The following is a 72,089-nucleotide window of genomic DNA, read 5'->3' as shown; positions in this document are numbered from 1 at the left end:
GCCTTTGATCCGGCAGTTGACATATTTTCATCAGTGAGTTCGGTTATATGGTCACACGCCGGTGTCGGTTGCATGAGCAAAGATCTCGTCAGTTTGCATGATAATAACATGATAGTTCACTATGTTTCCTTAGATGCACCTGTACAAGATACAGCCACAGAAACCAAGAGTCAACTACCGATTAAAGAAGGTAAACCAGCAGAAATGAGTTTCAGGGTCTCTTCCAACCCACCTCCGACCTTTAAGTGGTATAAACTTCTAGCCGATGGGACGAAAGTAGAACTTAAGGACCCCAGAATTAAACAAAAAGATACATCGACATCCTCGACTTTAGAGATAAATGAAGTCCAAACCTCTGATTATGGACGATACGTTGTGTATGCTAAGAATGATCGAGGCACCTCTTCTATGGTTTACCATCTTCAGTCACCGTCATCTCCTACAGCCAATGTCGACGGAAGTAGCTCTGGTTCCCAGGATCTAGGTGTTGGTGCTGGAATTGGTATTGGCATCCTGATAGCAGCCATTGTGGTGGTTATGGTAATTATTATTCTATTTCTGGTCAAGAAAAAACGAGGTAGTAAGTAGTTTTGTTTTGTTTTAATCATCCAGGTCAAAAACAAGTGATCCTACTAAGCATGAAAACGTACTGGATCGCTAGATGTGCATAGTGGCAGCACCATTGGGGGTTATTAAATTGTAGATGAACCGAACGTCGTATTTTAATTCTGAAAAGCGATATGGAGAGTGGAAATTTAGTTTTGGCTTATAACGCAGATATCAACCAAAAAGTCAACCCAATATCCAAAACCAGGGGTCCTGTTCTGATGAACATTGTGTATTTGAAACATAAGATGAGCTCAATTCAATAAGATTAATTTATCCATTAAATATTTTAACAGGGTTAAATGGTTTTCCCAATGGTCTCCTTCATTCGGCGTACGCAATGACTGATAAATACTGAATCTACTGATGTCAACTCGCAGTCCCGTGAGAAATTGGATTGTATGCCAGCAAATACAGCACAGCACAGCCCTCGATTTCTATCGTATTTATTTTTTACATTCTTTTTGTCGAGAGTTCAAATTGGCTGTATTCGCTAGCGAACCAATCAAATTGCTGCATTCACAAACTTCTGTGAAAAAAAGTGGGTCAAAATGAAAAAGACGTAATGACCTTGACCTTTGTGAAGATGGTCTATATCGAACTCAATAAGTTTACAGAAAATGGTTGAATTATATCAACGTCAGAAGGTGTCAGTAGACCTACAATACCAAAGAAACGTTATTTTAGTCGATGATTTAAAACATATACTAAAAGTCAACTTTATCGATGGGCCAAACACGTAGGACGTAAAACTCCTTTCAATTATTTTTGGTTATTCACAGAATACCTCAGATAACTGTAACTGTATTCCTATTCCTATGTTAATACAGCATTTATATATTATGTTTTCCAAGCAATGTATATATTGAAATTAAAGCAATATGTCCTAGCTGTGAACCAAAGTTCTAAGTCATATATCAAAATGTTGGATTGTTGGATCGAAGTAGATTATAAATTTGCCTTACTGTCATTTGTCAGAGTAATTAAAATTAAACCAAACTTTCGATCCGTTTTTATTTTTATTAGCTTTTATTTTCAATATAGCTACTTCAGTTAGGGTCTAACGACGGCCTTCTTGAACGTTCGTCAAATTAACCTTTAGACCTAACTCGATGACGTCTGCTTTTCTACCATCTCCAGCGCTGGCATTTTATGACACGGTGTTAATCAAGTTAGGTCAAAAGATTAATTTGACGAACGTTCAAGAGGGCTGTCGTTAGATATATATTGAAAATAAAAAATAATAAAAAACATTACGAAAGTTTGATCTAATTGTATTAGACTGTGATATTTGTGCTTTTTTAGTAGGGTTTTAGTAGCGTTAGATTAATTCTCCGTCTTCCCACATTTGAAAATTATCAACGGGGAAGCCCGCCTGGGCTACTAGTTCATATTGTTTTTATGAACTTGTGTTATGGACCTGAGAACAAAAGTGTTATGTGATAAAGATTATTATTATATGTAAATTTCGGGATATTATTATGATAGATTTTGATAATTGCTCATTTGCATAATGCAATTATATAAATTATATGTTGTTTAGAATATGTATAATTTTTTACGTTTATATACTTGCTTTAGTTTAATTTTAAATTTTTTATATTTTCATATTTGGTTTTGTGATATTTCTTTTTCTTACACAAGATCTCGAGAGGCTCTGTAGCACAGTCGATTAAGCGTTGACGGTACATGACGCCATTTGCCTTGTTATATCGAACATATAGTTGTCGTGGTTTCTATTCGCGGTCGACGTGCAGTAAAAGGCTGCCGATCTCTTCATCTTTCCACATTATGGCAGTCGACCAAAGTACGGTTAATCCGGAAAGATCTATGGAATGCCAATACGTCAAACAAATGGTGGTCGTGGGTTCTAAAAATTGAGCTCTAAATCAGCTGGAAAAGCAAATATTTAGACAACCTATCAGTAGATTTGACACATAGTCTTATTGTGTAGAAAAGAACACGACGTTTGTTAAAATCATAATAATAGTTTTCATTAAGATAAATTATACAATCTTTAACAATATATCAATAACAAGAATACAGAACTATTCAAATATCTAATAGGCATCGATAAATCGTGGATCTAAGCAGGAGGCGTGTTTCTCCTCGTCCACCATCTTGATTTGCCAGCTTGGTACGTCATCACCATAAGATGGCGCCCAATAATAATGACGTCTGGGTCGTCGATCTACTTCACAAAGGTAGGTAACTCCATCGACAACGTACGGCTTTACATCAGTGTCTCTTTGATGTATTCGTCCGTGCTCTAATAAGTTTGCGAAGGCATTACATGCTGACTCTTCCAAGACGTTTCCCCAGATGTAAATATTACTCAGACGCATGTTCTGTTTGATGCTGTCTGCGATGGCGCACAATCCCTTTCCTTTGATGTTATTGTTATTAAGTACCAGACATTGCAAGTTCGTGTTGTACGTACCAAGTGCTTCAGCTATATGCATTGCACCGTCGTCTTCCAAACGATTGTATCCTAGGTCCAGATGCTGTAGGCCTGTATTGTTCTTTAAAACTTTGGCCAACTCCTTAGCACCATCTCGTGTGATTCGATTGGAACTAATATCTAAATGGGTCAGAGTAAGGTTGTTCATTAAACACTCGGACAGTCTGGTCATTCCAAAATCTCGCATGTCATACTTCCGTAGGTGTAGCTCCTTTAAGGTTATGTTCACTTTGAGAAGTTTTGAGAAATGGACGGTTGTCTCCTCCTGGTGAGTGAACAAAATAGGCCTATTTATATTGAGACTGGTTATACTTGTATTTTGGTACAGGATAGTGCACAATGCGATGATACACTCGATCGTCAAGTCGGTGTCTCCCAAATCTAATGCTTCAAGAGTTCCGTTAACTTGAAGAGCTTGAGCAAACGCCATGCCGCCCTTGTTACCAATCTTATTTCCGGTCATGCGTAAAGCCTGTAGTGTCTCATTTGATAACAGTCCTTTAGCGATGTGTTCAGCACCAACAGCACCAATATCGTTGAACATCAGGTTAATGTCTCTAATGGTGCAGCTTTCTTCGATGAGTTTTCCGATATGAACAGCCCCTTCGTCTGTGATTTGGTTGTATCTTAAATCAACGCTAGTAACAAAGAGATTATTGGACAAAGTTTTGTACAAAACCAAACAATCGTCATCACCAATCCTAGTCTCAGTCAGCAGACGATTATTTCCCGCCAAATAAAGATGCATAGTGTCCTTAGAATCTAAAACATTTTCTTCTTTTTCTCTTTCAAACATTTTTAATATGTACGGATGTGGCTTCTTATCCAATTCCGTGCAATCGCAGTCGTAGCGAAACGACGTTGCGTGTATGTCCGACATTTCTACTTGGTTTTTCTTTCACGTATTTTCCTGATTTCGCCGAGTCGAAATCGTGTTACTGAACACAATCCTCTTTTTATTCGTTGTAACGCCTCTTTAAACACAAGTAATGATAAGCAAATCCGAGTTCCCCTTGGTTTTTAACGTTAAAACGTTTACACACAAATTAAATAAGGAATGGCACAAGTGATCGCCCTCACTCACTCCAAAACTACTTAATGGAATACAAAATCTTCTCAACTCGGTTGAATATGTAGCTTAGGCCCAACAGTGTATAGTAAACCTATACAATACTTCAACAATGGCCGACTTATCTCGTTGTCAGGTACGCTATTAGCTAGTAACCGTCTCCATAACATAGACGAGATTAACATGACGTTTCAATGACAATGAAGATAATAGGATAATCGTTGACATCCAGTCTTCTTCTGTTATCGACACAGCTGTTCTCAAATTAGGGTAGGGTGATAGAGGCTAATAATAGAAAACATAAAATTTCGAATAACCAGACCGGCTTGACAATGATACATAACGTCATAAATAGCTGACAAAATTAAACATTTACTCAAGTGTAAACTACATTCCAACAAATATAAATGCTGTGAGAATTTACAAAAACGTGCGAATTTTCCATGTATTCGCATCAACGAAATTTGCAAATTCTGTTAAATTGTCGGTCATGTCGACATACAATTCGAATTGTGTAGTTAGCCCCCAGAAAAGGAAAATCACGGAACAAAGAAGTCTTTATTCGCACTTAAAATCAAAACGAAACAAAATCAACTCCGATAAAATCTTCCCCGAAGACAAAATAGAACAAGAGCGATAGGCTATATGACGATTAAGTCAGCCTATAAAAAAAAAAATATGAATTATCTGGATATGAATAATCCCCTTGAAGGCAATCTATTCATATAATTTCGTTTTGTTTAAAATAGTCAACTTAATGAGATTCGACTGGTAAGTATATTTTCTTGTGGATACTGATTTTGTAAAACGTTCCGAATCTATAATACGATCAAGTTGATATTTGATGAGAATAATATTCTTTACATTCTAATTAGATTTTTCGGGCCTTAATGTATATAACGGCCATTTGACCGCTCAAAACTTGGCTGTGGTTCTTGAAATTCAAGTATAAGATGGCGACGTCATTATCGCAAAAACCATTTAGCTTGAAAGGTATTTGCTACAGTGAAGATTACAGAAACTTCAGACATCTGATCGAAGGGTTTTGAAACACATGAAAAGGCAAGAAAATCTTTTTGAATGACAATAATTTCAGATCGCAGTATCGCACATTAACCATGAGATGGTTTCACAGTTTTCTGCTGGTAATTGGTCTTGTTTTACTGGTCTCAGGTATGATTGGCTTTATTTACCATCTATATAAAGAAGTAAAGATATCTTGATAATTATGTTTCGGGGTTATGAATTCCATGCTCATTTTAGTAATTTATCTTACTTTGCTCATATGCCTGAATTCCAGATTGGGAAAAATACTTCCCATTTCCAAAATTGATTTTCCTGATGAGGACTGTGTGTCTGTGAAACACGTTTCGGAAGTATTCTGATGCGCCTTAGTAAATTAGATTGTCGTTCTTTTCATCCATACATGGTATTTGTGGTTTTGAAAGTTACAACAACCCAAAGTTCCGGTAGCTTTCACCAAAAAATACCTTAAATTTGACAGTTTTTTTTCGATTCGAATAATGCATAAGTGATGAAGTCGCGCTATCTGAACGTTAAGACAAGTTAACGCATCGTTTTGTCTTTTCCAGTTCAACACTCAGATGGTACGGCTGTTGAAAGCGGAGCAGATTCACCAGATCCACAGACCAATCTTGGGTTATGTAGCTGTTGTAAGAATGAGGAGATATGGAAGAGTGTCGCATACATGAAAACCTTGATCACGTGGCTACGATCCAAAATGGCGGATGCTGGTAACGAAGCAGTGCACTATCAGAAATTGGAGTAAGTAGTTATTGTGCACATTGACTTCCTTGGAAACAAAGGAAATTCTTAGTCTTAAAGCGGCAGTCTGTCTAAATGTTACAGAATACATAAAATTTGATTTAAGGCTAATAGTGAAAATCGGACTGAAATACAACCAAATGAATTTTGTAAAATAAGGATTACTCCCTAATGCATCATCCATTTAGGTCCATGTATATACATGACAAACTGATTTTCTTCTTTTCATTTTATATTAACATGAAAACACAACTTTAACCCTTTGCCAGTGCCTGCTGTTGAACAGTGATTAGTTGTTTGTCAATAGTAATTGGCTTCTTTTCAACAACTTTAATCCCTCTAATGTAACAGGGCTCCGCCAGATTAGTGGGGGACAGCGGACTTGGCTCAGCCAGCTCCTACGGTAGTTGAGCTACTTCCTAACGAAGTTACTACAAAAAAAGAATTATAGAAACAATATTAATACAAATTTATATATTATTTTCCAATGGGAGAAAACAATATAATTTCTGTTTTTGTTTTGTTTCTGTCCTGTCACATACTACCCCTTTAAATGACGATGAGATTTTGGGTTCCTGTCACAAGGCGTAGATATCTTCTCGAAAATAGTCTTTTTCTTTCAGCTATCTGAAGAGTTTTGAGTATAAATTTTTGGTTTTTAAATCAAAATATGATCCCGAACCCGAACCGGAAATAGACTGGCCATGGTAGACGAAAATAAAATCAGAAATGTTTGTTGTCTTTTTTTTTACACTTTGAAAGAGTTATTTCCCTTTTGATACGCTTTGACAATTCTGTCTTTCCCTCGGCTTGCAATGCAAAGTGGGAAACAAATCGTACTAAAAAAGAGATATCCACGAAGAGATTTTTATCAAAATAATAGGGCAATCATTGAAAATGTGAAAGATCAGAAAATTTAATAGCTTTATCGACGTTTGTGTGCGTTGTTTCACTCTTTACGACTTTTGGGTCGGTAACGCTCTGGGGTCAAAACAAATCCCGCAGTGGTTAACGGCCAGAAAACACGCATCAGAGAGTAACTTATTTGAAATAAACGCGAATATTGGAGTGAAAACAAATACGTGACCCCCGCATCTGATCTGTAGACCACGTAACGAATAATTGCTCTCTGATTGGATATGTCAGTTTCGCCACCGCGACCATGAAAATATCGCATGCAAATTTTCGCGTGCTGTAATTGTTTTGACGCTCTGTCGCATCGCCGCAAATGAATGACCTCCAATTTATTCTCATTGATACCTTTAGACGTGGCGATTCCCGCGAAACTGCGTCAGGTGCGTTTTACCCTTGACCTAAAAATTTGGTAATATCATAACAGAAATGATAGTCATGACGACCAAAGGAAACTAGAAAAATGAGAGAAAATGTTTAATTTTGACGACTTACAAACGGCTTATGACATTACAGAGGTGAATGTCGGAAAGAGTTTCGGGCTATGGAATATGTAATATAATTATGATATTGACGGCTAGAGATATGGTATGATTTATTATCGATATAGAATAGAAGGAAACAACTCAGTGTTTAATATGTTCTTAACATAGAAAACTACTTAACTTGTTATTGCATAATTAAATAGGTGATATGTGTGAGCTTCGTGAAACCAGGTATTGTGACCAAATACTTTCTCCCGGGGGGCACTCGATTGGCGAGTTCTGTTCGTTCGAACTAACCCGATTTTCAATAAAACAATTCGGAACAGGGTTCAGAATGCGTTCCACTGGTGCCGAAAGCGTGAATTCAAAATGGTGGAGAAAAGATTAAAAGGGTAAATTTGAATGTTGACGTATTCGGATTCGTACTTACGATTGATGCCAATAATGGAACAAGCGGAAGCTGTTCAGAACTAAGCAATCGAGCGCTACCCCAGAACTTAGCAGTATTCTGAATTTAGTTAAAGTTTAAGGTAGTTCCTTCCTGTTTCATAAAAACTGTTAAGCGAATACTTTTCATTAAAAATTCAATTAAAATCGACTTATCCACAAACATTAATGTGTCAATTGCATCCACGGTTAAATGACATGTACTGAGCGGGTCGTGAAACTTCGACGTTGGCTACACGCAGTCTCTGGCACTTAGACTGTTTTCGAGAGTATACAGCTGTGCGCAGACTGGGCGATAGAGGCTGGGGTATTTGTTGCATAATGGTCAACATCCTTATTGATAAACCAATAGTCGAGAACTGTAAATATTCTGTAGAAACACCCCCAATTCTTGATCTGTAGTGGTGATGTTATGAGCCACCGATGGGACTTAGACGATGGATACAGGTGACCTTTGGTTAATATCCTAATTGCTCTGTCAATAGTTGTAATGGATATAGAACTGTAATGATGTAATGAGTGAGAACGACTCGAGTAATTACTGCTCACTGGCTGATCACAGCTAATCATTACTATTTAGGTAACTCGTAATCTTAGATTTAATATTACTAGAGCTCTATACAAATCATTAGAACAGTCGAAACTGTCCGTTTAGCACAGGACGAAATGTATCTCGAACATCATTTCTAGTAACTCTTAATTTTAGATCTAATATTACTATAGCCCTATACAAATCATTAGCACAATCAAAACTTTCGAGTTTTCGTGTACGAAATATATTTCGAACATCGTTACTAGTACATCATCTCAGATTTAATATTAGGCCGAAACCATCTGGGAACACATCACAAAATATATCTTGAACACCAAGCCAGTAAAGAATCCCAGAAATAATATTAAATCACTAGCACAGTTGAAACTTCCATGATGTAGACTTAGGCCATTCGACCTGACCCAATCCTTCATCCGGATCTACTGTTTCAATAGTTCGAGTCAGCCTGAAAAAGGTCTGTTACATAATATTGGCTTTTCTGATTTCCTCGCAATCTATCACTCCCGGTTGTGTTCACGGATGCGTTTGGGAGCTTGGTTAGATACCAGCCCTGTTCGTTCGTTTTTGTAAGTAAAGGTGGTGTTGTTGACCGCCTTCTGAAGGTCGCCCATCATCGTGTCGAACCAAATCATTCGTCAATATATCAAAACCCGTATTTGGATACGAATTGAACTGGCCTGTTAATGTCAAAATGTCAGAAACGTCAAAACATCAAGAAGTTTTCATATTCACTTATAAATTGAGTGGCATGTTTTGATGGAGCAGATTATTTCAACTTTAGGCATATTATAATCAAGATTAAATCGGATTATGTCCGAGTTCAAAATCAATATAGCAAAATGACTGATTGCCGCGATTGTAGGGAGGTTAATCGCTTCATAGTCTTTTCTCGGGAAGCCAATTATTTTAACATCGTTGATTGGTTTTTCACCTGTTTACGCATGTTGCTTGGAAACAAAATGGCGAACGACAACTCAGTTAAGCAGACGAACTTTACTACAGAAGAAGAGAGCAGTGGTTCGTTTTGAAACTTGACAACATGACACAGTAGATCAGGTGGATTTCACAGCGTTTCGGAATTTCGGATTTTAATTTAAACTGTGGATATAAAAATCAGTGTAAAATTATTTCGGTGTCCTTGTTTTTAAAATGAAATGGTCGGGCTTACTGAGTATTGTGTTTCTGTTTTACTTTGGCACTGAAGTTTCGGTAAGTTTTAATTTTTTGAAATATCGTATCATTTAAGATGATCTTGATGAAATACATAGTTTAATCTGGGCTCTTCCTATGGTGATAAAACATCTCCGTGCAGATCTGAGTTCTGTTCATAAATTTTAATTATTGTTGCTTGCACGTTCGTTTTGCCAGCTCTAACCCAAGTTGTTTTATTTGGTGTATTACATTAAAGACACAGATGGTTAACCTAAACGTAAAATTAAAAAAATCTCTAAACAATTACTGTTCGACCGCAATGTTTACAGAATCGTATTTTGTCAATCATTTTTATATGAAGTGAATTATTAACTCCAAAGTACTACTGATAGACTAAGATTGCTTCTGGGTTGATGAAAATTACAAACAATGAAAATATTATTATTTAAAAATAAGATTTTACAAAGGGGAAAGATTCAGTCCGAAATGTGGGTCATTTTCATAAGACATTCTGCGAGAGAAGTGTCTATTTCAGTTGTAAAAACCATTATGTTTTTATATTTTTTTATAGCAATGGTAGGATATTATCCACATACAATCTAGAATATGGATGATATACTATCAGTGCCAAAAGAACATGATGTTTCTATAGACCCGAAGATATTCTAGGACAAATGACATTCATTTCAATGACATTTAGTCCCTATTACAAGGTTTACCTGCTCGAGTGAAACACGGTAGAAATGTGTTATAATTCCGGACTTGTTTTAGAGTCGCGCAGACGAGTCGTCTTTTGGTTTAGTAAACGTGTCGACTAAAGATTGCTGACGAGTTAACAACGAGTTAACTTACTTTGTTGGCGAGTTAACTTACTTTGTTGACGAATTAACTTACTTTGTTGGCGAGTTAACTTACGTTGTGGACGAGTTAACTTACGTTGTGGACGAGGTAACTTACGTTGTAGACGAGTTAACTTACGTTGTAGACGAGTTAACTCAGTCGAAGAGTCGACTGAAGGTTGTAGACGAGTTTACTTACTTTGTTGACGGGTTAACTTACTTTGTAGACGAGTTTACTTACTTTGTAGACGAGTTGACCAAACACCGTTTAAGATATTCCTTCCAATTTCGTATTGTCGTCACTAAAAGTTGATCGATTTCTAATTTCCATCTAGCTCAGCATGTGTTTTGTTTATCATTCTATCGATTCCAGTTGGATTGAAGATTAAATCTAAAATTTTCATGAGTTTAGGTTACGTGTTTCTTTGAGGTGTTTTAAATGATGCTATTGATTTCTTTGACTACTTCAGTGAAATCAATTAATAAAAGTTACAAAAAAAAAACTAACAGAATATTCATCATGAATAACGATTTATTGAAATTGAACGAAGTATGCGAAAGAGAATATATCGTTAAGTCAAGCACATATTATTTTGAAATTTGTTTTTACAGTGGACAATTTTCAGTCAAAATTTGGTTATTCTCTGTCGGAATATGTATCAAATGTAAATTATACAAAACTTGATGATTGCTCTATTGCATTGAATGCTATTGGCCATCTCCACAGTGTCAAGAAAGGTAGCTATTGCAGTCATGGTATAAGTACGAACCAATTGTGAAGATGGCTATAGGCTGCCATTTTGGATTTCAATGATATGCGAACAACCAGGCAATGTGGTCCTTGAAACGTATACACCTTGTTTCCAATGGCCTCGGGATATTTGCAATGCGTTGAATCGGAATATAGATAGACTGAATGAATTATGTTTTTAAAGTCAAGGGAAAGGAAAGGCGTTATATTTCAGTTCGAAGTATTGTATCATTTGTATGGAATCACCGGCTCCATGATGTCATCTTCACAGTTTCAATCTATTACGAACCTCTTCTTATACCTTGACTGCAATAAAATCCGTATAAGCAAGGCAATTCTGTCCCACAGAAAGTCGGGAGTATATGTAGTATAGTAGTGGATTCCTCCAAAGAGAAGTACCACCAGGTGTCTCGCAAAGAGTAAGCATGGTCTGCTTGGCGAGCCACTTTTCTTATATCACGGCATTCAGCGGTTTGGTTTAAATGTACGCTAACGAATACAGCCAATCAAAGCCCTCGACAGAAAGTCTGTGATCACAAAGCCATAATGTTTACATCCTTTCTGTCGAGATCTCTGATTGGCTATATTCCCGCTGCATTCTGTGATACTGTAAGAATAGTGGCTATTGCAGTCAAGGTATAAATACGATAAATTGTATTGTAATAAAAAGATCGCGGTTAAAAATCACAGAATTTGCCGTTTGTACCCAAGAAATCACGAAGGTTTGTACGAGCCCAATTTGTTCAACGTATTGCAAAACGAAATCATGTAATCCGCTAAAATCCGAAATTTGACATAACTCATTTGGAGGGGTTATGATCGTTAATGATGACGAGTGTATTAACAATGTTCTAGTCACATTCCATGCTATTGTTGTCAATATGAAATCCTACTCGTTCCGCCTGATTAATTCTATAATGAATTAATATAAGCTCGGGTATTGTTTATAATCCCTGTACCTATATTATAGGCACATAATACCCTAGCATTGTAAGTCCCATATTGATATACTCCAGGCCAATATTACCTTGAAATAATGAGGTTTGTGACAAATACAATATACACATGGCAATTCAAATAAAATTACTATCGAAATTGTACACAAACAGTGTGCCAATCGGAAGTTCTGAGATGTAAGTTACAAATATATAAAATATTGTACACATTACAATTCAAATAAACGAAATATCATCCCTAAACACTGTTCTAAACTTGTACACAAACAGCATGCAAATCGGGGCTTCTGAAAGGTGATATGCTATACTCTATTTGTGATAAATAAAATATAGTAAGGATTCTCATCAAATACAACCAAATTGTGAACAAACAGCATGCAAACCGACTTTCTAATGAGTGATATGGGCTTTAATTCTTAGATTTTCAAACGTCGGTTCATATGTTCCCTTTATCAATGGTATTAACTAACCATTGGGCGCTAAATGTTTCGCTTATAAAGATTTCACAATTTGCCCGCAATAAAACAATGGATACGACCATTCCTGCCATTTCCACAGGCTCAATACAAAACTACCAACCGTAAAATTTGAATCTTGGAAACAAACAATAGAAACATTGTCTGTTCGGCATCAGCTGATTTCATCAACAAATCATTATATTTTAATCAACTGATTGAAAATTATGGTTGAATGACTACCTCGGTTCCCTGGGAAGTTTTCACCCCCTGGGGTGTGAGACTAGAGTGTCAGGGGTGTGGCCAACTGGTGTAGGAGAAGAATTTATATTGAGTTGAGAGAGCACATCATCACATGCTGGAAATGTGGATGAAACAAATTTTTGGGGGTGTGAATGGTCCAGGTGATTGCTAAAGGGTTGTGAAGGCTGAAAAAGGTTGGAAACCACAATTTCCCTCATTGCATACTACGTAGCTTCCTCACTGGTTCAGGCAGGTTAAAACATAATGGTGACTTAGTTAACGATAGAGTAGTAGGACGTGAAACTCCCTTTTTCTGCATTAGAGTTTCCAATAACCAGTCAGTGCCCGATAATAATTAGATATTGGACTACGGGCGTGGCACTAGGCATGGTATGCCTATTCTTCTAGACACGATACCACTTTTCATTATGAAATACTTACTTATGATTGATATACTTCCTCATTTCATTAGCTGCTACCAATGTTACGCCAAAAAGTTTGTTACGGGTGTCGGGTTTCGTTTTGCGGTTCGGATCGCGACTACTTGGTTTATTTACAGTAAAATATTAAACTCCATTTCAATTTATGAGCCAAAATATATGCAGTTTATTAGGATGACAATTTCATTCAGCACCTTGTCATGATTATATCGTTAACTAGAGCAGAATGTAAATCTCCATTTCATTACAGTTTCAAATAAACATCGTGAAAATCCATTTATCCAGTAATCTATGATGGTAACAACATCGTAAGCGAAAATATAATACAAATACTAGTTTATCAATATTATCATTAGTAACTGTATTACTTAGCTTTATTATTATAATAAATATTAGCCAACTTGACCAGTTTAGTTCTATGGGTTAAAGCCCGTTCACACCATCGTCTTTTTTGATGAATATTTTTCGGAGCGTTAGATGAAATTCAGCAACTGTGGACAGATTAAATCTTGGGCGTTGTTGAAATATTTTTGTTCCGTGATCATTTGCCAACATAATTCTACCAGTGTACAAAGTTCCCGAACAACGTAGGATTGTGTGCATCGGGCTTAAGCTCTTCCGTGTCCATTGTCTTTATAGAGTCAAAGACTTTCGTTGTGCCAGAAATAGAGAAAACACTTCAGAATCTTTGACGAGGTATTGAAGAGACCAGATCAGACAATGGAAAGCTTTGTTGGAACTAAGATGAAAACTGTCATAGACTGTCATTTTGTAAAGAGTTGAAAAAACTCTCTGACTGGGTCTTGACGATACCAAAGGCCCATCGACAGATGGAAATCAAACATGGTAGCCTAAGGTCAAGATCAATTAACCTCTAACGCATTATCTTTCTTTAGAGTCTTAGACATAAAGTGACAACAATCCTAATTTGGTTCTAAATTGGTAGTTTGATATAAAGAAAGAACTTTTACAAGGATAACAACTTAGGTTCACAAGAATACTGTTCCTTGGCCAAGACTCATGGTATTGATCTTTCCAGGATTAACCGTACCCAGTTACAACTTGAATAATCGGGGATATCAATCATTCAAATCCAAAATAGATAAAATCCTGAACACTCGGTTAAAATCTGTACCAAATGAACTAGAAGAATAAAACAAGTCTCTGTTAATAAATGTTTTTTTTTTCATATCAACGCATTGTTTTATTGTAATCTTCTACATCTAATAAACTATAATCAACTTATTGAGAGAAACATTAAAGATCAATGAAGTTATTTGAAACGCTCGTCTACTCTCTGTTTATCATTGTACTTTTCTTATTTCAATAACGTATTGAAAGACCGAGAATGATTCGGATACCTCGTTCTTAGAATAAAGTTTCTGGTCGACCAAATCAAGATTTTACGGGAAAGCTACTTTCAGTACCCAACCATCCCTCAGATTAAAGTCGTCCCTCTCTTGACTTGACTTTACATCTTTCTGGGGTTCATCCATTATATCTTGCCGTTTCGAATGGTTTTATCGATGTTTGCTTTCCAGCTGGTACAAACCTCTTGGCATTGATTTTTCCAGGATTAACCGTACCCATGTATATCTGGGTCGAGTGTAGATGACTTATTCAAGGTCATCGGACTTTCACACGCCGGTCGCAAATGGCGGCATGTAAAGAACCAACGCTCTGTGTTACGACGACTGTGCCATAGAACCACCATCAGTCCTCCAGGAATCAATGTACAATAATTCTTGGATAGTGGGATTGATATTAATATGAATATAACCATGTTTTTATTGTAAATATTGACAGAGTTACACAATAAACCTTTCAATCGTTTTCCTATTATCAACTATTACAGCGTTGTCTGAGTAAGATGCCTTAACTTTCGATTTTTATTGTAATGTTAGGATAGGTCTCACTTTTACCTCGTTGTCGATGAAAGAGGATTATACTAGGTAATTTTATTTTATATTCCTGGTTTTGGTTGGACACTGTAATTTGTTGAAACGTTGTGTAAAAAATCTCAAAAGTAGTATTGCTTATACCATATAAATACATAACATAACGATGTAAATTGTCGCGTTTTATACAAAAATGCTTATAAATACTATTACGTATACCATATAAAATGCTGATGACATTGTAAAATGTTGAAACGTTGTATACGATAGGCTCAGTAGTACTATGACATATTCCATATGAATATATATAACGACGATGTAAATTGTTGAAACATTGTACAATGAAGCTCAAAAGAAGATTTATTATACAACATAAACCGATGAAAATGTAAATTGCTGAAACGTTGTGTACGACTAAACCAACGATTATATAGCCATAAAGTTATTTCTTTCATGTTTTCAATCATAGTTGAAATGTTACAATACACTCAGGAGTAGTATACCATAAAATTACATTATTTAATATCATTTAATTACTTGTTACGTTATTGACTGTGAGCGGCAATCGATGACAGGTTCAATATAAACTGGTTAAAGAACATAACATAGAATTACATTTTAACTAATGTTTTTATTAGTCAATATTATCGATTAGAAATCGATATTTATATCAATCAGATAATTTCATTATAAGATTAGTGTACTATATAGTGAATTTCTGTTATTGTATTGTTTTATAATTTGAATATACTTAGGAAACTCATACTAGTTGCAAAGTGTCAATATATGACCTAATTTATATAGAATCTTTGTATTTCCTGCTATCGTGACAGTAGTGATCTAAATAAAGAATTGCCTCTTAATCAAGGTGTGAATATTTTATAGAATTTTTGTCGAGAGATATAATTTTCATTAACGTAACAAACAAGTCTACTATTTCTTTAAATGTTCGTCCATTAAACTGCACCGTATTCAAATGAAATAAGGAAGATGACGGGGCCTTATTTATTGTCAAGCTTGCGTTTGTTTTTCAATGTTAAAATGACAGATACACCAGTCAAAGTACTTCAGTAACAGAGTCCAGTGAAGGAAAGTCATCGAGTGTCTCTTCACTACCGAAATATTTGATTTCTGCAAATCCACTCTACACTGAAGTCTGATGGCATGTTTCAATGAAGTGAGAGAAGACAATATAAGTTATAAATAATTACTAGTAATAAACATGACATTGTTAGACATGATTTGTCTCAGCTACTTTCTTTATTCCACTTCATTGCTTTTCCTTTCTTCTATCGTTTAGACAAATGATGGAAACATTCCTTCTGGACCTTTACTAACAGTTCCAACTATTCAGATCAATATGGCAGTACAAGATTTTTAAGAATTACAAGGACCTTGCCTGGTAGTGAACTCAAAATTGAGTTGAAAATCGTTTGTCAGATGGAGATGTTCTATGGAATGCAACACTTGAGCACCTATCGGCAACTGCGATTTTGCTGGCCGACTGCATCTAGAAATGGATTAGATATACTAATAACAGTCGTTTAAAATTCAAATGCTATCAAATTCCACCTGAGCCTCCACCCTTGTTGTTTTTTTACTGGACGAAAAAATACAGGAGTTATTCTTGAAGCGATATAAAAACACTTATCTATTGAATAATTATACCTTTCTTGTATTTTTCAGATTTGTCAAGATTTAACGTTAAAATGTCCACAAGGTAAGCATAAAGGCATTGTATCCACTGTCTAGCAAACTGTCTTGGTGATGGTTTTTGTACCCGGAACACATGGCCCGTAGTTACCCCAAGTTCTATGGAAGAAAGAAATTTTCAAGGGGGGAGGAGCTTGACATATCCACATTACCAATTTTGCTATCTAAGCATCTCTGAGATGAAGGGAAAATACATAAGCTTTAATCATGTTCATAAACAGAATATTTCTCAGCTCCCAACACCCAAGCTACGGACCTGGGAACATGAATCAAGTCAGGAATACATATTATGTATCTATTTCAGGTTGGACAGAAATATTATCCACTTGTTATCTTCCTGTTACCGATCTTCATACAACATGGCGGCATGCTTACACTTACTGTCAAAGGTGAGATATTAGATCCTTGGTTCCAGACTTAATGGAGAATCGCTACTCCTTTCATACATCTTCATACCCATTGGTCCCCTTCTGAATACAAAATAAACAACAAATGTTGATACATCCTCTGATTGTTGCCAAATGGTACATTTAAAAATTGCAGTGGTTGAGGTATTTGTACCCAAAAGTTGAAAGCCAAAGTCCTATCTTAGCCTATTATTTATAAGCTTTAAAGCATCCCTTCCTCTACCATGATTTGGCATTTCCGGAATGAAAATAATGTTCAGTTTGAAATTAAAACATGGACAAGCTTTGAAAGGGTTGTGGTTTTCGAAACATTTTACAGACTCATTTACTGAGATGTCCCACATTTGTTACTAAGATGATCATCAGATCCTTGGTTTCATGAAAGTAACCAAATACTGTTTTACTTTGTTAGATTTGGAGGAAAGTTAGCTGAACCTGCTGGTGAAGATCAAACCAAACAAGTCAGTCGGCTAATAACTAATACCACCACATCACATTGGATAGGTAAGTCATTGGTTTCGAGATTTAGTTAGATAGAATGGTTCAGTAAGAATTGTCAGTAAAATACTAAACTCCTTCCGTATATTTGCGTATATAATGCGCATGTATTATGTATAATGCACACTCCCTCCCTCCAGTAAATCGGGCAAACTCACTGCGTATTCAACAATATTTAAACTTTGATGTGAATACTTATTCTGCTGAGACTGTTCTCAATATATGAACAAGTTGGACATGCTTTTTTCCTATGACAATATCGATTTTCATTCTCTTTCAATTTGTTGGTCACAGGCTTCACTCAGAATGGTATCCCAGACAATGCCCCCGAGCAAGGATTTTGGAGTGATGATAAACCCACCACAGTAGATGCTGGTTGGTGGGACAACTTCCAGCCGGATAGACGAGGTGGTGACTGTACAGTACTCCGATATACTACAGAATGGAAATGGTACATGACGCAGTGTCTTGAGTTACGGCCCTTTATTTGTGAAACCACTTCTTGTCCAACAGGTAAATAGTTTTTGAATCTACTACGATTTGCTTCACTGCGGCAATTATGCTGTGGAGGCTATAGCGCATAGAGACGCTTGTACGCTAACCTGTGGGTCTAGATCACGACATAGATCGTAAAATCAGGAAAAGGCTAGTTGTCCTACCAAATTGTCCTGTTGGCTTTTCCCATGTTCACTAGCCTAATCAGGCGCTGAAAAGTAGGACGTAAAACTTCATTTCATGTTCTCATAAATCATGAAATTACCACTGGGAAACCTGTTTCTCCTGTATTTCAGATACATTTCGATGTTTAGAGGGAGAATGTTTAAATACAGATATAGTTTGTGACGGTAAAGCTGATTGTCTGGAGGGCTGGGATGAGATCAACTGTGGTAGGTTTTCAAAACTGAGTCTATAACTTGTTCATTTTCTAACAAGTTATTTTCTCTGCAGTTAACTATAAGTGTCTAAGCGTGGATGCTTTGACGTTTCCTAACCAGTGCTTAGTGAACATATCACTTTAAAACTGAGTATCGTACTTCTGGTTTGCTTGTAATGATCAGAAGGTAAATCAATTATATCAAATTGCATTGTGTTCCTGTAAGAATAAACCACAAAATGATTGAAAGAATGGAGGATCTTACTGGATCTTATATTTGATAGTGAAAAATCACTGAATTGTCTTATATTTTTAGCTTCAGATTGTAATCAATATTTACAAAGTAGTGAAGGGCAGATAACTCATCCTCCTAATCAATTATCAACCTATTCACCACGCACCACGTGTCAATGGACTATACATGGAACAGAAGGACACAATTTAGTATTAGATGTAAGTATATTGTATTGTGGGTTGAAAATTTAAGAATTACAGTATATTCGGTTACTCTGATTATAACCGGAAGTCAATTATCCGCGCTACATACACAACTATCACGTATGTAATAATAAAGGCTATTGAAACAACAAGTACGTCAATATAACAAAAGTATATGTAAGATTTGTGACAGGATATTACAGAACTAAGACAAAAAGATACTAAAACAGTATCATATTCTGTATTGACTCCAAGACGTTGCGCAGTTGGTGCTCACATGCCAAGGACCACAAACCAAAATTTTGATGTTTTTTTTGATTCATTTTCTTAACTGTCTGTTCTGTCTTTTCCATCAGTGACATTCGACTTTGGTATTCGTTAATTGTACTTTTGGATCATTTCAGATATCCGAGTTGGATCTAGAAGACGGTATAGATTATCTAGAAATCTGGACTAGTGGATTAACCATATCAACATCTCGATTACATTCTAGATTAACAGGCACAAATCTCCAAAATCTACAATCTATTTATAGTTCAAACAATTGTGCTATCATACGATTGGTCACCGATCCATCCAATCAATTTGCAGGATTTACTTTGGATTGGGAATCTGGTAAGAATAATTTGTAATTCATTTAAACTCAAGCATTGTACAGTTAACAGAATGTTTATTATTGTTGCAATTTCAAAATTAAGATATCCATGCCTTTTAGACATCAGTAATCCTTTTAGAGAATCCACATAGCTAATAATGTCATGAGTACCTATTTTATTGTCGTTCTGCCAAACATAAAGAACCATTAGAAACCTGTGGATTTAGACACTGTAGAAATCAAGTGAATATCAGTACATCTGCACAGTGGAAACATGCTCTAATGAAACGTGTTCTATCTGGGTTAGAGTGGGCAAAATCCTGCGCACTATACACACAAATCTACGGTATTGAAATACGGTATGTGCTCATCGTATCTTGGCTTCTATTCTCGACTTTTATTTTCAGTCTCCGACCTAGTGTCTGGCGATACTGTTTTACAAGCTACTGGAGTCTATCAGCAACTCTCCTCACCTCTCTACCCCAATATTTACCTGGATAATCTATATACAGCCTGGTTGATCAAAGCTACTGGTTCTAATATCATCACCATTGAGGTTTGTTATACTTTCTGGAATGTTTCAAACCCTCTGCCACACATTAAACTGTGCAAATATGTTTAAGTATAAGAACAAAATCACCAAAGTTGCTTGAAATGTGCTCTTGGCATTTTATATACCAAATAAACAAGGTTCTGTATAAGGACTTGCATAAATCTCTAGAACTGGCTTGGTAGGTCGTCAACTTATACCTTAATGATCGGTGCCGTGAACGTAAATCCTGGTGGTCGCAGTCAAAATGGACTTTCTTTACATATGTTGCAGATAACGGATCTAGACATTTCGAGTAATGGTAAAGTGACGATATTTGATGGTGATAGTCCTGGTTCTCCAGTATTAAAAGTATTGACTCACGGAATTCAAGACTCGGTGATCTTGTCTACCAGTTCAGCAGTCCATATTCTGTATGAGAGTGGAACATCAGATCCGGTTTTTAGGAAAGGTTTCCAGTTAAAATATAAAGAAGGTCGGTTGATTTTGCATCGTTGCAAGGCATAAAGTGGCGACGCCATCCTCCTTAGACTGACTTTTTGGGGGATAACTTTAGAGGTTAAGGTTCAAACAAACGATTTTTCTAGAATGTTCCTTCAATGGAACCGCTACTTAAGGCATGTCGTGATTATCCAACACAGGGTGTCATTTTCCAACCCGGTTTCTCTTGTCTTGGACAAATTTCGCTTATTTGCACATTATATGGAATTCCCTGTTATCACGAGCTCAAACTAGAGCAGGGATTTGGTCATTTGCTATCGAATGAAGGCATTGCCATCTTCTGGAAAGGACATGTTAAATTCAAGCAATTAATCTGAACCGATGAAGAAAAACACCTCACCTTATGTCGTTTGTTTTCAGGCTGTAATTTTGTACTAGCGGCAGCTCAAGGGGAGATAAGTTCACCAGGGTATAGTCGAGGGAAATACCCCAATATTCTAGACTGTACGTGGTTAATTTCGTCTCAGTCCGGTACCCCACTGACTCTTCAGTTTAATTCTATATTTAGTATAGAACAGGATAAAGACTTCCTGAAGGTAAGCACCAAATTAAGCAAGTAAGTCTTATAGACAATGTTCTTTGTTTTTGACCGCTTTCTAGAACACCTGCTGCCTCTCTGGGGTAAGGTATATCACTTCCAACTAGGTATGGCATTTATTGAACGCGTATGCGAGTACACTGAACTAAAAATTCTCATCGTTGATTACAGGTATTTCGAAGTTCTTCTGAAAACGACCCAGCCCACTCTGGGGAAGGTTTTACAGGAGTTACTGTCCCTGCTTTGATCGTATCAGGAAGCGGTAGTTTGTTGATCAAGTTCACCACGAGTGCTTTAGGTCAAGCTAAAGGATTCATGGCCACATTTTCTGCTGGTAAGTAAAAGCTGTGCAACTCTTTGGAGGCGTCATAGGCTCTTGTCTCTTATGGATGCGTCTGAAAGGGCTCTCTACTGATCGACTGATGCCTTTTAATTGCCACTGTTGCGTTTAATATAACCGCTCGATTTGGTCATGATTTACCAATGTTACGGCTAATATGATCGTCTATTCTCCATCCCAATCGGGGAGTCCACATAGCGAATATCGTTTTGATTTTTTGAACAGTATCTTCATCGACGACATTGATAATATCTTGATACTTTCAGGGTGCAAAGGCTTACAGAGCCCATATGTACATGCGTTCCCGCACCATGCCACCTATCATCTGAATGAAGTACTAAATGTAACCTGTACTAAAAACCATATCTTCTCTAATGTTGCCTATCTGGGTTTGACCAGTGTCCTGCTGACATGTACTGCTGGTGGAAATTTTGATAAGGAAATACCCATCTGTTCTAGTAAGTATACCATCAACTTGTTTTCCCTCATTGCACATTGGGCTACATTGGTCACATCATAACCCATGTGTCTATTGTTCACTTCCGGCATGGTACCTTCAAGTTCCCTGCTTAATATTGCTCGAAGGAGCTGATACGGAAAAATCATTATTGTGGGACAATAAATCAAGAACATGTTGGGAAACAATGGGCTAAAATGCCGTTGTTCTGGCAAAATGCGCCGCATCCAACACTATATGGCATTGCCCATCTCCAGAAAACCAAACTAAGCAAGAAAATAAGATGTAAAACTCTATTTCATTTTAAGCGCAATTTCAATCCTTTTATTTATTGTAGAAACACTATGTGGACCAGCACCAGAAATACGTAATGGTTACATCAGATCCAGTAATGGAGTATATTCCGGCTCGACTGTTACCTATTCTTGTAACTTTGGGTACAATCTGACATCTAGTAGCACCATAACGTGTCAGAACTCTGGCCAATGGCCCATACCCTCTACTTGTCACGGTATGTTTTTTCGTCTTTCATAAAAGAATATACAGTCATCTAGTCTTCAAGAATTTGCTGGTGCTTGCAAAATGTCAGTTAACTAACTATGCCACTCACCATTTTGAAGTCGATTTATGCCAACATAGTATTTCTTTTTCTTCTTCATCGTATTTGTGTTATTCACTCAAGGTTAGGAGTACGTCGTATTATATTCGCAATTATACGCTATACAGTTATATGAGAAATATTATACATCTTGTGGATATAGACTTTGTGGATTATGATTAGATAAAGGTATGTCAGTTTACCTTGTGATTGTAATACTAAACTATTCATTGATGATTTTTTCAGCCGAATCCTGTCCCCCAGTACCTGATATATCAAATGGTAATAAAGCTGTTATCTATGGAGACGGGGTCAGCCAAGGGTCTGTGGTTAAATATACCTGTCAATCAACCTTCCAGATAGTTGGAGTCAACACTCGTACTTGCCAGAATGGAAAATGGTCAGCCGTTGCGCCTACTTGTCAACGTAAGCTCTTTTTCCACCAATCTACCTAAAACTTCGATTCCAAAATTCCACACTTAAGAATGACATGGAAAAATGTCAAGATGTTTTGATGGGGCATACATATATTCCCTGACTATTGGAAAAAAAATAGACTGATGCAACAGTTTCCTCATTGCACACTGCATGGTGATGCCACTTTTCATTAACCCGATTCAGCGTAAAAGAGACGTAAAACTCAATTTAAATTCAATTTTCAGGAATTCCATGCGGCTATACTAAAATAGAGAACGGGGTTATATCCGTGTTGACTCAGCCCTATCAAGGAGAACAAGTAACGTTAAGATGTAATACAGGATATCATATATCCAGTGGTAGTGATACATTCCCTTGTGGTGAAATACCCCCGCTCTGTGTCAGTAAGTATACTTGGTTATTCTGAGCCAAATCCAAATAAATTACTACAAGAGTTGTCAAGTTTTCTGTTCTGTCGGACAAAACAAGACTTCGGTGCATGTTTCTGAAAACCGCTCATCATCAGGACAGATTTATTTCGAAGAAAGCTACAGACATTCAACTATATCGACGGTCTTTTAAACCCAAATAAAACTGCGTCATCCCTGAACGAATCACCAAGATGTGTCTTGTTTTACAGATATCAATGAGTGTACATCAAGGACAGATAACTGTGTTAAATCACAGTGTAAAGATACAGATGGTAGTTTTGAATGTGTTTGTAATCCTGGTTATTATAAACCTTACAACGGGGCTAATACCTGTCAAGGTAAGCTCTGACAAATCGTTGTTACGGTTGAAGGCGATATACTACATAGCGTCACCTATTTATAAATAGAAAAGTAGGGTGCAAAACTTTTCATGTTCAATTGCACTGCATTTGCATACTGAGACATTTGCATACTGAGACATAACTGAACAAGAAAGAATGGTGTTCTGGTAAAATTTCCCCTACTGCACAATGTAATGCGTTGACAGTTTCTTTTTCCTCGATAAGGAGCAGAATGGAGAACATTTCTTCAAGCAAAACGAAATATAATGTGTAAAACTCTATTTCATTTTTTATTAATGTATAAACATGTGAGATGTTAATTATGCCCCTTGCTCTCTGTCATTGTTCCTGAATAATTTCCCTCATGATACACTGCATGGTATTGCCTCGTCTATATAAGACCAAATCGAGAGTAATAACTATTTTTCAAGTCCAATGAGTATGTTTAATGTTAAATTCAAAGTTTCCATTATTGTACACTGCATGTAGCGAGGAAAGTAGGGTGTAAAACTTCATTTATTTTGTTTAGATATAAACGAGTGTAATGTTAACAATGGTGGATGTGGCCAAATCTGTAACAATGTCGACGGTTCCTATACATGTAGCTGCTATGATAACAATGTTCTCTTTACCACCAATGGACAGAATGGGTATTTCGTCAGGTCTGGAGAAACTGGTACAGATTCCTGGAACTCTATGAGATTCCAACATACTTGTATTCGTAAGTATTGATCTTTAAATACTTTATGTATATATCCTTATAAACCCAATCAGGTGCAAAAAAGTAGGACGTTAAATTCCATTCATTTCATTTAAATGATTATGCTGGGAATTGGGATTGAAATTTGAAAAAGAGTATAGTTTAATGCCGCTGTTCTGTCAAAATTTTCCTAAATGCAAACTGCATGGTGTTGTCCATCTTCATTCGCCCAATCAGGTTTTCAAAAGTAGGACGAAAAAATCCAATAATTTAATTTCATTGTTTGAGAATTGGGAAAAGGATTTGTTAACTTCATTTTAATGCATAATGACTTTGCAATGTTGATTTTGTTTCATATTTTCAGCTGTGGAATGCCCTGTACCACCACGAAATATTGGTAACGGGAGATCAACAGTATCCAAACTACATTATCAAATTGGGGATCAGGTATCGTTTGTATGTAATATTGGTTATGTACCACAAGGCACTACAACCATCACCTGTCAATCAAATGGTAGTTGGGATTTCACACCACCACTGTGTTTAGGTAAATATCTTGGGAGTATTTTTCATTTGGTATTTTCTCGGGAACATTCTTGATTGCTCAAGTTGGTACCATCAAGAGCGAGCAGTAAAACGGGATGTTAAACTCCATTTCATTTAGATTGCCAATTCTTATTTTATGCGTCTTTTTCCAGATGCAACCTGTCCATATCCGGAAGTACCCAACAGTCCTAATGCAGTGAGTGTAACGCCGACCAACTCCATTCGTTACCTGGATGTCTTCACCCTAACCTGTCCTCTACCAACACAGTCTTCACAAGTCAGACCTTGCATTTACGACCAGGCTAATAGAGACTACAGAATTATGTCTGGTAGTCTTGAATGTCCAGGTAAAAGCATTAATCAATTTGGAAAATCAATTATTGACTTCGAATTTGGGAATAATGCATACATGCTAATGGATATACCAAAAAACATTATTAGATATGTTAACTCCCCGAAAGTGATGTCGAGTTGACAACCTAGTCACAGAATTACATCAGGCGTTCCTGTCAAGCAGACGAATTCGTATTTACTTGTGTTTTTGAAAATGCTACTTCATCCGAAGATGCCACCGACGTAGAATGACAAACCCGTTTGTTTTCGTATGCCTCATATATCCCTTTCTTTTCTCAGAGACAGACTGTGGCCGACCAGAACGTATTCCAGGATCTGATCCTTACTCCAATTCCTGTACAACATATGGCTGTTCCTTCAACTTCCGGTGCCGCACTCCTTGGTTCCAGGTGGCTGGTAGTAGCAGTAAGGGTAACACTGTAACTTGTGGAAGTGATGGTCATTGGGATTTTGGTGATCTTCGATGTCCTGGTGAGTATGCTGTGAATGAGAATTTTTTGGAAGGCAAATGGTCATTAATCAAAAAGACTTTGCTCTTTTCTATGACAAGCTTTTAATGTCGTTTCTGATTTAGAAAGAAACAATATCTCTTTACAAGGATAACTCAGGTTCACAGGATCCTATCAGTATCTACCAGATGGTCCTTGGCCAAACCTCTTGACATTGATCTTTCACGGATTATCCTTACTTAATTACTCTGAATGCGTTTTTTCAAAGTGTATCTTCATTGAATGGTGAATTTCTTCACAGGGCCAACTTGTACGGACCCTGGTACCCCAGCTGGTGGAAAACAGATCTATACAACTTACGAGGAGTACAGTCTAGTGTACTACAAATGTAATGAGAACAACCAGAAACCAGGATTCGAACCCTCGGCACAATATCCTTTAAAGTGTATCTGGAATTCGAATAGAAATGAATTAATGTGGAATGACACGACTCCTACATGTGTTGGTAAGTTGATCCCTTTTTTGCGGAACCTTACTGGCAACGGAAGTTTAATAATATGTTATCTCAGCTTACAAATCTGTCCAATCCTTGCCAACCATCATTAGCCAATTGAGGTATAGAAACCAGAAAAATCCTTTTCATTCGTCCAAATGTCACCTATGGCAGATATATCATTGTAAATACTCTCGCCAGTATTTTAATGGCATAATCCATAGAAGTAGATAAATACCAGAGTTTATAAACGATAGAACTACAATCCCCTTCCCCGATCTTCCATACCTATGTCAAATGGGGCCACCTTTGGTTACTCGCTGTCCTGGCAAAATTTCCCTCATTGCATCCTACATGGCGTTGCCCGTCTTCTTTAGTCCACATGGTGCAAAAAAGTAGGACGTGAAACTCCATTCATCTCATTTGGTTACTCGCGGTTTACCACCAGGCCCGTATAGTCAGACTTGATTGATCTCGAGGAGCAAGTAATACATCCAGACGGGCAATGGTATATGATGTTTAGTTGCAGAAATGGTCGGTTGTCAGAATTTGTTCAGGGGGTCAATTCCCTTACCACGGAAGTTCCAACATAGCGCATTGTCAATCATGTGTATCAATAGAACACCATGTGTCGGTGACAGTGAATCAGCTCTGTACAATTTTTGTAAATTTCAGACAGGACAGCTCCAGTTTTCTTCAACTGTCCAACAATGGATATCAAAGTTAGCAGAATGTCAACCTCAACCGTGGCAGAACCACAAATTACAGACAACTCTGGTGCCATACAGTCCTTAAGGATTTACCCAGACAAGTTCTCCGTGAACCACGTGATCAAGTCGGACGAGTCTGTACGGTATGAGGCGACAGACCACAGCGGTAATACTGGATTCTGCGCATTTAACATCAAACTTAAAGGTGAGTCGACTCTCTCAGCTATTCTTCGTTGTAAACTGACTGGCGTTGTGTGCCTAAATTAGTCCAAGCAAGCTCAGTATGACAAGACGTAAAACTTCTCCATTGCACACCGAGAAGCGTTGTTCGAATTATTTGATTCAGGAATGAAAAGGTTAAAATTCTATTTTATTTATTTCCAGATGAGCAGAAACCAGTTATTAAATGTAGAGATTCATTCGGCATCAATTTTTTCAACGAAAACGATTTTAGGTCCTTCGATGTGAACTCTTTGATAATATCAGCGTCGGACGATTCGGGTAATGTGGACGTAACTGGGTCTGTAGATATCATCCGGTTAGATAGAAACAGTATCGGCAAGACGTATACAAATACGATTACAGCTACGGATCCAAGCGGAAATACTGCGTCCTGTATCATTCAAGTTACCGCAACAGGTATGTCATCCTTTTCTCTTTGGTTCATCAAATACAAATACGGAAGGGTCGCTCGGCTCATCAAATATTTGGCCTCTAACCTGAAATCTTTAATTTTCCATCCCTTGTTCCTCTTTGTAATTGATTCTGCTCCGAGGGCTTTTGATAGTTCGTGCAGTTGTTCGGCCTAGTAATTAACCAAGTGAAGCAAATAAGTTTTCTTTTAAGATCAAGCACATTAATTCTTATCAATGCCAGTACATGTACTTAAGTAAGTCCAATATGTCAGTGCACATATTTATTTTCAGCTGACAAATGTCGACCATGGACTCTTCAAATACAGAATGGTGGCAAAAACTGTAACTCAAAGAGCGGTGGAGGATATATCTGTACAGTTACATGTAATAACGGCTATGTATTTTATGATAATACTGCTCAGAGCTCAGTTGATATATCCTGTGATCCCAACGGCGACTGGTCCAGAGAAGTTCCGGTTTGTGTTGGTAAGTGATTAGGCCTACTTGTGGGAAATGAATATTTGCGGAGCAATTTCACTTATGCAAGAAATGATCAGAATCAGTAAACAGTAATGTCGGTGGGAAATTCAAGTGTTTCTAAACGCAGATGCCATTTCCGTTGCCAAAAGTCGAGAACATGCTAATAATACCTCAACAGTTTGTTATCCATCCCAAATACTTCATTTTTCGTGAGAACAGAAAAGTAGGACGTAAAACTCGATGTCATTTATCTTTCAGCTGTAGAATCATCAATCTATGAGCTAGCCATCAGGGTTACCTACGTCACGGATTCTAACATCAAAGACTACTGTCCTGATAATTATCAAAAAGAGCTGACTGGTAAAATGCCCAGTCTTGTGTCCAGTCTGAGCTCTCGGTGTCAGTCTTTATCACCATCTATCAGGGTAGAAGCTGGAAGAAGCACCACCATACAGAACTTTAACTCTGGGGTGAGTATACGGAGTTGAAGCATAGGTTTATGTAGCACGCATACTAGTGATATAGATAACTGCTTGCTCCGATTTGGTTACTGTTGTTCTTTGGACGTCCATTCTAATGATGGTCTATTGTGACCAGCTACAGAAGAGCCCAAGATAATCCTTCTCCCACATTCATCTGTTTTGAGGATGCCTTCTGATTATAGATGGGTAACTTCATATTTTCCAAAAAAATCCACGTGTACTTGCCATGGTAGATTTGATCATTGTACTTGATCTCTTTCAACTGTTATCCAATTTGAATTCGGACCATCCATCAGCACCTCGTATCGAATAGAATGCAAACAGTTCCTTACATAATTTTTCATACTATTTAGGTCTATGCTATATTCTACTTCAATCTGGAGCCGAGGGATTACGATTCGTCCACATATTCAAACTGCGTGAACCTTATTCGTCAAGCTTTCATAGACCAGTCCCAAACCGTCTCGGCAGTACGGCAGTTATCCGTCAATCCCAATATAGGATGTCCAGGTTCGCAGGCTGGTACATACCAGACTATAGTCAACGATGGTTTTACTTGTAATGTCAATGAAGAAGTACGACAGATTAGTCAAGACTACACAGGTTGTGGTAAGTGTACACCTGGTATTCAACAACTAATATAATTTTATTGAAAGGTGTGGATAATTGGTGCCGCTTGGTTACAATCCGCCGTGGTTAGATCATCACATTTGGATCCATGTTGATACCAAGGTTCCCTATCCCGTGTCCATTTACTAAGTTCGCAAGGAGCAGCCAAATGTTGCATCTAATTGACTAAAGCTCATCTCATGCTACTTGCACTTTTCTTTAAACAATTATCATTAGGACGTATAGTTTTGGAAATGGAGATTTGCCATTTTCTTGTTTACTCTTAACCCCTCTCAGTTGATTTTTAGTAGTTATTCCTCAGAAGCAATTGTAACGATCCATTTCAGTGACCTGCCCATTAGGTTATTATAGTACAGATGGAAGATTATGTATCAAATGTTTACCAGGATTCTACCGAGATCAGAATTTACAGAGTTGTGTCCCTTGTTTATCTAACTCACGGAATCAAACCGAGGGAGCTAGTAGTATACATGAGTGTTACAGTAAGTTTATGTTTTGACACCTTCACTTATCTGCCATTTGCTCTTGCACAAACTTCGAGAATCGAAATGTTTTTGAAAATGTAAGAGTTCGCATAGCTAATATTGATAGTGTTATTTCAGGTTATACCCCTTTTATCTTGTAACTTTAACATCGTAAAAGATCATTCCTAATCGTATTAGCAAAATCGCGCGGGTTAGAATGGGTGCGCATTATATTCGCAATTATACGGTACCTGGTATTCCTTATTTTTATTTCGTGTATATTGTTTGTAGGTTTGTGTCCAATGGGAATGAATTCTAATTCTGGTCGGTCACCTTGTAGCCAATGTCGAGAAAATTCTTACAGTCAGGATGAGAGGACTTGTAGACAGTGTCCTCCTAATACCTTCACACCTGGAAGAGGTGCTGCTTCTGTAGATGATTGTAGAGGTAGGTTCTCTGTTTGTATGACTCTTCTGTCATCAGGACTTTTGTGAACTGGGCATGTGTGGATCACCTCTGTACCACCTCTGTGTATGACGTGCTTGTGAGTGTGACACTGATGTCAATTTAAGGTTCTGGTTCAACTCAGAAGGTCCGATTGCAACCCTGAAAGATCAGGATGCCAAAATTAGTAATTTCAATTCTTCGCTTGTTTTTATGTAAATACAATCATTTGCATCACTCGTAATTATTAAATCTAGCAATTTCGCCTTTTTGTGGTAAAAGTTTTCACTTTAACAACCGTGTATTTTCATTACTGTCATCTGTTTTAGGTATTTGTCAACCAGGGTATTATTCCACTACTGGTTTTGAACCCTGTCAAGTCTGTCCTAGAGGATTCTTCCAATCTAATACCAGATCAACCACCTGTTTTGAGTGTTCTTTGGACCAGACTACTTTCAATACGGCATCAACATCCAGTTCCCAGTGCACACTTACAGGTAAAGCATTACGATTAGTTTTTGCAACTTTCAAAGCACCTGTTGCCAACCTTGCATTGTTGCTCCAATATTTTTAGGATCATTTTCTGTCGTAAATGGGCCAGTGTACGAGAATATGGTCTTCAACTCAAATTATCTGGATTTTTCATCTTGATTCTTGGTTGCAAAATATTAGTGGTCAAATGAGTATGTGATAAATGTTGCTGTTCTTTATTTTCAGTTGATATAGATTGCCAGAATGGTGTATGCCAGAATGGAGGAACTTGTTTAGTAGAGAAACATCAGTACTACTGTCGCTGTACCTCTGGTAAGGCTATAGCTAATGGATCTTCTAGACGTAAGGTTCAGCATGAGTCATCTATGCATCATGCATGTACAAGGAGTTCCGATTGTTACGGTGTTGTTCTATATTTAAATCTTTTCGGACTAAGCTGACGAAACCATAGTGTAAACTGATTGCACATTGTGCTTGGCATATTCAGCTTTCGTTACACATTAAGCATCTGGAATCTTCATTAATCGCTTTGAGGACTTACGGAGCTGTATAAGCACAATGAATCTGACCTTGTTTTCAACCTCAAATTAGTACTAATTTTATGGAAAACCTATACAGTATATTTGCGTGTATAATGCGCAGATTTTAACGATAAGGTACTCAGAATGATTACTCAGTTACTGTTTTATTCTGTTGTAACCAGATTGATTACGATTGTAGGTTATACCGGTAAGAACTGTGAAACACCAATCAGAGCTTGTGATTCCAGTCCTTGTTTTAATGATGGAGTTTGCAGTAACAATGATGATGGTTCTTTTACCTGCTTCTGTAATCAAGGTAAGCTTCTTATTAAACCTTCAAATGAGCAACTTGAAGTAATGCGCCTCAGTGATGACGTTATGTAAACCTTCGACACGGTGTCAAAAGGATCGTCAATTGCTCAACCTAATCCTTAAAGCAAAATGTTTTTAATTATTTCCTTTTTGTGTGGAAAACGTATCTTAATGCAAATCTCTGACCAATCATTGGTATCTTTCATATTTTTTAAGTTTCGTGACTCAATTCGAAACAATTCGATTAACATCCATTCGAATATTTCAGGTCGTTTTTCTGGAGGTCGATGTGAGAATGATATAAACGACTGTAGTATTAACTCGTGTTTAAATAACGGATCTTGCTACGATGATATAGGATCATTCTCTTGTGTTTGTCCAATCTTCAGTGGCTTCACTGGTGGCAGGTAAGCACATTTGAGAATTGCTTATTGGTAGGAAAAAGATCACTCAAAGTTTGTATCACATACTGGCTCTTTGTGAACAAATGATGCCTGATTTATTTTATTTGGGGCTTGTGATTACTTAATAGTTGTTCTGAGTTATGAAAGTGGATGGTCCGACATGTGGGATATATGACTATAGTGATGCTTATTTCATCGTTTCAGTTGTCAAAGATCACGAGATGTGTGCAGCGAACAGCCCTGTCAGAACAGTGGACAATGTATAGCCTCTGGTAATATCCGACGAAAGTGTGTTTGTCAGTTGGGCTATACTGGCGACAATTGCGAAGCCCAGATCAGTAAGTATTATGTGAGGAAGTCAGGGATTATTACTGAGCAGGATTCATTCAAAAGATAGCAAAGCTTTATTGCTCTTTTTTAAGTCAATCCTTCTTCAAGGGGAAGAAACCATTATCTGACTAGCAGGGAAGTAACTCTTGTTAAGAAAGATCTTATCCAGACCACAATATTACCGTACAAACTAGAGCTCAAGACATGCTTGAGTGGATTAATCTCAGTAGAAGGGCACTGGATGATCTGTACTGCTTGACACGATGGATCACAAGGTAGAATTTCCAAAATAAAGGTGCCAGTCTTCTACATTAACATAAAACAGAGCTTTTAAATGCGTTATATCTGATGATATCACTTGCTACTCGAAGGTTATAAGAGCTAAATTGTATCCTGTTATATTGTAATTTCAGATGAATGTAGCTCTTCTCCATGTCGCAATAGGGGGACCTGTATAGATCAACAGAACAGATATGAATGTCGCTGTATGCAGGGTTATACTGGTAGTAATTGTGAGATACTATCCGATCCTTGTTCAACGTTCGTCTGCAACAATGGCGACTGTCTCTATAATTACCAAACAGCAACCACTGACTGCGTCTGTTTCTATGGTTACGAAAAAGGTTTGTGGTATTATGTCTTTAACATTTGATGTTTCGGAATCTGAAACAACATTGTTGATCATTTGATCATGTTAATATTTTTTTAGAATCAGAAGATCAGTTGTTACAGAAGAGCAGATCTTTAATTTGTAAACCAACTTTTTGAAATTGACACGTATCGGTGCCAACCCGTTGATTTTAAGATCCGGAGACGGTCCCTTTTCTTACTTTTTTTATATTCCATTTGTGCTATTTCTCAATATAAAATTGCAGAGGACTTTAATTTACCTGTAAGATGATAATCAAACTATGTTTGAATCTTTTCAGTGAACGGACAATGTCAAGCAATCAATCCGTGTCAAAGTTCACCATGTAAAAATGGTGGAACCTGTCGCCCTGGTAACTCGACCTATACATGTGACTGTTTGGCCGGGTATGAAGGGACCCAGTGTCAACAGAATCGAGATGACTGTGCGTCCTCGCCGTGTAAAAATGGAGCGACCTGTGTTGATCAACTCAATGACTATCGATGTGAATGTGATATCAATAAACCAGATACCAGAGGTTAGTTATGTGATGAAGTGGATGAAGATGGATTGATTCATCTCATAAGGATATCAGAAATTTCGTATTTGATGCCAACGATCGTAAAAGTCTCATCTTCGCTCTAATTCTTTATTCTTATTTACTTACTATTTAGGAGTCAGAAAGGGCCGCAATGCTGCAATTTTAGGAAATTTCTTCGACCTCCATAAAATCTGCATGCGAATATCTATTCCGAGACCTTTTATCCATAAACTTTTCAATCCAGGACTTGTTATCCATAATATCCGACCCAGGACTATAATTATCCATGAAATATCCAATGCAGGACATGTTATCCGTACACTTTCCTATCCATAAATCTTCCAATTGAAGACTTAACCACAAATGTTCTTTCATTTTCCAGGTAAGAACTGCGAGGACCAGGTAAACAGCTGTTCATCAAATCCTTGTAAGGGCAATAACACAAAAAGCTGCACGGACCATCTCGGGTATTACGAGTGTGATTGTTATAATGGATACAGTGGACTGAATTGTCAGGTAAGGAAGATGCTGGTGGACAAGACTGTCCCAGAGTTTGTTCTTCTACCCCAGAAGCATTAAGCTCCTGAGTCAAAGTCCAAAAAACATGTGAAAAACTCCTGTCCCCTAGTATGAACAAGCCTGTCCAGAAGATATTTTTTCTACCAAGATTAAGCATTAAGCGACCGAGCCTGTCCAAGAGATCATTTTTCTACCCCAGAAGCTTTAAGCTCCTAAGTCCAAGTTCACTGTCTTCAAAAAGGTGCAGGTGGCATAGGACGGAAGACCTCATCCATTTCATTTATTTTCATTTATTTTCATTTTTTAGTCCATGTAAAAAATACATTATTGATTTTCATTTGGTGGGTGTCGTCATTTGAATGGTATTGCATTTTTCTATTTTTATCTTTCAGGATCTGGTCAATCATTGTGCCAGTTATCCCTGCTTACATGGTGGCTCCTGTACCAATATCTTTGGAGGCTATAAGTGTTTGTGTACGGCTACGTATACTGGTAGTAGATGCGAGAGGGCCACTGATTTCTGTACACAAGAATCGTGTCGTAATGGTGGTCAATGTATCAGTACAGATACTGGATATGTCTGCAGGTCGGTTCATTTTCAGCTTGATGTATTGTTAACCAGAATGTACGTCACAATCTTTTAAATTGCAAAGATACACTTTCTTATCAAATTCAAGTACAACAGGTCTCATCAAAATAATTATATTGCCGTCCTTGGAATATCTTAAATATTGTCCAAGTGATTTCAATTTTTTCCACCAGCGTTCTTTCTTGATGGCTACTCTCAGAATGGTTCATACATTTCGGGACAATTATTTCTTCAGTATCTAAACATCCAGAATAAAATGCTACTTCTACACATCCTACCTCGGCCAATCCTACCCAGTCTATGACAATAATAGATAATTTAATATTTATTTCAGTTGTAAGAACGGTTTTAAAGGACAGTTTTGTGAGAATACTTATGATCTGTGTTCTAAAGCCAACCCTTGTGTTGGAACTGGTAGTATCTGTTCTTACGATGGTACCAGATTCACCTGTCAATGCTCAGGAGGTAGGTATTGTATTGTTCAATTCTAGATGTCTTTGAAAGAGTCACTCTGTAAATTACTCATTTGACTTTGTAAATCGTTCCAAAGAATCAGCCTGCTCCTAAGCTTGCAGCTTTCCTGTGATTCCCTAATAGGCTTAATCCTGATTTTTTTTTGTCGTGTTTCAATTTCAGGTTATACAGGGGATTACTGTGAGTTCAGAAACAACGTCTGCTCCGATTCCAGATGTCTCCATGGTGGAACGTGCCTCGAGGTCGGAGGTCAACCTCAATGCCAGTGTGCTAGTGGTAAGAAGCTGTATCTTGCTTTTTGGGTTTTTTTTATTGATCATCCTGGGTCCAAGTCCATTGATTGGATATTTTTCAAATTTTTACGTTTTTTTGGTGTAAAAAAACTACTTTAAGTTAATAAGCGGATTTAAGAAAAATAAACGCCACATTGTAGAGAAATATGTCTCCTACGTGTTCCTGAGGTTTCAACTAAAAATATCGAGTCTTTATGAGGCCCAACACCAAAACTCGTTTAAGCTGATCTCTTAACATTTACATGCAAGCTTAATTCATTTTTTATTTAACTTTTTCAATACAAATATAGATATAAATGACATATTTTAGAAATATTTCCAGGTATAATTTTTTGATAATGAAAATTGTCCATACGTTGACCTTGTTATTATCAACAATTTTATTTTTATGGGCTCCGGTTGCACTTGTGGAGGAGTAAAATAACACAGTGAATTTCAATACAAGTTCCTTGTTTACATAAAATACAGCATCTATTAACAATGTTTACATAATAAGATTATTCAGTATTGAAGTTGGCGAATCGGCGAATTACAAACACCAGCATGAATAACATAATACAGAACCATATTTGGACTTGGGCTCATTAATATTCATGAAAGCAAGAGGATTTGCCGCCAAAATGGCTTATACATATTAATGAGGGAAATAACCTAAACGTCATAGCCTATAGACTCAATTCAGCCATTTCGATAACTTGACTAAGTTATCAAATAATTAACACTGCCAACACGAATTCGTATTCTAAACATAAACATGGATGACTAATGCACATTCTGAGACATGATCAATACAAATAAAAGTTAAACTTTACCTGTGAAAGAGAACAATTTCAATACAAGATCCTTTTTTAACACAGCATAAAATACAAAATGAATCTCCAAAGCAGAAGATTATTACCTCCCTTTACCGGTTAACCATATGCTTCAGACCACAGCAATATCCAGAAATTTATGTACCTCTCTCACCTATACACGGTAACACATCCTGCCCTTTTGATGCACGACAACCGTTTAAATACAGTATGTCCCTTTAATGTTATTTGTATTTACAGGCTATACAGGATCATTATGTGAGACCAACATCAACGACTGTACCACTACATCTTGTGGACAAGGTGCCCAGTGTATTGATGGTGTCAATACCTTTACTTGTGAATGTGAATCGGGCAAGATTGGTCGCAACTGTGATAAAGGTACGTGTTTTTCTCGATCCAATCGACTTCTTACTCCTATTAGTTCAGTGTGTAAGCGCTCTTTGTTATACCACCTTTTCCAAAACTAGCTGTCCTGATGAGGATTTTGCATCCAAGTATGATTTGACACTCAAATTCTTCTTAAATATTCTGATCTGAGCTATGTTTGGATTCTTTGTCATAGCTGTCTAGCTAAATATTTGCTTTGCTACCTGATGGGGCTCAACTATCCGTAACCCTTTTCAGAATTGAAATTTGATCTCAGGCTCACTACAATTAACTATTTACTTTCAGACTTGACGTATGATTTTGATATGACGTTATCCAAATCAGGGCAGTTTTTGGCATCTGATTATTTTATCCTACCCCAGAGACTACAGTCTACTACTATGTTTAGTTTATCGTTCTGGGTGAGGTATTCTAAATCAACAGATCCTGGTCTCATCCTGACCATGTATGGAACGAGGTAAGATTTATATTTCAAAAATTGTTGTCATGCTCTTCTGTAGTTCAGAGCGGTACAGACTGGATAGGACTTATGTATTGTACGTTGGATATATAACATATTTTATTCATTGAAGTTCAAAACTATACAACAGTTAGATTTCTTAGATTTACTCAATAAGACGAGATACGCGATATATTCGCAATTATACGGTATGAAATAAATAATATAGTTGAATTGTCATCTTATTAGTAACCACATTACTGTGGCCATTGTTTTTTCAGATCTCAAGACAAACTGGCTGAATCTTTCGAGATATTGAGGATAGTTCGAGATAAAGTTACAGCTTATATCGGAAACACCCAGTCCATATCTTACAGTGAAGCTGATATAGATGATGGGAAATGGCATCATGTGGTGGTAACATGGGACGGGACCTTCCCACTGCTAACTCTATATATAGACAATACGGAAGTTGAAGCTTTGAATTATGTGCTGAATCCACCTTTACCTACTTAGTAAGTATTAGGTCAAAGCTTTGTCTTTCATTGTCACTTGATTCTGGTGCGACAAATAGACGAAACTCCGATTTTAACTCGTGGGAAACCTCTGTGATACTGGTCGGAGAGGCTGTCCTGGCCAAATTTCCTGTATTATTCACTGCATTGGGCTACATGTCTATATAGTAGAACGTAAACCTCCATTCTATGTTACCCGTCTTCATTTGCTCACATGGTGCAGAAAAGTAGGACGTAAAACTCCATTCATTTCATTTCCATTCTATGTTATTCCTATCCAAATTGTGATATTCTATTTACAGTATATGGTTTGTTCTTGGAGGAACTTACGATGTAACAACCAACAAAATAGATCAATCCAAGTCTATGATTGGTCGAATGAGCCGTCTTTTCGTGACGCCATCTGTATTGTCGGCTGCTGATAGGCTCTCCTTGTCGTATGCTCTAAGCTTCGTTCCCGCCAATCATATTCAAGGCTTCACAGTCGGGATGTTGGATGGCGTCAATGCTTTGGTGGATCATAACAGCGAGTTGAATCCATCTGGTTGCTATAGAAACAAAACCTGTCCTCCCTTATTATCAGGTTAGTTCCTTTATTTTCATAACATTCATAACATATTTGTCGGAACCAAACATTATCGGAAAGCCATTACAACGTTTTTTCGGAAATTCCACATATTGGGAATATCAGGGGTCCATGTGCTACAGGTCTACGAATCGAAAAAAACAGTAGACGCAGCTGTCCTGGGAGAAAGCCTGATTTGGACATAATTATAGGGCGTAGAACAAAATTTTATTTGGGAAAGTCCTAGTTCAGTCTGGAGAAGAGTGGGACATGAAACTTTTGAAATGAAATGATAATAATGATTTTTGGATCAATTTATTTCAGCTGGTTCTAAAGCTAGCGTTTCAGTATGTCCGTCTGATATGATGACGGTATCAGCCAGAGTCAGTAGACCAACATGGCCTCAACCCATCTTCACCAATACTGACGTCATCAGGACTAACTATATCTCCGGTGGTAAGTTAATATTTTGAATATATTTGACATAAGCTTTATATTTTCAGATGTTCACATAAAAGTTAAATCGCTGCCTCGTGCTTTATTCTGCATAGAAGTTTTAATGCTTATTTAATTTCTTTTCGAGATGAAATGAATTTTCCATGAACACTAGACCAAAGTACATTTGAACATATTTTGTTATTCGCATCCCCTTAAAATTCATTTTGTCATCCTACAAAGACTAAACTGATCAGAGAGGTCGGACCCTCAGCAGATCAGGCCTTATAACTCATGCGTGGAAAATAAGAGTTTTAACCATCTCATGAAGACGGGTAAGATAGAATGGAGTTTTACGTTCTACTATATAGACATGCAACCCCATGCAGTCTATTCATACCGTATAATTGCGAATATATCGCGTATCTCGTCTTATTGAGTAAATCTAAGAAATATAACTGTTGTATAGTTTTGAACTTCAATGAATAAAATATGTTATATATCCAACGTACAATACATAAGTCCTATCCAGTCTGTACCGCTCTGAACTACAGAAGAGCATGACAACAATTCATGGAGTTTTAACCATCTCATTTTTTTTTGTCAGGTGAACCCATGTCGTGGAAGACTTACTCTATAGCGTTTGGTGGATATGATACTCAAGGCAATGCTGATGTCTGTTCTTATAATCTTTACAATAGAAGTATGTTTACCTATTTACTTTCAGAGTTTAACCAGAGTGTTTTTACATCTCCATTGGGCTTCAATGATGCAGAAAAATAGAACGTAAAACTCCTTACATTCCAATTCCACTGGGCTCCATTAATTCTTTTCAGTCAGACAGAATGGCCTTCTTCAGAATGCATAAAAGAATTGCAAAGTGGTGGAGACACAAAATTGCTCCGATGTTGGCTCTCTTCCTATTCTGCCCTTTTACATTATTTTTATTCAATGTTTTATTTCTGGAGTATTCTATTATTTCATTTGTTCCCTGCAATGAATAATATATCTCCCTTTCGTACAGGAGCGGCATGTCCAGTACCAAAGAAGCCACTGCTAGGTACTATCAACTGTGTGTCTATCCAGGCTGGTGTAAGGTGTACAGTAACTTGTGGAGAGAACCAACGTCTAGCCGAACCTACCCCTGTATACTATAGCTGTGGATTTTTCAACGCCTATAATGAGAATATCCTAACGTATAGATATCCCTCGTGTACTTGTAAGTAAATCAAAAGAATATAGAAATAAAGGAATCGGTAGTTAAATTTAATGATATACACACTCGAACCTAGAGATCACAGTCAAAATCAAGATCTTGAAAAAGTTACTGACAAAATAGGATAGCAGAAATCAGAAAGTTCACATGCTTTTGAAAAGCTTAAACGCATCGAGTATGAGAAAAAAGTAGTGCTTCCGGGAATTTCTTTGTAAAGCGCATTATAAAAAGCATTAGCTCAATACGGTATTGCATTTGGAGTACATTTCCTGATATCGGACGAATAAAACCAACTCTTCCTTTCTTTTCAGCTTGTGAAGCCCCAAAATTGGACGTCGAAATATCAATGACCTTTGACCTTCAAGCATCTTGCACATCTATTGGTGAGAGTGTCATTGCATCCGGAGTTCGATCTAGCCTGAACGATCTTAACACACGCCTGAACCAGCAACTTTGTGGTGGAAACGACTGCTCCAGTATCAGTATTAGTGCTAGGTGCAGCATCGTTGGCCAAGACGTGAATATCGTTGTCAGAATGTTCTCTTTGAGGTAAGATATCTAATTCTTTCTGAAATTCCTGGAATCACGATGATTATATACAATTGTTGAACGAGAGTTATTGCCCTTGATACAAACAGTAATAGATGTTACTTGTATTTATTGCCCATATTTTAAACAATATTATGTATTTGTAGATCGACCATGACAGTTAACCGTTTACCAGTGTCTACAGCTAATGTTCTAGCCTCGTCAATAATAGATGATACTGCTATCACTGTCAATGTAAGTTTAATGCTCCATTTCTTTGAATTTTCACACGTTCCATATGATTCCTTCCGTACGTAATCCCATGTTATGCTTACACTAGAGTTTAGAAGAATTGAAATCCATGGGTAAAATCCATAATGGCACAGAATTTTCTTTGTCTACCCCATCGTAGAAACGACTCTTCATAATGCTATCACTGTCAATGGAATTTTAATGCTCCATTTGTTTGAATTTTCACACCTTTCATATGATTTATATTTATTTCAGCTCGGTACGCTGGATAGAATGAGTTATGATTTACAGTCGACCAGAATCTGTGAAGTGGGAAGACAATTAGTGAGTGACTGCTGTGGTAAGTCTAACTAACCCCAGGTTACCTCCCTTCCATCAACTCTTATGTCGTCCACAGTATATCAGAACATAGAGACACTAATTCATTGCATATTTCAATTTTCCAATAGTAAGTGTGCCTAAGTGTCTACTTGATAACGATTTTGTACTGATTATGGAGTTTTCAAGCATTGTTTCACCTTTGCAGTCTAAATGTACGTTATAATCTGCACTTAATCAATTCAATTTCTGGTTTTCAACACTTTTGATTTTTCGGACGGTTATTGGCATGTAATTTAATTATTTGAATTTTATACTGATATGACCAAGAATTATTCAGCATTCAATACCTCTGTAAAGAAATTTACAAAATCAAACCCAGTTTTATGCCTTCCTATCAGTTTTTTTTATTTTGTTGTTTTAGCTGAATGTGGTTTTGGTACATACTACGATACAAGCAGATCAACGTGTGTACAGTGTCAGCGTGGAACATATCTAGATACTAAAGGAGTTATCTTCACCAGTACAGCAGAAGTTGCCTCCCCTTGTAAAGCCTGTCCAGGTGGAATGACCACAGCCTTAACTGGTTCTCAGACAGTCGATGAGTGTAAAGGTAGGTTTTGAATTACATTTATGTTTATTGGTGTTTTTGGAGATGTAAATGATATTATGATGTTTGGTGATCTCATAAAAGCACTGGTCAAGGTCACAATGTAAAAGTTCATGATGAAAATAAAGTGCAAGCTCAGGTTAAGGAAAACAGATATGGAAATAACATTGTGGTGTGACTGCATGTTTACATTTTACAAATCTTAGAAAAATATAGTAAACAAAATACTGCATGCAATATTAAGAACAAAAAAAAATGGGACATCTTGCTTGTCATCTCATGAAATTGTGTTTCCCATCAAGCTAAATGAACTATACTGCATGAACTGACTGTTAACGGGTTTGTATAGGTTGAATCACTTTTTAAGCATGAAAAGAAAGAAATCACTGCCGCCAATGATTGCATGTTAAATTTGCATGTCACCGTAAAATATTTGTGATTTTTTCTGAAGATCCACGTGACCTGCCTACGGATGACACATATATACCTGTTGGTAAGATATGGTAGAATTTAGCCTTTTGATATTTTTCTTTTTTAGATTAGAAATGATTTTCTATCCATTTTGTTATTGTGATTTTGATTTTGGTTTTATAGATTTAAAGATTTAAGAAATATTGATTGAGATTGCTAGCAAACTTTAATTGGCTCTTTCAGAATATCATTTTGTTTTTGTTTTGACGTTAAAGATTTGGGTTTTTTTACACAGCACAAATGCTTCTTTAGAAGTAGAACATTCTTTTATTTTTCAGCACTTGAGCTTTTTTGTGTTAGAAATCTTCTTTGAATGGGTTTATCTAAAGAATGCCCTTTAGGGGGTAGGATGGGGATATGTTTCATATTTTTATTTGCTTGGTAGTAAGGATCAATCATGCTCTCCTTAGTATACTTCCCCATGCAGATTTGTATAACTATTTGACGACTTTGTCACTATTGGACAGAAGAAACACTTTAAGTACCTATTTGGTGTCGCGGTAGCTCAACAAATTAGATTTTGGCATAGGTCAAAATGATAGCTTGACATTGTAAAAGGCTAGTTGTTTTGATGAGACATTAAGTATGTGTAACAGCTTGGGAACGGTGTTGCCAGTTTATAAGTCTTATCGAAAATTAGGTACTGAACACCACACCTTACATGTTTTCACGATGCTCTCTCTTTACTATCTTACACATTTATCAATTTATTTTTTATTGATTACAGATTCGTGTTCACCAGGACGGTTCTACAATCTAACTATAGGACGATGTGAAGATTGCCCTGCAGGCTACTTTCAGGAAACTGCCGGTACCTTCTTCTGTCAACCATGTTCCATTACCAGTACTACCGCTAATAACGGTTCCATGTCTTCCTCCGATTGTGTCTGTAAGTCATTTATTTCTTACCTCAGTCTTAAAGTTATTGATCACCGAATGGTAAGCTAGTCATTCAGTCAGTCAGTCCTGCCAATGCCTTACAAGATAGGATGACAAGTACAACTGATATGTAGAGACGAACCCTTGTCTTACCTCAAATAGAACAATTACTATAACAAGGCAATTAGGCGCCGTAGGTTCGAAAATGGACGGATGTCACTTCCATTACCTTCCAAGACTCTTTTGGGCATTTATCATTTTGGATGCTATGCTTTTCCAGTTTCAAAACATTTAAAAGTATTTCTTTGTAATTACAGTAGCCTCATCCATTGCACCAGAAACCACTACTCCTCTGTCAGAGGGTACTGATTGTAAGTATCTTATCAATATGTTAAGAAGTAGCGGGTGTCCCTAGGCCATTCAGAGCATGCTCACTCTTCTAGAACACAGAATGCCACTCTACAACTTGGTTTGTAGGACTGCACCGAGGGGCGTATCTAGAAAATTCATGAGGAGGGGGACACAAATAATAGATGTCGGGCGAGGCCCGAGTGACCTGGTCTGCCCTTGTCCCCCCAAGAAGTCAATGGGTTGCATGAGGCCTGAGATGAATTTGGAGCATTGGGGTGGGATGGGGGGAAGGGGGGGACTATGAACTATGGAGAGACAACAGCTGATTAAAATTCGTATCAAAATGGGGACTTGTTGAATAATATTTGAGCACTCCTTTGATGAACTGTTACATTGAATATTCAGTCAAGTCGTCTGTATACCAGAAACAAATTAAACTTTGAAAACTGTAAAATGAGAGATTTAAACGGTATACTATTGAACAATAAGTTGCTTTCTTGATCTAATGATCTAAAGGCTCATTGAATATTAATTCAGAACTCTTCTTAGTAACACAAATATTAAAAGTGTAAAGTGAAAACTGACTACTTCCCCCATTGAACCCCAAGTTGTAAAATGGTTACACGGTCTATGAATAAATGAAAAAGAAATAGTATCAAGATATAAAGAAAGAGAAATGGTTTATTTACTATGTTACCAGGTATCTATTGAACTGAAGGTTATGTGTTTATGTCTATTATAGTTTTGAATAGCTCTAGAAAATAAGATCGTATTGATCTCTGGTTTAGACTCGATCACTATATATAATTCACCTCTTTAGATCGAAGTGGGCCATTATAATCGGCGTATATTGAAATTGATTTTTATAGGCCTAGTCTTGCACTTTAAGGACAAAGGCCATGGCCATTGCATAGTTTTTTGTTATGTGAATACTAGATATGTGAAATTAAGAATTTGGCTTATTTGGACTCTTGATAGTGTCACGATTTTGTTAATTCAATGTGCCTTATATGATCACGTTTACTCCCGATTGATAGGTTTACGTTTGCTGTCAATGTGCCTGAACATGTAGGAGTTTAGATCTGTGCAGTATTTAGTTCAAATATTCGGAATATCTGAAGTGTTGTAAAGAATCGTTTTAAATTGAAGTTTGCTATTAACCGCTATAACCACAGAAAACTGTCATTGATCAAAACACAGCCTGCTTGCTAGTTGAACACGATATATATATATATATATAATGGTTGTGTTAGTATTATAAGGATTTGATATTTAACTGTTAAGCTAAGTGATATGGTAAACTAATTAACGTGTATCTGACTTGCCATTCATCTTTTAAGTATTCTGCTTGAGTGATATAAGGAATGGGTGAGTGGGGAGTTATGGTTTATGGGAAATATTTATCCTATATGTATATCCTTCACAAGGGGTTGCTCACTTGACCTTTCCTCCCAATTCAAACAGCATAAAAAGTTTTATTCAAATGAATTGATTTAATACTTAAAACATTTAGGTTAGGGTATAATAGTGCACAGCAGTTCATGTTGAATTCTCTCTGAGTATAGTACAGTGTAATATAAAACTGTATTTCATTAGCTCTATAAGGAGGAGGACGTAGTTTGGTATTTCATTGACTTTATAAGAGGTATAAAACTGTACATATCTGTATTTCATTGGCTCTTTCATGAGATGGACGTAAATCTGTGTTCCATAAGCTCTATCAGTAGGACGTTTTATAGGGAGTAGTATGTAAAGCTGTATGTCTTACGCTCTATAAGGGATAGGAAGTAAAACTGTATTTCATTAGCTCTATAAAGAGATGATGTAAAACTGTAGTTCATTAGCTCTATAAGGCGATAGATGTAAAACTGTATTTCATTAGCTCTCTAAGGCGATATATGTAAAACTGTATTTCATTAGCTCTATAAGGAGATAGACGTAAAACTGTATTTCATTAGCTCTATAAGGAGATAGACGTAAAACTGTATATCATTAGCTCTATAAGGAGATAGATGTAAAACTGTATTTCATTAGCTCTATAAGGCGATAGATGTAAAACTGTATTTCATTAGCTCTATAAGGAGATAGACGTAAAACTGTATTTCATGAGCTCTAAAAGGAGATGATGTAAAACTGTATTTCATTAGCTCTATAAGGCGATAGATGTAAAACTGTATTTCATTAGCTCTATAAGGAGATAGATGTAAAACTGTATTTCATTAGCTCTATAAGGAGATGATGTAAAACTGTATTTCATTAGCTCTATAAGGCGATAGATGTAAAACTGTATTTCATTAGCTCTATAAGGAGATAGATGTAAAACTGTATTTCATTAGCTCTATAACGAGTTGTGGTAGCTTTATATGCCGTGGGATATAAAACAGTATTTCATTATCTCTATAAGGGGTATAAAAGTTAAACTTCATTCATTTTCTCTATAAAGAGTTTGTCGTAGCAATTTCATAAGTTTTATAAGTAGAATATTATATTCAAACTGTGCTTTAATTATATTTCAGCGCCATCTGTAGGGGCCAGTACAGGAAGTGATATTTGGTCAGGGGAGGTAATCGCTCTAGCAGTGATAGCAGTACTAGTAATCATAGTATTGATTTTAGTTATACTATGTGTTTGTTGTCGAGGCTGTCTACAGTCTATATGTAAGTATATTTATTTAATATAGTCATGTTCAGCATTTTGTTGAATCGTCTCAGAGGCAGTGGCTCAACTACTATAGGTTCCTGGAAAAAACTAAACAACCAGCTATACTTGTATATAAATGAGTAAAATAACATAATAAATTGATTTGCAGACTGGTCTCATTCCCGGGGCCACTTAAGTGCACGGGCCCCCGATATAGTTTAGCCACTGCAAATGAGATTTTTATATTGATTGTACCAAACTTTTACGTTTATTACCGCAAATACTCTATAACTGTTTTGAAACTGATGGTATTAGGCTAAGAAATTCAATTTTATGACAAATTTGTGAACAATATCAGGTATTATACAGAATACATATATCGTTCATGCATTTGCAAATTCTTTCATATACCCGGAGCAAAAAAACGGGATGAAAAACTCCATTTCGTTTGCATGATCATTGATATTACAAATAATATGATTAATTTCTTTTATTTCAGAGTATACAAAATATAATTGTATATTCCAAATTTTTGTATATTGTGTATACTAGTGCAATAAGGTATTCCAAAAAATAAAAAAAAAATAATAAAAGTAAAATAACTGTTCAGTTTTTTTATCAGCCCAAATAAGTCTATAAGACATACTTTTAATTTTATATTAAACATTTTTTGAAATATTAAAAGATTTGTTAAGAAAATATCATTACTTATAAATATAAACTGATATTGAAAAATGTAAAACAATTTTAATAAATATAAAACACATAAATAAATATAAATAGACAATATTTTGCATAAGGAAAAAACATTTTTTTGAAAAATATATAATTTATTTAATAAAAGATTTTTCCAAACATTGTTAAAGAAATTTTCTACAGTATGATTGAAAAATGTTTGAAAATGATATTCACAAATAATATTTAATAATTATAATGAATATTCAGTATTTGACAAACTTTTTAATATTTTAAAAATGTTTAGTATAAAATTTTAAAAAATTATCGTGGTACGTGGGCCATCTTTGTGACGGATTCGATTCTAGCACACTGCATAAACCGTCCATGTGATCTTGTTACTTGTTATTTTTACCAGTGTATGGGCTTACACCAGTAAATGTTTCTACTGTTTACGTTATTGTTACTCAACATTACACGCTATGTGTATGCGAACGCGAACCTGTCCAGTTATTGGGTTGGGGTTTAAAAAGAGCTCATACAATACGTTGGGATTAAACAATCGATTGTCAAGTCAAAGACACTAAATATTTTATTATATATATTGCCAGGTCCATGTTGCGTGACCAAAGTGTCACCAGTAGAGAAGACTCAATGGCAGTATGTGAATAGGTTCGGGGAAACCAACTTGAAGTTTGTCAGCTATAAACTGTCGGATATTAGACGAAAGAAGCTGGAGAAGGAGGCGTTGATGAAGGCGGAAGAGCCGAGGAAGATTTCTATACAGGTTCCTGTGTTCGAGGAGAAACTCGATGGAAAGTAAGTGATCACATCTAGTTTATTGCCTTGTTAATCTTCAAGACTAATTATTGTTGAAATTTACGTGTAAGATACAGATCTGTAGATCAATATCATAAAGATCAGCATGATGTAAAATTTCATTTCATTGACCCAATTATTGCTGAACTGTGCATGTGAAATGCCTGAAAGAAGACGATATAACTCCAAGTTGATTGCAATTATCCAGTAAGATACGGAGCAGTAGGACGTAAAGCACCATTTCCTGATGGTTTTAGTAGCCGAACACTATACGCGTTCATTATATTCGCTAGCAAGAAATAAAACTAAGATTTAAAACACCATCGTGTTTTTACCAACCAGTAAGGCTCAGAACGTAAAACTCTATTTCATTTTACAAGCCCAGTATAAAACTTTCTCAGCCAAAACTGTAACAGAAGAGTTTTACTTATATTCCAATTCCCTTGCATGTATTGACTCTTAAACTATTGCCATTTCAGGGTCAAGAAGAAATCTCTCCATGTTTCTCGACCAACGAGTGGACGTCCACCACAGTCTACCAGCATCCCAATCTTCAGTGTGAACTCTCCAGGACATTATCAGAATCAACCCAAACCCCTACCCCCGTTACCCGACCGTATTAAAAACACTCCTCCTAACAGTCCAATAACAATACGCCGTCCACCCAGTGCCTTCAATAAACCTCGTGTTCAGCCCACAGAAGATGACTATAAAGACTTCATATTGCGGAATAATACCCAGGCTACGGACAGTCGTATAACTATTGATTCGGATGAGGAGGATTATAGATAGACCCTGTGTTTCAGACTTGTGGTTTTTGCGGAGGATCACCTGTTTCGTGCCTAATAAGATAAAATGTCGATTTTGTGAGTTCATCATTAACTGAATATAAAAGATACTCCTAGTTCATACTAAGACTAGAAGCCTAATTCAATGTTCCAGCTAGTGTTTACAATCAGTCAAAATCAGACCATTTCTTTCGATTTGTTTCCAGGAAGAAACCGAATTGGTTATTATTTATTATTGTTACAACCAATCAGATGTCCCAAAGTCATCGCAAGAGAATCTTGAGTTATGGTACCTCTCGTGGATGTTGATTTGGCTCCATTTTCTGAGTAACAGCACACATTTCATTTGGCATTAGCGATTGTTTAACTCTGGTAATTCATCCGGAGTTTCACCAACCAAATTTGACTCTAAGCTCGCTTATATTTCTTAAGCCTTAAAATTCCGTTATAGAAAGAAATTTTTATAGCTGATATCCAGCCGACTGTATTCTTGCCCTTATTAAAACGACCTCATTTTCACACTGTTATCATTGTTTTTGTAAATATCTTTGTTATTTGTTACTTAATTGTCTCTGTGATATCAATTTGTTATTTTCATTTTTATTCGTTTGCCTTGTATATTTTCTATTGTATCATTTTATTGTAAGTAAGCTATACTGAAGTTGGTGCCAAGCTAATTTCATCAATTTAAGTGTGGCTCGTTTCGAGCTTTTAATAGGAATCTATTGTAAATCAAAACTTAACTATTTATTTACTAATATATTTTTCCTTTTTTCGCCTGTGGGTCTCTGCACTCAATGTAGGATGGGACTTTCAAGTGCTCATTTCAATTTGATTGCAAGAGAAAGGGATATTTCTATAATCCAATGTGAATTTGAATTGTCCTTCAACATCTTCGTTTCGACCTTCTTGCAGTTCGCAAAGGACTTTTGGGATTCAATCTGCAAGCCCCGACCAGGCAAAAAATGAATGGTTTTTGATACTGTTCATATTAGGTGCGGCTTTTAGTGGAGTTTATAATCTTGGTGTTGCCTTTCGATTTATTTTATCTTTTACTTATTGGAGAATTCGTCCAATTTTTAACTGTATATGTTCATGATTGTACAACATCGTAATTGTACATTTGTAAATATAGATCAAGTTTTTACTAAAACTTTGATGGGTTCCTTTGACAACACTGAATATTTCAGCTTTCAATATTCCGTAAAAATCTCTACTTCTAATAGCCTATACTGTATTCTGAACAGACTATAACTTTCATTTAATTGAAGTTGTACAACGAAATCGTCTTTTTATCATTGGATCCCAGCTGTGCCACTATTTAAGTTAATCACTATTTAGAAAATGTTATACCTTAATATCGTATATTTGCGAGTATATTGCGCAGATTTATGGTATTCTAGTAAATTAAACACAGCTTTCTGAACTAATTATTTCCTGCTGTATGTTTGGACCTGTCTCAGTTTGAACTGTGTATATATGAAATAATTTTATCAATATTTTTATGACCATACTGTGATATTTGCTACGTGATATATTTTTATATTTGGGGGGTTGTAAACTATGTAATGGGGATTTATTTAAATAAAGATTTATTAAACTTACGTATACACGTTTAGTCAAGTTAATATCGGTAATAACCTTTTTCACGACGGATAGTTAATAATGCAATATTGAATAAAGATACGGGTTACTTGATGGCATTTGCTTGGTTACGTCATGAAAATGCCAGTCGTGGGTTCTAATGTCGGATGTTGTGTAAAAGTGCGATGACCATGAATAAGTCATCTTCTCTCAAAATTTGACACTGGCTATCAACGTCAAATAAAAGTAAAGGGAAAAGAAATATCACGAACCAAATAAATTTAAATAATAAAACTTTATGAAAGTTAATAAACGTTAGTAAAACTGTACACAATAAATCACAAAATATATTACATATAAAAATATATTATGCTAATGAGCAATTATTAATATCTATCAAAATAACAATATCACGAAATTTACATATCATTATAATAATCTTAGAATACTGATAAATAAACAGCACAATACAAGTATATACATCACTTGGACTATAATCCTAAGTTTTTTCATGTGTCTTTTGAATTGACCCTTGATATTAGACCGAAAAATCTGTCTTTTTATCCAGCCTCTGGTAGCTATTTTGAAAGTTGTCTGCTCTACGCCAGCCGATAACTGTCCAAATATCTCTCACAGGCTGGAATATAGCACGGTGATTCTAACTACTTTGATATGTGTCTTTTGGACTGGCCTTGGATATGTGTCTTTTCAATTGACTTTTGATATGTGGTTTCAAAAAATTGACAAAGCACTATTATCGTTTAATATTCTTCGCGTGACATCTGACTTTTGAAATTTGGTTTACGGTTGGGACGTATTTGACTAATTTCACTATATACATTGCTTGGAGAGATACAGAGATACAACATAGTATAAAAATTGCTATTGAAAATGGGGATACTGTTTTCTGAGGTACTTTTGTGAACAACCAAAAATAATGGTGGCATAATGAAGCTACGCCTATTTGGTCCTTCGATACGATGGACTGTCATGCCCGTAGCTAGTCCAGCGTAGTTGTTTTGAAGAGAGACTCAACTATAACGACTCAACAAGTTATTTAAGTTATCTGAATATTTTAGCCCCCCCCCCCCTCTAGCTACGGACCTGTGGACTGTACGTGTTTTGCATGTGCATAGATGTGTTTGTCCGACTACGATAACGTTGTATTGGTATCTTCGTTGAAACATTACCAGAAAACTCTATACGTTCAATACAAACCTAAGTACCATTTGTTTGTTTTGAGTAGTTCTCACGGGTCAGCGGTGTGACATCAGTAGTTTCAGTATTTATCAGACATCGCATACGACGAGCCGTACAGACCATTTGAAAATCCACTCTGAAGCCCCATAGATCCTGATAAAAGATATACGCATAGGATATACTAATCTTATTAACTAGAGCTCGTCTCATTTTGATGACACAGTTTCGGGTACAAAATCCTCATCAGAGAACATAATTTTGGCACTGAATCTTAAGTTGTCCTTGGGACACCAGGATCACTTTTCAGAATCTAAATCAGACCCATGGTTGTCCTACAAATAACAAACGTGTTCCAGGCACATTTATCGTCTACCATCTCACGTGCACTTATTGCAGATGCCATTACGTCAGCGCCCGTTCGACCGATCCAGCACGTTATAAAGCATATACGTTATAACAGGAGATTGACAAAAATGGAATACACAAAATTACTTACGTCCACGTTTTTTGTTGATCAGACATAGAATTATAATGACAATAACCACCACAATGGCTGCTATAAGGATGCCAATACCAATTCCAGCACCAACACCTAGATCCTGGGAACCAGAGCTACTTCCATCACCATTGGCTGTTGAGGATGACGGTGACTGAAGATGGTAAACCATAGAATAGGTGCCTCGATCATTCTTAGCATACACAACGTATCGTCCATAATCAGAGGTTTGGACTTCATTTATCTCTAAAGTCGAGGATGTCGATGTATCTTTTTGTTTAAATCTGGGGTCCTTAAGTTCTACTTCCGTCCCATCGGCTAGAAGTTTATACCACGTAAAGGTCGGAGGTGGGTTGGACGAGACCCTAAAACTCATTTCTGCTGGTTTACCTTCTTTAATTGGTAATTGAGTCTTGGTTTCTGTTTCCGTATCATGTACAGGTGCATCTAAAGAAAATGAATTTGAAACTGAATTGAAATAAAATTGATGTGCTATGATACTGCCAAAATGTGTATCTGGCAGTAAATCCTCATCAGAATAGCTAGATGAAGGTTAATATCCAAAATAAAACTTACATTGAACAGACAGACTGAACTTTTTAGTCACCATGGCATTGTCTATAGAAGTATGTCTAGCTTGGCAAATATAATCTCCAGTAGAGTCTCTGTTGACGGCTGTCAGCTTCAGGATCTTGTCATCCACGAGTTTAGTCTTGTCGCTGATCGTTTCTTTAAACCACTGAACCACACATTCCGGAAAGCAGTCGGATTGACAAGCTACCTCTAGATCACGGCCGGACATAATCACCTTGGTCTCTTCCGTTGGTGGATTGAAGGTAATAGATGATGGACCATCTGGAAAAAAAGCCGAAGCGAAAATATTAAAATAAGATGAAGATGAAGATGAAGATGAAGAAGCAGGTGTAGATGCAGATGCAGATGAAGTCGCAGATGAACATGAAGATGAAGACACAGGTGAAGATGTACACGAAGATGCACGTGAAGACGTAGATAAAGACTCAGATGAAGATGCGGATGAAGATGCAGATGCTGATAAAGAAGCAGATGAAGATGCAGATGATGGTGACGACTGGGGTGAGGATGATGAGGATGAAAGTGGGAATGGATTATCATGACAAGATAAACATATACTTACAAATGATTTTAAATTCCACAAAATCTGTGGCATCTTTACCAGTAATGTTATTCAGAGCCTGGCAGTAATATTTCCCTGTGTCCGGTCTTTTTACATTGAACAACTGTAGCATTCCGTCACTGGACGGGATCAAATTATCTCCCTTGATGTCTTCTCTATACCAGCTGATGGTACATGCCGGTTTGCATGCTGCCGAACAGGACATGGTGGAACTGTTGCCACCTTCTTCGACATACTGTACTCCTTCTGGAGTAATTATCATTGAGTCAGGACCATCTGGAATATAAACACGCATGGGTAAGTTGTCTTGGCCATGGTGACGTCTGACTGAAATTTGGAATGGTGCAAATGTTGCTGTCAGTGTCTCTGATATCAATGAAAAGTTTCGAAAACCCCTATAAAAAAAATAATGTGAAAATAGATGTAAAAGAATCTAAGCGCATGACTTACAAAGAAGATCAAGAGTAATGGACGAACTTGTGCTGTTTCCTAAACCATTAAACGCGGAGCAGGATACTACTGGCATCTGTAAATGATCTTGACCAAGTCTAGTAGATACAAATTCCAGGATGCTTGTCGAGATCCCATCTGTCACCGTGGTTGTGGTTCCGGTGACTTTCTCGCCGTTCACATACCAAGTTATAGTAGCTTGTGGATAAGTTTCTGTTGATGTACATGTCAGAGTGGCATTCTCGCCTTCGATGAAATTAAAATCTTGATCCTTTGAGATGCTCACGTTGGCTACTGGACTTGGTTCTGAAAGAAGTAACAATATCATTGCCGTTCCTTGTAAAAATCATGTTAATATCGGGGCTTCCAGATTGTTGCCTACCGGTTAAATGTGGCTCGTCTGTATCCTACAAATGAGATCAGCAAGCTAACATTGTTTTGCGATTCTTTCATCACTTGTGTCCAAATACTTTATACAATGACAATACAATGTGGTGGGTGTAGCTAGGGAGGCGGGGATGCTTAATCTTCAGCAACACTTGACACCAGAGAATCCTTTTAGCTAATATTGTTTTATTATTTTGATAAATCTATCGAGGTCCTCTTGTTCAGGGTCATGTTCACACATACATTTTGAATAATGGCGAATGTCACGTTAGCCCCTAAGAGAAATGACTATATCCTACCTATGCATATAACAGAGACATCTTCTCTATGCCTACAGTTATGTACACCCCAGTCTGCATGAAGACAATCAGCTAAGTGATCCTCAGTGCCGGTACAGTGTAGATCATCCAACCATATCCGACCTGTTCCCTCACCAAAGAAGGCATTTAATTCATAGCGAGCACCTTGTCTGAAAAGAATAGAAAAAAGAAGTGTCTATTGCCATGCAATTACCATGTTGCAGTTGCGATGTGTGTTTAATGTTGATAGTTGCCACGTGTTACCTAAATATCGGATGCTATGACGATTACTGCCGCAATAGATGTTGCTACCAAAAGAGGAATTACTACCAAAATAGGGGTTGCTTTCACAATAGGGGTCGCAACCACAATAGGGGTTCTTACAAGGTTGCTACCAAAAAGGTGGCTGTTACCGCAATAGGGATTGCCACCACATTAGGGGTTGTTACAATGTATGGCCAATTGCCCACAAACTGTATTATGATTACGTAAAAATGTATTACGGGTTGAGACCGAGCTGTCTGCAGACAACGGAAGCTTCCGTGTTTCCAAACATGTCACCACAAATAGTTCCCCATTCACCATTATGGAAATACTCCGCTCGTCCCTGGTGAGAACTGTTTCCACCAACTAGCCGTACTTCATTCGGAACACCTGGAATGGTACATGAAAATGAACTTTTCTGACTTTGGTAGATGACCATAAATAGAATCAGTGCAGATTAGATATCATACAAATACAACTTATAATACATTTTGACAACGGACAAAGGACGTTCTCCATCAAGATCAACTGGAATTAGTCTAGATACTGACTCTGTACTCACAGACTCAGATCAAAAATCATAAACTTACTTAGACAGACAACAAGAGCTTGATTCGAACACATCCCAGGATCCTGCCATTGTATTGGTATCTGGCAGTCTGTGAGTCTAGCTTCATCTCCCGAACAGCTAACGTTATACATCCAATTATTGGTGGTGGTCTGTTCTATTCTCCTACTCTGCTCAACTCGAGCCGAGGATCTGTTGGTTAGAAACGATGAGATAATAAGAGTCTCTCAGATACGTTGGAAAATCTCAATCAAACGGACCTTCAAGGACTGGAACTTGTAGGTAGTGGTATAGGTTTGAGAGCAAGCATCGTGATTCCTACTAGATGGATGTACATTTGAAAAAGAAACGGGTAAATACTCACGCATTAAATCCAAGAATATCGCAAATGACCTTGGCTTCAGAAGTGTTCAGGCCATCTCCACAAACAGCTCCCCATTCCCCTTTATAAAAAAATTCTACCAGACCATCGTGACTACCTCGTCCACCAGATAGTCGTACTGGGGCTGAAATATAGCGAGAGGTAGTTATACATTTCAAACCAGTGACGTTTCTATGAATCACTATAGGTGCTGAGCAGAGTAGTTGCCATGGAATTGTCAATGGGCTTACAAGTAACTCTATCATGAATATTAATTCGCAGATTAGGTGGGGGGGGGGGGGGGCTTTTTTTATTTTGTAGTCTAGTCGTGTGTATCGAGCTATACTTAGGTACTAAGGTCTCTCTGTGATTGTCTCGCTAGCATTTACTGTTATTACACGCTACATATCGCTACAAATTTTGTAAAGAAAAAACTCATTTTCATCTGGTATTTAAATGTTGATTTACCTTGGCAGGTGACAGCTACATCATCTGTATGATCACACCCAGCATGTTCTCTCCAACCAGCGTGGGAACAGTCATCAACCGTCTTTTCACTACCGATACAGCGCACATCATTCAACCAAATAGGACCTGTTGCTTCACTAGAATAACCACCATCGGTTGACTTAGCTCCTTCACTGAGAGGAAATAGATCAGATGTCAATACAGCCAATGCTGGTACATCAGTCCAAATTACATTAATACACAAAACCCAGAAAGGATAGAAAACTCTTTATTAGATTATATACCGCATAATTGTGAATATAATGCGCATCGATATACGCCACCACAGCCTGTCAAGTTTGCAGACAGATCCATAGATAAAGATTCCAGCTCGATTAAAGTACTTACGAAGGTAGTCCAAGCTGCCGACACGTCACTTCCGCTTCTTCAGGGAACCATCGTAAGTTTGCACACACCGTCCCCCATGTGTTGTTATATCTATACTCAACTCGACCTTCATAAAAGCTTTTACCGCCCGTTAGTCTAATTACTGGTTCACCAACTGTAATAAAAATACAATCCTCTTGGGGATCCTGTCTACCAGCTGGTCCTTGGCCAAACCTTCTGGTATTGATCTTTCCTTGATAAGTCCAATTTACAACTAGGTCGACATAAGTAATAAGGAAAGGTAAACTAACCAGAACCCATTTACTACAATAATGAGGACAGGTGACTTTCAGACCCTTAGCTGTAGCAGGGCAATGGAAAGGTGGGGCATTGCCATCCTGAAAACCGACCATTTCCATCACTGCAACCAGACAACATACACCATTGCCGTTCCGTAAGTATGACTTGCCCTTTTCAACAATCAAGTCTTGTTACTGGCCTGATTTAATTGCAGTAGAAAAAAATTAAAGATATACTTACGTGAACACAATACCACCGTGGACGTTGGACACGAGTCAGCCGTAATGACGTCACCATAGGAACACTCAGTAAGAGACGATTCAGACCCATTGCATGTAATATTGGTCAACCAGACGGATCTGGTACTTTGGCCAAATTTTGTTGTATCAACCTTATCCAGACTCACAGACCTAAAGACAGAAGTGAATTTAAGGGATATGGTGGTCGTGGGCTCTAATATCGGTCATCCTCGTTATTCCGGTTTGGCAGAGGACCTTTCTTTGGAAAGTTAATTTACCAACTGGTGGAGCTACCGTACAACCTTTCAGAATATAAATCTGAAGACATCCAGTTCTTCAAACAATAAAGGTGCTTTGGAAGTTTTAAATATCATGACATTCAGACTTGTTTTGTACTTTGGTTAACGTTTGCTTCAAGCGGATGCTGATATCGCAAACTAGGTAGTTGTTAGTGTAGTGTAGTTTTTGTCCGGAACATATATATACTCACGAATTAAATCCAAGATGGCGACAGACGACGTCTGCTTCGTTCACACCCCAGTTCTCATCACAGATACCAGTCCAGGATTCATTATACCAGACTTCAACTCGACCTTCATATTCAACTTTACTTCCTACCAGCTGGATCAGAGCTGCAAATTCACAACGACAAAGATATAATATAGGGGCTGGTCATGTAGTGTGCAATGAAGGAAGATTGCCCAGAACAACAGGATTAACCTTCTCAATTCGATTTTCAATTGTCGAGAGATATTTGACGTGCAAAGCCGGAACACACACAGGATCATCCGAACGAATAGACGCTTTTATCCATTTCAGCCCCTACGACCAACAAACAGTACCTCGACCAGTATTGGATCGAACCTTGAACGTAAATGATGCTTAAGATTTATCGACACCGTCCATGACAGACGAAGCAACGATTCAAATACTTACGGTGACAAATAACAGCAGCGTCTTCAACATGTTCACAAGAGAACTGTGATGAACCCCATCCGCCTAGCTGACAATCTTCAATCCGATCCTCTCGACCTGTACATTCCACTCTGTTTAACCACACTGGACCAGTTCCTTCACCATAGTGAGAATAATCCCTCACTTCAGCCCCGTTTCTACAACAGATTACGTAAATCCAGTTCCTTGCAATTGTACCCCACACCATTTCATAATATGATCCTGATAGTTGTCCCCAAAGTAAGTCAGTCTGCCCCTGTTTGTTTACCGAGTCATTGAAGGCTGATGCCGCATATGAGAGGATCTAAGCTCACCCACAACTAAAAATCACATGGCTACATTATGGAATATTTCATATTGAATTTTGTTAATAAAACTTACGGATTAAAACCAAGTTGTCTACAAACTACGGCTGCATCTGATCTGTCCCAATAGTCATCACAGACTGTACCCCAGACGCCATTATAGTTCACCTCTATCCGACCTTCATACGGCTGGATACCACCAACAAGTCGTACTGTAGGAGGTTTGGCTGAAATATCGTTACATGTAGGATTAAGACACCCACCAAGACAATAAATGAAATGAAGGGTGTCACCACGAACGTAATTGGTCGAGAATTGAACGTGGAGGGAGAGTCCATTTCCGATTTTTGGAACTCAAACGGTAAAATCAGAACGACAAAGACCAAGTAACATTACACCACCCTAACTGTATAACTCTTTGATAATTTAAACTGTGGCTATTGAATTATCCAACTAACAAAACTCTCTAAACTCACGTGCACACCTAACAGCTGCGTAGTTTGTAGTTGGACAGGTTCCTGTAATTGCCAGTAGCCCGAGGTTACATTTTTGTAGCATGGGTTCCGATCCCGTACACTTCACATCCTTAATCCGCACTTCATCCTGGGTTTCATCAAAACTTAGACTTGGTATCACAGTACTTCCGGTTCTATAACACAATCGAAACGTGTTTGTACTACTAAAATGTGGTAATAAAGATCTCAAATATTGGGGCTAAATCAGCTTCACCAGGTTAAACCCTCTAGTTAAAGCAAATCTACAAACCATCAGTTAACTCATGGGCTTGGGTAAGTTACCTTTCCACATTATTTCAGTCTACCAGCTGTAGATAGGCACAGATAATCTGGGAAAGGTCTTCAAGAGCACAAATTCGGCTTTCTCTTGACCAAAAGATCTATGTTCTTATACAATCTGCTCAATAGGCCAAATTTAAAATTCCGTCATTAAAGGGTAAAGAGTATCGGAGATTGCCTGGAGTGGATATGGAACTGCACTGTTGTGTCAATGATGGTGAGAAACTATTCCAGCTTCCACCGGACCAAAGGATTTAAGTACTTATACAATCTATAAGCTCAACAGGTCTTATGATATATCAGACATTGTCAAGAGGTAGATTACGACCTAACCTGTTGTATCCAAGATGGTGGCAAACAATTTCAGCTTCCGTCTGACCAAAAGAACCAGCACAGATTTCCGACCAGGTATTATTGTACCAGATTTCTACCAAACCTTCATTAGTCTTTTCACCACCGACTAATCTCATTACAGCTGTAATATAATGGGGAATGAAATGAAATGTAGTTTCACATCCTACTTATCTGCTCCTGGTTGGGTTACTGTGGACAATCAAAACTATGAAGTGCGCAATGTGGGATTATTCGAAAAGACAATGGCATAAGCCTAGTGACATTTGACCATTTGACATTTACTCCCTGCGAGCAATCGCATCAACCTGCCAACCGGAAGTAATTTCTCAAGGTTATTTTATTATTATGAAAACAGTAGCAACAACAACAAAACGTGCGGTTAATTTGCAAATAGATAATGGAATTCTTTACTTACGACCACATGACACCGCTACATCTTCAGAGTGGTCGCAGTCCGGTTTATTCCAACCCCTATGTGGGCAGTCAGCCAGGCTGGATTCACTTCCGGTACACTCTACTCTTGAGAACCATATCGACCCCTTTCCTTCTCCGAAATAAGCTGGACCTCTCACAACAGCGCCTTCACTGAAAACAATTGGTAAAATCAAAACAAAACATATATAAATATAGTATGAACCTACAATTGAGAGTTGTACAACGCAATACTGAGAGACACGGGACAGTGCAGTACATACTACAAGAACTGATCGTAAACGTTCAAAACTTATTTCATTGTAACAAGTACACACGTGTCCTTACGCTTGGACTGTAAAAGATGGTCGTAACCGTTCAGTAGGCATACTTACGGATTGAGTCCAAGTTGCCGACAAACAACTTGTGCGTTCTCGATCCTCCAGTTGGAAAATTCACACATGGTTCCCCATGTACCATTATATAAATACTCTACCCTTCCTTCTGTTGGTTTTATTCCATCAACCAGTCTTACATCCGGTGCCTTGGCTGTAAATCGAAAGTAGAAATACACCGATTGAGATACCAGAACCAAAGTTTCTGGAAGATTTCTGTAATCCATTCTTCAGCTTTCTCCATTGTTTCTGTGAATATGTACATATTGAGCAGTTGTCTGAAGATCGCACAGAGTGTAACTATTAGGTTTGGTTTGATCAAAAGACTTACGGATGAGACCAATAAATCAGTGACTTACGTGTACATTGGACAAAGGCTGCGGCATTACAGGTACTGGTTTGGTTGAAAGAACCAAAGGTACAATCAACTAGGGAATACTCCAAACCCATACATTGGAGATCATTCTCCCATATTGTTCCATTGACATCTACCTCGATAGGTCTAGTAGTTCCTACTGCCCCTATCCTATAGAATTATAGAATTATAGAATTATAGAATTATAGAATTATAGAATTTTGATTAATCGTGAAGAGCAGGTCAGAGGGATACAGCATGATTTCACATCTGATAGAGCTGAATTTCAGCTTTCTGTATCAGTTTACAGAGTTAAAATCTGAATTCGAGCTTCCCTTAAACTTCTGTAGGTCTAGTTGTTTCCATTGCTGCTATCCTATCGAATTGCAATCAGACCAAGGTATATAGCAGACAGTTATAAGGATCCGTTTCAGCTAATTGTATTAGTTTTCAGAATTCAAAAATCAGATGTGCTGATGAAGGATCCCAAACATCTATCAACAGCATAGGGAGGTAAATATGATCATGGAGGCGTACTGTGGGTATTAAATTGACTCACAATTTTAACAAAAACCCATCTATTGTTAATCACAGTTCCTTGCTTTTGTGACGCAAGCATACTCTTCCCCTTCCAGACCAATAACGCCTAGATTATATCAATTGATACTGATATTCTGCAATAGTGCTGCGTTGACTAAGGTGATAGCGCCGTTGCTATGGTAAATGGATAGTAAACGGGAAAAACTTACGCTGACAGATGACCCCGACGTCCTCGAAATGTTGACAACTAGCTGTGTCATTCCACTCCGACTTGGTACAGGATTCTAGGGAAGATTCTGTACCATCGCAAGCTAAATCTCTCAACCAGATAGTTCCTTGGCCTTCTCCGAAATACGCCCCCTTTTTAGCAACACTACCGCCTCTGTAATTCAGGACACATACTTGTACTTGTATATAATACTATTCCTTTTTGTACCTGGTATGTCTTTTGAGATAACCAAATACGAAATTTGGCATATGCTACAGTTTCAATTTTTTGTAGGGTTGGTCTCGGGTTTACTGTATCCAGAAATACTGTCCTTACCTTTTGGATAGGGACATATCTCGGGTTTCAAATGAGAGGACTCTTTAGCGGCACGTACGTAACATTATCCTGACAGAAACAAAAGATTTATCGCCCCTACCTTCTAAATCCTAGCTGTCTACAAACAACATCAGCATCCTCTGTGGACCAGCCGTCATCACAGATTGTACCCCACGTTTCATTGTAATATATCTCTACTCGACCCTCGTTATATCTACTACCATCTACTAGTCGTATAGTCCACTCTATAAAACATACATTTATTTCAGGGTTACACTCAAACTAAGCCAGTGGTGAAGTCGTTCTCTAGTCAGTGGGGGTAGAAATAAGGGAAAACTGGCATAATGTGGGGTCAACTTTCGGGGTTGATATTTAAATTGAATATTGGAATGGTGAAAATTGATGCTGTCACAGTTTATTCGATACACATTAAGAATTACAAAACCTTTTCTCCCCTCGATCACCAGTTACATACGGATGCGAAGAACAATAGTGGTCATAAGTTTCGAACGCAGTAAGTGTGAATTGCGGTCGAAACTCATAGCCATTTTATTTATTCGTTACAATACACAACTGGTAATCGTTATGGTGTGAGAGCACATTAAGAGAGATGTTGGACTTCCTTGGAAAAATGTCATTTTGATTACCAAAAAAATATTTCAATTTAAGTATATATTATATAGGATTGGTCTGTAGCATGGTAAGGGTACATAAAGGGTATGATAAGGGTATTCCGAGAGGTTAAACGTATCATATTCCTACTATAAATTACTGTTGATAAAGAGTTATAACAATGACATGAATAATTCTACAGGGTATTTAAAGATGAGTCGTCGCATTTATCATACTTATTGTTTCATTAATTGATGTTTCTCTCTTTCAAATTATGAACAAAATATTTATTTTTTCAAGCATAAGAACACCTATACGTTCGATTGATATAAGTAGTTGGATTTTCAATCACAGGGAAATGCCTCAAAGTGGAGATATTATGTACTTTCATAGGGGACATTTGATGTGCCGTTGGCAGTGGAAAACCTACTATCCAACTACAATATAGACAACATCACATATGTCCACATTATCAGTGGCGGAGCCAAAGGGGGGCAGAGGGGGCAGTCCCGAAAGTAAGTTTTTCAGGCAAAAATCTGATAACTATGCACACCCCCTCGGACAGAAACCTCGACCATGCCTAACTTTGCACTTGAGTACGAGAATTATTGACAGCATTTTTGAATCCAAACCATCTAAAACCGTGCTTGGTATCCAACCTAAGTTTCACGTTCATTATTTAGATAAATACAAAATACGATTTGGGGACAGATACAAAAATACTGAAATAAGTGATTAAAAACCTATATGTAAGTCCTGACCGTGAATCAAACCTCAAACCAGACGTAAGTTGTAACATTAAATTGCTCTTTAACTACAACTATGTGGACTCTCAAATGCCCCACCAGTCTCATTGCTACAAAAATGTATATAAAATAGGGCTTGGCATTTCTCTAGTATCTAATGTCGGAAATTAACATGTTAAAAATATTTAAAGAATTTTATAACGTGTCATATATCACCTGTTTCTCTCTTCAAAAGGTTCGCCGTCTGACAGGAATGTGCTACATGGCTCTGACCCTAAGACCAAGCATAGCCACTTTCAGGGCCTGTGGCTTCTTAGAGTGTAAAGAAGTGCAGAATTCTACGTGGAGGGGGTGGTGAAAGGCCAGATATCATCCGGGACCGACCTTGTCCCCCCCCCCCCCCCTTTTTTTAACTTTCAAATATCAATTTACGTAAATTTAACCCTTTTGACATTTCTGTGGCTCTTCCTCGCCTGATGATTCTTTTATGAGTATTACCACATCACACATTACACTTGGCTACGAATATAAAAGCGAGTTTTACGCCCCACTGCGTGCACCTATTTGAGCTAATGAAAAGAACTACGCCTGACCAGGTATTATCATAAACGACCTAAGCTCTAGGATGTGCTTGGGTCTTAACTTTTATCACTGTTTCTACGATATCCTTGCGATCGTTTCGAGAATAAGTATAGCTAGCACCGCATTGACTCATGAAATGTTTGATCCTTACCCACATGTACAGTACTAGTATTAAGATTGGTTTATTGAATAAAATAGAGTATTTTTATAGTATAACTATAAGGTTATATAAAGTAACGTCTAACGCCCAACTGTCATGTATTTGTTTGAAGACGTATTTAACTCGTTTTGTCAACTCTTATAATATTACTTATTATTTAAACCACGTGTTTAGTGACCGACAAGCTTGTCCATTTTATTCTTTCAATGTGCAAAAAATATAACAGAATATTTTGACGAAAATAAACGGTTTTTCTTACCTGATTTCACTGTTGAAAGTTGTAAAATGCAAAATATGATACACAGGCATCCGTAATACTTCATATTCACTGACCTATATATACCTTGACACCTTATAGAGTAAGCTGCCTTACAATACAACACGCCTGCGGGCATTGAAATACCGGTAGGCCTGCCCTGGTGTGTTGACTTGACGCTGACGGGTCACAAGTGACATACGCTCGTTTTCATCCGGATTTGTTTAATTTCTGTGTAAAACATTCAAATGTTTCCTGCATTTATCATCAAATCTATTAACGTCTATCTTAAGGATCCAGCCCCCGGCTTGTCATTCATAACTCACTGTAAGGTCCCGGTAAACAATCAACAATTGATGCAATCGACTCTATCTTATTTTGATGCACATCTTGAAATAGAAAATAGACCCTGAGACATGTTTCAACAACGATCGTGTTGTAGGCTCTTTATCATTATTTCTATATCACTCTACAATTGATGTATTGAGCACTATTTTAACAGTGGTATTTCTATATCGCTCTATAATTGATGTATTGAGCACTATTTTAACAGTAGTATTTGTATATCGCTCTATAATTGATGTATTGAGCACTATTTTAACAGTGGTATTTCTATATCGCTCTATAATTGATGTATTGAGCACTATTTTAACAGTGGTATTTCTATATCACTCTACAATTGATGTATTGAGCACTATTTCAACAGTGGTATTTCTATATCGCTCTATAATTGATGTATTGAGCACTATTTTAACAGTGGTATTTCTATATCACTCTACAATTGATGTATTGAGCACTATTTTAACAGTAGTATTTCTATATCACTCTACAATTGATGTATTGAACACTATTTTAACAGTAGTATTTCTATATCGCTCTACAATTGATGTATTGAGCACTATTTTAACGGTGGTATTTCTATATCACTCTACAATTGATATATTGAGTGTTATTTTAACAGTGGTATTTCTATACCACTCTACAATTGAGCACTATTTTAACACTAAAAATATTTTAATATTGTAAAATGTAGATCTAGATATTTCGTTTTGGGCTACTGCAGTCAACCCAAGATCAGAAGAAGTTTGTCTAAAGATTGTGTTCAGTCTGATTATCCGATTTGAATTGACCAATCATTCTGAGCGATACAAGTAATGATTTTCTCATGTTAGACAGCTATCACGGAGTATGATTGGTTGATATTGACTGAGAAATCAGTGTGCCGAAGAATTTCTCCAGATCAAGTAATCGAGTAATTCGTAGGCAAAAAACCGTAACGAAATTCTAGACAGATTTGGTCTGATCTGCGATATCAGCATCAACCAACCTGAATATGCTTTTCAACAAAGTTACCAGAGACTGAACACAGTTGTTTTCGTACAGGATTAACAGGAATTGGGAACGAAACAGGATGAAGTATACTATTGTATAGTCAACAGTCTAGAATATATCCGCCATGACAACAAGAATAACCTACTATACCGACTTCCTGGCATGTTAGTGCATGGAAGATATAATATGCACCGTAATATAACGCCTTGTTTAAAGGGACAGTTGTTGATTTAAGCCTTGAAAATATGTAAATAGTCTTCTAGAAATGTACGAAAATCGCATAAGACCTTCAGAAATATCTCAAACTAGGAATTTTACTCACTATTTCTATATATATTTTTCTATATATCACAGAGTATCTTAAAATGACGAGTCGTCTTTTCAACTTTCAAACGCGGATAATTCAAATTTAGCGATTGGTGCCGATGTTCGCAATACTTTAAATAGAGAAAGTTTCTAATGGCACTACCAGTACTTCCAAAAGTCGATCCGGTGTAGACGCTACTCAGTCATTACACTCGTGCATAATCGGAATCACACATGCACGAGCATGTACAGCTGCTGACAGTCATTATTCGGCCTAATTTTATACCCATTTACAATTTAAAACGTGGGTTATCACTCACGACCCAAATGTGTCTCCAAAGAAAAACATCCCATAAAAATCATTCGTTTTATTTTTGTACTATTTATAAACATAATTGTCATTTTTAAATACCTTAAAGGGGTATCGTTCTCTATTTTTCGTTGTTATAGATGAACTGAAATTCCAAATATATTATTTTCACGTTAACATCCCTTTAAAGGCAAAGTTAATATATGTTTTGTGTTTTATTTGAAATACTTTGAAAGTCATATACTACCGAATGTTATATATCTGAATCATGTTAAAGAGTTTTTAAAATAGGTTTTCTGGTCTGTTTAGGTGTATCAGGGATACTGATAGCATCTATGTGCACTATTCCCTTTTCCAGTGCGTTACTTAAATTTCATAATGCCGCTGTCCTGGCAAAATGTCTCTCATTGAACCTTCCATGGCGCTGCCCGTCTTCATTAGCCCACATGGTGCAGAAAAGTAGCACGTAAAACGCCATTCATTTAATTGTTTCATTTCACTGAAATTTTAAATCAACATAGCCAGATTATGATTTCATCAATGCAAATAACATTCAAACCAATTTGTTTTACGTCCTACTTTTCTGTTCTATATTGGGTCCATTACGACAGACAACACCATGCAGTGTACAATTAGGAAAATCCCTGGAAACCCCCTATTAGGCCAGAAACCAGCTTGGTTATCTTTTCTTTAAAAAAGAATAGACGAAACATTCCTTTTGTTTAATTTATCATACCAAATAAACACATAAACATATCCATTACTTATATATACTTAAACGATTTATATATTACATATGTATAATTTATGTTGTTTTGACGGATTTATCAATGTCTTATAAAGCCCGTATGACACGAAGCCGCGTAAAGAGCTTGGCCTTATACTTTAATATTTAAATTTAAATAACGAGGTATGGTGTACGGTGCAGGATTATCGAAACATTAGAAGAAGATAGAAGAAGCCAAGATACTTACGGTGTTTGTTGCTTTGCCCGGTGGTGTCATTGGCATATTATTATTTTGAAGTTAAATTAAGTCCTCTAAATGCCCAAAATCCATTGAGGCCATTCATTGGATTCCGTTGGCCGATGGGGGCCTCTTGCAGCCCTCAGATCCCCGGCCTCAAGTCGCTTCGCTCTTCGGAGAGACACCCCAGCCATTGTCTAGATATACGCCCTGCGTTATGTGTATATTACTGGATTATTTAAAGCTATAAGAACCAAACGCACTTACAATATGGTGGATATAAATATGGGCGAATACTACTTGTGTAATTGAGGCTTTAGACTTTGAAAATGTTATGCATTGAAGCATGATAAGTTGAATGAATGATGTATTCAGGATTTTCGTTCAATCGTATCGTGATCTTCAATAGCTACCATGGGTGCTCCGGTGCTGGGTCACATAACTGTATCACCCAATCCTGTTTTCTGTTGGATTAGTATTGCCATGATATTTTATTTTTTTATTTTTTCCCCCGTCTCCTTTGTAATTCAACAAGTTTTCTATTCAGTGGCGGAGCCTGGTTGACGTCCGAGAGGGGGGCGAAATATCTCAGGTTGCCCGGTTCACACAGTTATGAGAGTCATGCCCGAAAAACTTGCTCCGCCACTGTTTCTATCACAGTCTCGTTCTGATGACGATGCTTTTAACCAGTCATGTGTCGCGAATTGTTAGATATCGAAACTCAAAGTAGAGCAATATAACACTGTCTTTTATCATACGGGTTTTTTTGAACGCTTTCTTAAAATATTTTATGTGTTGTTGTCTGTAGTTAAAAATATGTCGAATAGTTACTTCCCTTTTATCACACAGTATTTGATCGGTAGCCAGTGTGATTGCGTGTCGCAGGTTCAAATCACTAGTACTTCTAACTGGATCAGCGAGCACGACTTGGCTAACCTTCATTTTCAAGATCACAATTTCGTTTCCTTTTGTCTTTTTATTCTTCGTCTCCATTGTAATCTAACAAGTATTTCACAACAGTTCCGTATAATGATGTTATATTTAACCAATCAAAGGCGTCATATAGCGGGGGCGTATCTAGATAATAGTGACGAATTGTGGGATAGCCGAACCCAAACATAAAGCAATATGACAGTTTCGTTGGGTCCCGCTATCTCAAAATTCGTCATTGTTTTTTGGTAATCGGTGCCACATTTGGAATGGTTACAAATATCGTCATTAGAACGGGACTGTGATAGGATACTTGTTTCATTACAATGGGATGAAAATATATAAAAATGTATATTTTACAATATCTATGCAGATTCCCATTTTAAACCCACTGCTTAGTTAGGAGTAGTGGGATGTTTCAATTACAAGTCAACATATTTGTCGTTTTAACGATACTGGCTAGAACACAATAACGAGTTTCGAGGTGGCATAATGAGGTGGTTATGAGAAATAGATGCTAAACAGAGTCATTCGGGCAGAAAATACGACACAAAACAATTTCAGCAAAAACATTTTGATAGACGTGAAATGTGCTAGGTTTTTGTGTTGAAAGTTATATATCACTTTGTTTCATGGAATAAGTGACTTGGTTGGAAGACAAAACAATTCAGAGACTGAAAAACATCTTAAAGAGAGTGTTAACGGATTTATCTAGAGGTTGTTTTAAAAACATCAATCGATCAACCGGAAGTATAACATAAAGCGGATATTTGTGGTGTTCATTAAAATTACGCTCCTTTTCAATATGTAGATGTGACCGCAGTTGTGAGACGTTGAACTTAAAGCCATCAAAACAACCTTTTTTGTTGGAGGGGTTGCCCTTACTGTTTAATATTCACGTTCACGAGTTTCATAATTATGAGTGTTCATTTTTACAAAACAAACCGTACGTTAAGCGTGTTGATTGGCTGGTTTGAAAATCATGTGACATTATAAGTATATAGCACCTAAAATATCACTGATAAAGGGAAACATGTAGATTTCTTTAGTTTCAGATGTGCTCGCAGAATGGCATCAGGTGTACTAGAAGCGTGAGCACGAAATGCATGACTTGCTATGCCCGCCACAAGGGTTAATATAGCGAAACGGAAATAAACCATGAAAGTCTAAAGTACATTTTCTTGCCGAGTTCTAGTTTTGGAAACCCTTTGAGATAAAAACAGGATCAGCTAAATCCTGATTGATCAAATAATCTAGTGGGTATTTATTCTCCATTAAAGGCAAAAACCTTATAAAACGTCAAATATCAGCAAGTTATTAATAAGTTAATATTATGGATAAAAGCAGATTACGGATTATACAATGGCATTTCGACTTGAACGCACCTGCTCCGAATTACCACAGTGGCGTTTCCATCGAGGAAGGGAGAGGGACATAGGAAAGGGGCTGACTCGGCTTTGACCCAACCACCGCCCCCCCCCCCCCCCCCCTTTCCATTTTCTTATCATTTAATACTTGGAATGAATTGCCTGTGGAGCCTCGTAATAATTCTGTAGCCCCCACGCGACCCCTCATCTAATAACTCCACTGTTAATGGCATAATGTGTCAAAGAAAACTAGATAGATTAGACACTAAGCTCGTGTTGGATTTCGTTTGTCAAGCTATTACTAAGTTCGTCCTATACCTTGACTGCAATAGCTACCTTTCTTGTATCACGGAATGTAGCGAATTGATTGGATTGTACCCCAGCGAATACAACCACACAGAGCCCTAGACAGACTATAAACTTGGCTTATTGATTACAGGCTTACTGTGGCGATGACTCTGATTGGCTGTATTTACAGGCTTCCGTGATACAAGAAAGGTATCCTTACAATATCAAGCTATTACGAACTTCGTATTATAACTTGACTACAATAGCTATCTGTCCTGTATCACGGAATGCTTCGATTTTATTGAATTGTTCGCCAGCGAATACAGCCAATCTAGACAGACAGACTGTTAACATTATGACTTATTGTTTACAGACTTTTTATGGATGACTCTGGCTGTATTCGCTTACATACAATCCAACCAAATCACTGCAATTTCCACCTTCCGTGATTCAAGAAAAGTGGCTATTGTAGCCAAAGTTTAAGGTAAAACATGACATTGTGAAGATGGAGGTCCGCCTCGCTAGCGAATCAAACAGTAATGATCGTATTAAGGCATAAATTGAATAATTTTTTATTTAGCTAATGAATAAATAACCATATTGCCATGCATTATTTTTCAATTTGTCCTTGTATTGCTATTGGCTACATACATCAATTTTCGATGTAAATAAGGTTATATTTTAAACGAAGACATAATAGATGTTGAATTAACAAACTTGAGATAAAATTTTCCTTCAAAGTAACTTCGATTGTATTACATGTAAACCTAAAAAAAAATTAATAAATAACGTAGTGATCTAGAAACGATGTGATTTGAATAATCAATCCCTCATCAGTTCGGGCGGTTGTAAATTGGGGAAGGAATCTGTCTTTAGGCTGGAATAGAGTAGGTCTATGTGTCTATTGTCGGGGTATGGTATTGTATTGTCGATACCATAGAAAATGGTAGAAGCGAATCGTGTCCGCTTCGTGCCCTTGTCCGGACGCATACTTCCTGTGTTCTATTTTCTATTGTACCTATTATCCTGCAATGTTCATCGCTCCTGACACAGTACCTCGTCTGATCACAGATTTACGGGTCATTTGTAATTGCTAGAATCTGCTATGCCGCTGCATCTTTAAGTGGACGTTAACCTCCACAACAGTTGCTTTACCCGTGCAAATACGAAGAGACATAATAAGATGCATGTTTCCGCTGTTTGTAAGAAAAGGACTAAGAAACTGGGATAATTGGGACCTTATATAATAAAACCCTGAATCTATGTGTCAAATTAAAGACATGAATTGGCAGCTGGTTCGTAACAAGAGGAAATCGTTTAGACACTCAGCTATTAAGATATGATATATGAAATGGAGTTTTACGTCCTTCCTTTTCTGAGCCTGATCGGACTGATGAGTACGTGGATATACATGTAGTGTGCAATGAGGGCAATTTTGCCAGGACAGTGGCATTAGCCTGCTCTTTTTCGATTACCAACGGTCGAGGACCTTAGAGTGCACATCATTTAGCACACGGGGTTTTAGTTTATTGTCCAATCTGAACGACAAGACACCTTTTCCATTGCAACCCCTCCAACCTGCACTACTTGGTTGAAAAATCCATTATGATATAAGGACAAAACAAACTCTAGTTGTTGGAGTAAAATGGGGTCAAGCTTTACGTTCAACGTTTTCTACTACTATTTACAGGAAACGAATCAAAAAATTACATTTAATTTGTACAATCTATTGGTATATTTGGGTGAAATGAGTACGAGTTTTATGCCATACATTTTACTGTACATATAAAATTAGAAAACCAAATACCATTTAATATTCGCTACGTGTAGAGCTTTGATCCATGGAGGATATTGGACTATTTTTGTGATGAACCGGTAAATCACCCAGATAAAACGATTAAGAGTCATTAAATCATTAATTGACTCAATTTGTTCAATCAGAATCTGTGTTACATACAATAAGATGATTATATATTGTAATCAGTCATTGTTATTCCAATAAAGCCAATTAATACAAGCTTAGCTTCAGCTCGGATTTCGATACAGTATAACTGCGAATATAATGCGCACCTGTAACGCGTATTTCATCTTTTGTTCGAGTAACTATAAAACCTAGATCACACTAAATTTTCTAACCAAACCAAACCAACGTCTACCATTCGACTACCAATCAACAAGAAATACCATGATCAGAACGAGTTTGAAAGAGCAACACCATAACAACAACACAGCATCATCCAATTTAAACCAATTCAACTATCAACTACTACGACTACTAACAACTACCTAGTGTGAGATATCAGCATCCGCTGGAAGCGAATGTTAACTTGTCATCTACCAACCAACCATAAATTGCCCATTGACTTATCTTATTAAATTTGTAACATTGCTAACCTGCTCCACGATGTTATAAATATTGAAACCCAATGGCACTCAAAATACGATAATTGCAGTACTTCAACATTCAGTATAAAACTTGGCACAGAAACGCAGAACATTAGACTTGATTTCATTTACACATAGCACAGTACTGTCCTTCATTTAGCATAACTTGGCACAGACACGTGGGACATATACTCTATTTCACTTCTCAACCTCAATACAGTCGCTAATCGAATGTCTGTAACATAATATAAATGATGAATGGAATATGACATGTCTATCCTCTTTTGTTACATTGTCATTCCTAATATCTTATTTCACTTCAACTAGAAATCTTATTATCTTACTGTCTTAGAGTCGCCTTCGTTCAGTTCTTATTACTTATTCGTCTTACGGTCACGTTCGTTCACTATTGTAGGCGAAAAGTCACCATAGTTAATTCCTTACTATTTATTCGGCTTGAAGTCGCCTTCGTTCATTCCTTATTACTTATTCCTCGTCTTAAAGCCTTCTTCGTTTATCATTTATTACTTATTCTTCTTAAAGCTATATTCGTTCATTCCTTATTACTGATTTCGATATTGCTACCTCCGTTCATTTCTTACCACTTATTCAACTTAAAGTCACCTTCGTTCAGTCTTTATTAGTTATTCTTCTTAATGTCACTTTCGTATGAGTTCAGTCCTTATTACTTATTCTTCTTAAAGCCACCTTCGTTCACTTCTTATTACTTATTCTTCTTAAAGCCACCTTCGTTCATTCCTTATTACTTATTCGACAGAGCTGGAAATAACTACTTTGAAGAAATGTGACCGAATAATGGTTTATATCCCTAAGAGTACCTGCTTTACAAAAAAGGTTAATCCACTCAAGGGAGATAATTTGATCAAAGCAAACGGGATTGAAGACCTGTAACGAAATCTATGAATACTTTGAAGATAATGTAATGAAATCAAGGGAGATGGGTTAAGCCGACCTTTTAACGCCAGCCATGTATTAAAGTAACGCAATTACAAGATATGATTTACGAATTGCAGAAAATTGGATGAATGAAGTTAATCCATTGGGAGATAATCTAAGCCACAAAATCAACCACAACGTTATATAAATATAACGAAAT

General features: G+C 37.1%; 4 protein-coding genes across 4 annotated transcripts; 2 read left to right on the top strand and 2 right to left on the bottom strand.

The window, feature by feature from the left end:
- Positions 1-2,666: 2,666 nt before the first annotated feature.
- LOTGIDRAFT_125332 (hypothetical protein) lies at positions 2,667-3,815 on the bottom strand (the record flags this gene model as incomplete). The annotated part of the gene is made up of 1 exon (XM_009061645.1): positions 2,667-3,815. One exon carries the CDS (start codon positions 3,813-3,815, stop codon positions 2,667-2,669), a length of 1,149 nt encoding a protein of 382 aa, XP_009059893.1.
- A 1,439-nt stretch (positions 3,816-5,254) lies between these two features.
- LOTGIDRAFT_165125 (hypothetical protein) lies at positions 5,255-6,632 on the top strand (the record flags this gene model as incomplete). The annotated part of the gene is made up of 3 exons (XM_009061644.1): positions 5,255-5,309; positions 5,729-5,921; positions 6,545-6,632. The coding sequence occupies 3 exons, from the start codon at positions 5,255-5,257 to the stop codon at positions 6,630-6,632; spliced, it is 336 nt and encodes a 111-aa protein (XP_009059892.1).
- Positions 6,633-16,042: 9,410 nt separating this feature from the next.
- Positions 16,043-47,947, top strand: LOTGIDRAFT_234340 (hypothetical protein; the record flags this gene model as incomplete). The annotated part of the gene is made up of 56 exons (XM_009061643.1): positions 16,043-16,114; positions 16,739-16,772; positions 17,070-17,154; positions 17,585-17,676; positions 17,965-18,183; positions 18,462-18,557; positions 18,861-18,997; positions 19,387-19,597; positions 19,985-20,133; positions 20,401-20,602; positions 20,989-21,164; positions 21,338-21,500; positions 21,773-21,964; positions 22,301-22,474; positions 22,808-22,987; positions 23,224-23,382; positions 23,619-23,747; positions 24,280-24,471; positions 24,815-24,997; positions 25,149-25,343; positions 25,630-25,821; positions 26,101-26,304; positions 26,968-27,207; positions 27,387-27,641; positions 27,929-28,123; positions 28,376-28,587; positions 28,953-29,208; positions 29,556-29,711; positions 29,985-30,140; positions 30,467-30,634; positions 30,855-30,941; positions 31,350-31,466; positions 31,731-31,869; positions 32,071-32,204; positions 32,610-32,819; positions 33,126-33,362; positions 33,748-33,881; positions 34,277-34,470; positions 34,808-34,938; positions 35,110-35,223; positions 36,293-36,433; positions 36,728-36,899; positions 37,163-37,396; positions 37,699-37,979; positions 38,286-38,417; positions 39,004-39,099; positions 39,421-39,615; positions 39,924-40,161; positions 40,308-40,395; positions 40,648-40,732; positions 41,135-41,323; positions 42,519-42,680; positions 42,988-43,041; positions 45,538-45,678; positions 46,948-47,155; positions 47,635-47,947. The coding sequence occupies 56 exons, from the start codon at positions 16,043-16,045 to the stop codon at positions 47,945-47,947; spliced, it is 9,300 nt and encodes a 3,099-aa protein (XP_009059891.1).
- Positions 47,948-53,504: 5,557 nt separating this feature from the next.
- Positions 53,505-60,982, bottom strand: LOTGIDRAFT_125167 (hypothetical protein; the record flags this gene model as incomplete). The annotated part of the gene is made up of 12 exons (XM_009061642.1): positions 53,505-53,685; positions 54,019-54,169; positions 55,177-55,349; positions 56,572-56,713; positions 57,018-57,193; positions 57,417-57,567; positions 57,799-57,980; positions 58,468-58,609; positions 58,907-59,073; positions 59,295-59,448; positions 60,399-60,562; positions 60,834-60,982. Coding segments are annotated over 12 exons (1,932 nt in total), but the record flags the coding sequence as incomplete, so codon positions are not given.
- Positions 60,983-72,089: the final 11,107 nt, after the last annotated feature.

This window comes from Lottia gigantea (genome assembly GCF_000327385.1).
Source record: "Lottia gigantea unplaced genomic scaffold LOTGIsca_49, whole genome shotgun sequence".
Taxonomy (NCBI): domain Eukaryota; kingdom Metazoa; phylum Mollusca; class Gastropoda; family Lottiidae; genus Lottia; species Lottia gigantea.
This window is presented reverse-complemented; position numbering and strand designations above follow the sequence as displayed.